Source organism: Gymnodraco acuticeps, unplaced genomic scaffold (assembly GCF_902827175.1).
Source record: "Gymnodraco acuticeps unplaced genomic scaffold, fGymAcu1.1, whole genome shotgun sequence".
In the NCBI taxonomy this organism is placed as follows: domain Eukaryota; kingdom Metazoa; phylum Chordata; class Actinopteri; order Perciformes; family Bathydraconidae; genus Gymnodraco; species Gymnodraco acuticeps.
The window spans coordinates 2,217,293-2,289,381 of NW_022990214.1; the positions used below are offsets into that span (position 1 = coordinate 2,217,293).

The 72,089-nt window shown below is 43.1% G+C and overlaps 4 protein-coding genes across 4 annotated transcripts in view; 2 read left to right on the forward strand and 2 right to left on the reverse strand.

Annotated features, from left to right (window-relative positions):
- Positions 1–17,235: 17,235 nt before the first annotated feature.
- On the forward strand, positions 17,236–19,245 carry pdyn (prodynorphin). Its single transcript, XM_034218550.1, is given in 4 exon segments — positions 17,236–17,434; positions 17,701–17,834; positions 18,519–18,539; positions 18,541–19,245. Coding segments are annotated over 3 exon segments (666 nt in total). The 5' UTR covers positions 17,236–17,434; positions 17,701–17,714; the 3' UTR covers positions 19,066–19,245.
- Positions 19,246–20,961: 1,716 nt separating this feature from the next.
- gmeb2 (glucocorticoid modulatory element binding protein 2) lies at positions 20,962–33,061 on the reverse strand. The gene is made up of 10 exons (XM_034218552.1): positions 32,757–33,061; positions 31,748–31,911; positions 31,573–31,658; positions 31,063–31,187; positions 30,831–30,934; positions 30,496–30,653; positions 26,999–27,067; positions 26,777–26,914; positions 26,250–26,372; positions 20,962–22,057 (listed from the first exon to the last, which is right to left on the reverse strand). Exons 2-10 carry the CDS (start codon positions 31,894–31,896, stop codon positions 21,498–21,500), a joined length of 1,512 nt encoding a protein of 503 aa, XP_034074443.1. The 5' UTR covers positions 31,897–31,911; positions 32,757–33,061; the 3' UTR covers positions 20,962–21,497.
- Positions 33,062–56,176: 23,115 nt separating this feature from the next.
- On the forward strand, positions 56,177–62,697 carry tpk2 (thiamin pyrophosphokinase 2). Its single transcript, XM_034218434.1, is given in 10 exon segments — positions 56,177–56,496; positions 56,581–56,822; positions 57,250–57,313; positions 57,390–57,520; positions 57,650–57,768; positions 58,352–58,373; positions 58,376–58,474; positions 58,476–58,487; positions 58,587–58,683; positions 61,717–62,697. Coding segments are annotated over 10 exon segments (906 nt in total). The 5' UTR covers positions 56,177–56,426; the 3' UTR covers positions 61,767–62,697.
- Positions 62,698–70,045: 7,348 nt separating this feature from the next.
- LOC117547686 (rho-related GTP-binding protein RhoA-C) overlaps positions 70,046–72,089 on the reverse strand; it is an 8,927-nt gene continuing 6,883 nt past the window's right edge. The window contains exon 5 of the mRNA XM_034218458.1: positions 70,046–72,089. This exon is cut by the window's right edge and continues 448 nt beyond it. The gene's annotated coding sequence lies outside the window, so the exon portion shown is untranslated.

Consider the following 72,089-nt stretch of genomic DNA (forward strand, 5'->3'; position numbering starts at 1 on the left):
ATCAACTAATAAATAAACTTGTCATATAATTATGGGTTAAAGTCGGTTAAAGTATCCAGAAGCAGTATGCACATTAATTAAAATAAGCTCCACCTTTACCGGCTGTGATATAAATGCACATTAATGCATATTCATACAGTATATATGATTCTGTAATAATGGGCCATTATGCTTAACAAGAACTGTTAGTTTTGATTCTTTAAGTATATTTTGATGGCAATAATTTTGCACTTCAGTAAAAGTTTAATGCCAGACTTTTTCGTGAAACAAAGCGTGTTTTCAATTTGGAATGCTACGGTTACTTAAAGGTTCCTTATTCTGCTCATTTTCAGAATCATATTCGTATTTTGAGCCTCTACTGTGACAGGCTCACATGCCCTTGTGTTCATTAAGCGGTTAGCTGTTGCTCTGTTGCTATTGATCAACCACTTAGAGTCCCACCCCTTATTAGTTAGCCATTTGGAGCGTTAGCCAAAAGCGCGAGTGTTACAAAGAGATGCCATTATGCTACGGAAATAATCAATGGATTACTATATTCATGTTGCAATGCTGGAGGAGCCTGGGACTTAAGTTTCTTATTGCCATATCTACACTGTTAGATACTGTGCATATGACAATAAAGCCGTGAATCTTAAATCTTGGGGTGTTTGAAAACCATTTGAATGCACAAAAACCTCTATAACACACTACAGGAAATGGAAAACCTCAAAAAGCAGAAGAGGGCCCCTTAAAGTATAAACTCTAAGTACCTCTATCACCACTGAGTAAGAGAGAGATTAGTCCTCTGTTTGATCCAAAATCAGGCGAACCAAAAACCAAATCAAATCCATGTTCAATCGTCACACACGTACACAGGACCGCACACAGTCACATTTAGTCTCTGCATTTAACCCATCCTATTATTAGTAGCAGTGGGATGAATACATATATTTACTAAGAAGTAGGGATGCACGATATTGGTTTTTTGAAACCGATACCGATAACTTCCTGCTTCTCAAGACCGATACCGATAACCGATAATAATATAATATATATGAAATGTACCTGTATGTTTTGCACACCTGGTGGTAAAAAAAAAGACTAGTAGTGAGCAAATGACATGAGCATTACTACTATGAACAAAACTAACCCTGGGGTCGTCTCTGGCAAACTTCTTGCCTTTTTCAAAAGCCTCGTCGATAGGTAAAAGCCCTGGTGCCTTTGCAGCTGGCTTTGGATTCGCCGCTAGTTTAGCAGCGCAGGCGTCTTCGTACGCTTTTAACACACCATCGTAGCGATGGCGATGTTTCAGGTGACTAATCAGGTTGGAAGTATTATAGCTTGTTGCCTTTTTCCCTCCTCGTGGAACTTCTGCATTGCATTTGTTAATACAAATAGCATGCGAACTATCTAACTCTGAAACTTTGAAATAGTCCCATACTACCGGCGACATGTTTGTTTACTGTCCTGGCTTCACGGCCGCACACCATTTACGTCACAGCCAGGCATGAGTTAGGGAGCGCTGGATTTGTGAAGAACTCCCCTCTTCCTAAACCACTAATACCACAGTACTGGCAAAACGGGAGGAGCCGAGTGAAAAACAAGCGCCCCTCATCCCAATCCACCCACACCGCAGTATTTTTTCTTTTTTTTACCCAAAAAATATATTGTATATTATCGGGGCTATTAATACTTTTATCGGGTTTATCGGGATGACGTCATAATTCCTAATATCGGACCGATAATTATCGGGCCGATAATTATCGTGCACCACTACTAAGAAGGCAACAACACTAAACAACATATTTTGAAAATGTGCCTGTTGTTATTCTATATGTTTTCAGTACTATCCCAACATCCCATATAAAGACCAAAACCAGCAATGTGCTGGTCTGCCACTCAATGCTCTATGACTCTCTGTCTCTGATTGGTTAGTTGACTGGCTCTGTAATGATTGGTCAACCACTTAGAGATGTCCTGCCCGTTAGCCAATCACGTACAATGTGTTGGAGCACTGGCCAAATTAACGTGTCACATAGTGATGTCACTATGTTACAGAAGTAAACAAAGGAGTCCAATGGAGGCTATCAGGAAGTTTGTGGGAGAGAAACTCCCTCTGCAGGGAACACAGGGATGTTATCCTTTGCAGACGATGTACATGCACAGAAACCTATAGAACACACTACAGGAGAGGGAAACCCCCACAAAGCAGAATAGGGCAATTTTTAAGTCTTCTCTATCACATTACAGTAATTGATACTGACTGGATCCATGCATGATGAAAGACAGTATTGTCAGACAGAAAGAGCCAATAAATCAATACAGGAGCCACCACCATCTTACACTAAGCATCATATCAAAACATGGAAGAAAAGAGGAGGACCACAAAAAGAAATCCCACTCCAGGTTGCTTAGGAACATGTGACGAAGTGATTAGAAAAGGAGATAACGTGATGCTCAAACACTTACCAGTGGAGCCTTGGAGAGACGAGTAAAATAATTAAGTAAATCAGAGCTCCTTCATCATACGGAGCAACAATATTCAATATGCTCTAAAGTCAGCAGCACCGATCTGAGGTAGCCTTCTTTCTTTCTTCATTCATTATGCTTTTTGGTTTCCCTCTCCTGTAGTGTGTTCTAAAGGTTTTCGTGCAAGTAAATGGTCTGCAAAGGCTGAAATCCCTGTGTTCCCTCCAGAGGGAGTTTCGCTCCCACACACTCCTCCCCTGCCTGAAACGCCTCCATTGGACTCCTTTGTTTACTTCCTGGACATAGTGACATCACTAAGTAACGCTCCTGCATGCACTACAGCAGGGGTATTCAAATAAAATTCAACGAGGTCCAGTTAGAGAAAATCTCCCCATGCAAAGGTCCGGAACATCAAAATGTCTAACTTGCTTCATGAATTAGTGTGATATAGGGCTGCACGGTATTGAAAAAAAAACTGACATCGCGGTTTTTTCCCCCCCTGCGGTATATATTGCGGTTTTTTTAACCTGTTAAACCCCAAAGTCCCGGCGGGTACTTTACTTTTTTTTTTTCACGACAGTGTCTCAGGGGATCGTAATATTTAAGAACCTATTAATGTGTTATACCAGATTAACGGAAATAATCTCAGCTAACTGACAATACAAACCATTTTATACCAAAACAAAACACAAGTCTCATAAGAAGCATCTAAATGACCCCTGAGTGAAATATGCTAACGCACTTTGGCACAGAACTCAAGATAAAAGTACCCTTATTATTACTTATCGTAGCTGCACTTACAAAATATCCGATTAAAGCTGAGGCTCCACAGATTATTTAGGTATATAGTATCATCACTGAGTGATCTGAACTCGGACAGGGGAAGCAAACACAGACATCACAACACGTACCTTTACGTAGCTTCGAGGGGAGATGTCTCACTGTAGCTGTCAATCTGATCAAAAGACGTGTTCAATGGCATTAAAACGAGAAAGAAAAAACGCGGCTGAATCGTTTAATCCATAGGTTTTTAACGTCTCTGTATAAAAAAATGATTTAATTTATAATCCATAATTCCATTTTTATGTAAATATCGCAGAGCAAAAGTTAGCTAATAATGGTAGCCACCAGAGTGGCTGCTGCTTCCGGTCTTGGCGATGCGGAAGTCTCACACACACACATTACCAAATAAGGACTGTGTGATTTCCCCTCGATTCCATTGGCTCTGACGGTCAGAAAGAGATGTCACATGTCAAAATCCAGCAAGGTGGGCCAGAGATATGGAAAATCCACCCAAATGGCCCCAAAAGAGGGTTTTTTTGGTGCTAAATCTGTCTAAAAAGGTCAAATATCAGGGGACGTTCTACTACACACACCAACACATGAACAAATAAGGAGTGAGAGTGACGACGCGTAGCCAAAACCGGAAGCTGCATACCACCAAGGTGGCTACCATTAGCAGCTAACTTTTGTGATCCGATTTTTACATAAAAATGGAATTATGGATTATAAACAATTGCTACAAAGCCACAGATACATTATCAACCTATGGATCAACCGATTCAGCCGCGTTTTTTCTTTCTCGTTGTAATGCCATTGAACACGTCTTTTGATCAGATTGACAGCTACGGTGAGACGATCTCCCGTAAAAGCTCCGTAAAAGGTACGTGTTGTGATGTCTGTGTTTGCTTCCCCTGTTGCGAGATCGGATCGCTTAGATACTATACTTAAATAATCTGTGGAGTCTCAGCTTTAATCGGATATATTGTATGTGCAGTTTCGATAAGTAATAAGGGTATCTTTATTTTGAATTCTGTGCTAAAGTGCGTTAGCATTTTTTTTTTTTTAAATGAATAAAACCGCACGTCCCTGCGGTGTGAATACCGCGCATGCGCATACCGCGGTTATCGCCATGACACGGTATATCGTTCAGCCCTAGTGTGATATATATATTGAAGTGACCTGTAGCTTTATCAACGTCTGCATGTAATCAACAACTGACTGCCAATCAAATAAAGAAAGTACAATTCAAAAACAACAATATTTATTGCACTATACAGATCTACAGTAAATACTGTGGATCTGTGTAATATTCCTCTCGGGCTGCATTTAAAAATAAAATAGAGAAAATAAATAAAATAGCTTTTGAAAATATGTGCATCTTAAAAGTGCTTAATTTTAGATAAATAAAATAAAGTGTAGCAGCAGCTTGAGTTTCCCTTTTTCTTTGTTAACCGTTTCACATCATGACTTAACAGTTTCAGACGATTATCGAACAATATCAGTCTTTACAGATCATAACAATTGAACCGTTTTAAAGTTTCTCTTTCTCTCCCTCTTATATTGCAGTCCCTCACTCACTTTTTTTTATTCAGTGCGAGAATTGAGCTGGAGCTTGTCCTGCCAGGAGTTTAGATCTGGGCTGAAATGGTGTCAGGGCCATTCTCATACACACATGCAGGTGCTCATTGGTTAGCCTGAACGATAATTAGTTTTAATTTTTATCCTGCTCCGGCTCTGAGACTGCTTATTTGTTGTGACCTCAGTTCTGACTTGAGAGGGAATGTTTGGTCAAACACTTTGGGTTTTGTCTCATATGCCCCTTTCACACCAACGCGTTTTCAGCTCCGGCTCAGAGCTGGAGCCTGAAAAGTACCAGTATTTCCTGTTCACACCGCAGCGGCGCCGCCTCTTAGCTCCGGAATCCGTTTCGTTTCCAGCTCCAAAAAATTGTCGGTCTAGAAGCAAGATTCCGGAGCTAAGAGGCGGCGCCGCTTACGTCTCTCTTACGTCGAGGCGTGCAGGAAACTAAACTCACCTGCCCTGAACATGGGTCGACTGAAGAGTCTCGTCATGCTTGCCTACACGCAGTAGCGCTGAGCAAAGTGACTAGAAGGCAACCACACACTTTATAAAGTCAGGCAACACTAACCAGGCAGTTACCTTTTCTTGTATCCTGATGACGTAATCCCATTGCACGTAATCCGTTTCTCCACAAACCTGGCCATTAGTGGAAAAAATAATATTTTTTAAATTTGGCATAGTTCTTTGGCTGTACATGTGATAATTTTTCCTTTGCAGCAGATAATACATCCCAGCATACTTCTCCAGACTGTTGAGCGGAAGCATCTATGTCAAGATGTCATGCTGGGTAAAATACCTGTATATATTCCAGCTCTGACACAGCTTTGTTAGATTTTATTTTTTTTAAAGCATAGAATGAAAATCCCGAAGTAGAACCAGGATTTTCTTTCTGTTAATGTAGGACAAATTAAGCCAAAAAATATATATATCATGGTAACCATAGTAACTACCATGTTCCACACAGTATAGTTCTGATACAGATCCATGAGCATTACTGTGAGATGAGAGTTGAGCACTGCATTCAGTGTGTTCAGGGTCGGCCTCTCACTGAGAAGGGTCACTGACTGGAGAAAAGAAGAGCTTCTCTGTTCAGAACACTGAATCCATCATATATCCAGCAACAGGAAGTGATGTCACACAACTCTGTCTAAATAGCTTCATCAAAACTTCCTGGCTGTCCCCATTGAAAAGTGAAGTCTGTATGGATATATAAGCGGTTTGTAATACTAAGTCAAAGTATATAAACGTGAATTAATCATGTACTGACAGTATAATCATAAAGTGTATAAAACTTTATTCTAGGCCTTATAGTTTTTGTCAAAAAGATCGCCCTTTGGTCAGTAGTTAATATTAGGGTTATTATAATAATAATAATAATAATAATAATAATAATAATAATAATAATAATAATAATAATAATAATAATAATAATAATAATAGGTTGTGTGATGTGAGGAGACTGTACAGTTCTGGAACAATTTGCACATATTGTACAGAATCAAATTTTAATTTAATAAAAAAAACTTTTTAGATAGATTCCCAGTGAAGGCAGGGTTCGAGTTATGTGGGAGCTAATGGGAGCTGAGCTCCCACGGAGGCAGTGAAATCATACATCTGTGCATTTGGCTGGTAAATGGTGTTAATGGTAGATATCTCTTTTGGAACAGGTCATGTTTTAATATCACCAGTTTAGTATATTTCAGATAATATTGCAGCAATAGTTTTTTAGTTGCAAATGGCACAGAACAAATGTTCCCTGCGGGGGATTAATAAAGTATTTGTGATACTGATTTTTGATTCTGAAGTGTTTTGCTTATAAGTTGTTTGCATTTAGCTAAAGTGTGATGTTTTTCCTCATATTGCATTGCAATAGCCTGTTTAAAGTGATCATATAACAAACAACTAATCAGTACTGATACTGTATGCTAATAGATATAGGAGTGATAATAATACAGTAAATTTTTGCAGCTTTGAATTTCTTAGATATAGCTGTGCAGTATTCTTAACAGACTGGATAGCAGCAGACAATAGAAGGCTTATTACAACCAGAAGAGACATGAGACTTTTATTTTTTAGAGACTTGAGACTTGACTTGGACTCGTGACCAAAGACTTGAGACTTGACTTGGACTTGCAAAAAAAGACTTGTGAACATCTCTGGTGTCACCTTAACTACATAGCCACCAGGCTAGCCCACCTGATCCACATGCTTAACAATGATGATGTCACTGTAAGATAAATGGCCAGGGCCTCTCTCCTGCTGGATCTACAAAGAAGGAAGATCCCCCTGGCCAGCGCAGACCAGAACAACTTCCTCGGCTTCAGGAGGAAAGACTCTGGGAAACTGGACTCTCAGGCCAGGGGCTTCGGGGTCTGACTGGCCAGATCTCAATGACCTCTGCAATCGGACTGGAGTCCAGCTGAAATGGACAAGACTCAACACACAGACTGAAGTCCCCGTCTCTGATGAACTGATCACTGACCCCAGTGTGGTTGTGAAGGCCGACATCACAACACCTCAGGAAGAGACTGTGGAACTGCACAGAGACTCTGCAAGGAGGGTTCTGCTCAGCACGAAGCAGTCTGAGATCAGGCAGCACTGGTGTGGACTCAGACTACAGGGAAAGCTAGCCTGTTTGGGGTTTGCTGACCACTCAGTCTCACACTCAGTGTTTAAGAACGCCGCTATTGGTGAGGATGTTCTGACATTTACCATCAAAGCAAGACTGCAGGTATTACCCACTAAGTACAATCTGTCCACCTGGTACCCTCACATTCACACTCCATTCTGTTTAAACCATCAGGATTCACAACAACACCTAGAATCCATTGCACACATAACAAATGGATGTAATGCATACAAACGCCTGTACATAGCCCGTCATGACCGTATTGTGGACATTGTGTCGGATGCGGTACGAAACATCTTACCATCTAGCGCAGCAATGTACAAGCACGCTAGAGTTCTACCAGAATGGTTTGGTTTTACCAATGATGTCTTTGCTAACATCCCAAATACACCTGATGTTGTTTTTGTTGACACCAACCACAGGGAGGTGCTAATATTAGAAGTAGGCTGTGCCTTTGACCTGTACATGGACCAGGCTTTCCAGGACAAGTATATCAAATACCAACCACTGCTCGATGTGATAACCAGCTTTGGGTACAAGTGTAGATACAGCATACTTATATTCGGAAGTCTTGGCCATGTATATAAATGCACCATGATTGGTCTGAGAATTGCTGGAATGTCAAAGAGAAAAGCCAAACAAATTGCCAAATATTGCTCTGTTTCAGCTATTATTGGCAGCTTAGCCGTGTGGAGAAGGAGATGCTATGTGTTCCCCTAAGTGTTCTGTGCTGCTTAGCCCCGATATATTTGATTCCCTGTCTTATGTAATATAATTTGTGGAACCAAATAAAGTATTCAAATGTGTGTGTGTGTGTGTGTGTGTGTGTGTGTGTGTGTGTGTGTGTGTGTGTATGTGTGTGTGTGTGTGTGTGTGTGTGTGTGTGTGTGTGTGTGTGTGTGTGTGTGTGTGGCCTAGCATTTCTATACTTGTGGGGACCTACATCTGTTTACACAGTCACGTGTGGGGACTCGCCTCCCTTATGGGGACAAAATGGAGGTCCCCATGAGGGGAATCATTCATTTTAGGGTGAAGACTTGGTTAGGTTTAGGGTTAGGGTAAGGGGTAGGGTTAGGCATGTGTTGGTTATGGTTAGGATAAGTCTCCAGGAAATGCATGTAAGTCAATGTAATGTCCCCTGAAGTGATGTATACATGGTGTGTGTGTGTGTGTGTGTGTGTGTGTGTGTGTGTGTGTGTGTGTGTGTGTGTGTGTGTGTGTGTGTGTGTGTGTGTGTGTGTGTGTGTGTGTGTGTGTGTGTCTGCAGCGGTTCTACTCCGAGTCCCTCCCGGATGACTCAACTTCTCAGCCGTTTCTGTAACGAAGGTGGGTGGATTGAGAGCTTTGCCTTCTGGCTCTCTTCCTCACAACGGTGCGGTAAAGTTCCCGCTTCTCTGACCCATCTCACGTTCCATTGTCCCTTCATTTGAGAACAAGACCCCAAGATACTTGAACTACTTCACTTGGGGTAATTCCCTACTCATTATTATCTATTTTGGCTTATATCTCTTTTGTTTTTTCCCCTAAAGCACCAACTGGAATATACTTACTCTACGCTTTGTAAGAGCTTCAATGCTCAATCCGACAGCACTAGAGCGAGGAGGACCACACTGTGTACCGAGATGAAAGTGACCTGGTCACTGACCATCAACATTCAGTGTCTGCCCATCCGATCTGCTCCCACAAATGGTCTTTTCCATCATCGTTAAGATGACTGCCATATAAAGCTCAGGATATACAGACATGGCCTAAAACAAGGTTTTGCTCTATTTTCTAAAACAACGTCACTCTGTGTCCTTTGAATGTACCTAAGAACTATTACAAATAATCAGATCTTTAGACAATGTAACATCTCTAGTACCTGCAAGTGCCATACGACCTCTGCGGATCCCCCAGCATGCAGCAGACTGACCAGTTTTCAACCTCTCTTAGTTCTCCCACACTACACAGCTCCTCCGCTCCCTTCACAAGTCCACTTCAAGACCCTGGTACTGACCTACCGAAAATTGTGAAATAAGCTCCACATTGATATCAGGACAGCAACAATTCTGCTAAACTCTCAGTGTGTACCTGCATTAAACATTACACATTCTGTGTCCCTGGGTAAAAAAGTAAGCCATCCTATGTGTGCACTGTGAATACTTGTACATGTTGGTTTGTACCTGTTCGTAGGGGGTGCGGGGTAAATAGGGGCCAAAAAGTAAGTCCTTAATAAAATCTGCTCTATCACATTACAGTAATTGACACTGACTGGATCCATGCATGATCAAAGACAGTATTGTCAGACAGAAAGAGCCAATAAATCAATACAGGAGCCACCACCCTCTTATACTAAGCATCATATCAAAACATGAAAGAAAAGAGGAGGACCACAAAAAGAAATCCCACTCCAGGTTGCTTAGGAACATATGGCTAAGTGACAGAGCCTCATTAGAAAAGGAGATAACGTGATGCTCAAACACTTACCAGTGGAGCCTTGGAGAGACGATAGAAACATTTGAGCTTCTTCATCATACGGAGCACTTCTTGTCACTGTGTATACAATACGCTCTAAAGTCAGCAGCACCGAGCTCTGCCAACATCATTTTGTGCTGCAGCTGCTTCCACCGACACAACTCTCTCCTTACGTGTTGTTTCATTGACTTGAATATTCAATGTTTATGTTATTTAATGGTGACTCAAAGGAGTGATAAGTTCTCTGTGCAGCAGAATCCTCATTGATGCACAGATTCTCTCAAGGACACCTCAAGCGTTCAAGGTTATGGTCTGACTGGGGTCTTTTGTTACATGGCATTTGACACTGTTAGTGTGAAAATAAAGCGATGAAAAGCAAATAGAAAACAGCAAACACGCTTTACAGAGGTGAAATATAGCCACTGGGAAAGTTTAAATAAGAAGCCTATGACATTTTTTTCCTGTTAACCCTTCTTCCAAATAATGTAAATGACATTAATTATGGCCGGGGTCTACAGGGGCCCGCAGCTCATATTGGAACCCTGCGCATATTAATCCAGCCATGGCCATTAGCAGGGTTGGGAAGGTAACTTGACTAAATATGTAATCCATTACAAATACTAGTTGTAATCAGTAACCTCATCTGAGTATCAAAATATAAAAGTAATGTAACCTGATGTCTGTCTTTTGTATTATTTGGTTCTACTTCTGGAAACTTGAACTTCTTCCCTTGGGGGGGGTTGGACTCATTCCCTACTCATAATTATCTATTTTTGCTTGTATCTATTTTTGTTCTTTCCCCTCACGCACTAACCGGAGGATGCTTACTCACACCTTGTATGAGCTTCAACACTCAATCTGACAGCGTTAGAGCCAGGATACAAATGTGCCTGGAATGACTACTTTTGTGATAAAGGGATTTAAAATGTATCAAAAACAAAAGTGGTGGTTTTAACATTGCTACATGACAGTTCATTACTGATACATGCAACTGAGAGATTGAAAGACAGAAAGAGAGAATGAGAGCTAACGCCAGCTAACTTACGTAGCTAGCTAGCTTGTGACAATTATAATATTAATTGATTGACATTTGATAAAGCACCTTTCTGAGCACTTCACAGTATTAGGGGAAGCTTCTCCATAGACAAAGTTAAAACAATTATTTTAAGTTCAGTGGATGAGACACAAGGAGCTTGACCACATGTTCCCCACATTACTAGCTAACGGTATCAATGCTAACGAAAGCTAGTTGGCACATTTTAAGCTCCTAAATAGCATAGACCTTACTTGCTAAATATTTGTGAGCAATATATCAATGACAATATATATATATATATACAGTGGTGGCGCCAGGGCCGGCCCATAGCACTGGCATTATAGATGTTCGCCTAGGGCGCCAGATCTGGGGGCGCTGCGCTGGTAGCTTTGGGAGGGGAAAAAACATTTTTGACCGTTAGTACTCATCCCAGTGTTGCCAACTCCATAGTAAGTAGACCCTCCAGAAAAACGCGGGCAAAAATCCTTGATTATGCGGGCTAAAATCCTTGATTATGCAATTAAACATGCAGGGTTTTTATGTGATTTTATGCGGTGAAATTGCGAAATATATATTTTTAAATATTGGGCTGTCTTATTTATTCTCTCTCACACACAACCTGCCACTAACGTTAAACCCCTTTACTATTAAATTAAACACATTCGATGTCTATTTATTGTAAAAGCAATAGGGCTATTTTAATCACACACACACACACACACACACACACACACACACACACACACACACACACACTTCTCCGCCTCATTCTGTTTTTATTTATTTGTTCGTTATCTGACCAGCTTGAATCTTGTAGGCTTCTCACCTTGTTTCTTGTAGCCCTCGAAAGGGTTTTGGAGGTCGATGCCTCGGTGAACGTGAGTTGTTTGGCTTTCTTGTCCGCAGCAGCAGAAAGCATTTTCGAATGTTTGAATTAATCAAAGTGGGTCGTCACCGTCGATTTTGTCTTATGCTCCAACACACAGTTGCACGGGGTACTGCTTGCCAGGTCTTTAGCAGAAATGTTCGTCGGTAAATGAGATGGATTAGATTTTTTCATCTTGGTGTTTTCTCTCTCGTGTGAGTTCCACACGTTCACCCTACGGTGTTGTTTACCTTCTGTGATGCGCGAGCTGATGACGTTGCCTCATCATCATCACTACTTCACGTCAAGACGAGTTAACTTTTTTTCCCTCAACTGTGTGGAAAAATGCGGGGATTATGCGGCCTTTTGATAAATATGCGGCCTTTTAAAAATCTGCGCCATTTTGCTGATTATGTGGTCAATTCTGCGATCGCAGAATCGCGTTTTTCTGGAGGGTCTAAGTAAGGAAAGTAGCTATTGGCTGTCCGAAAAGTCACCAGAAGTCCCTAAATGACGTCATCGTCTAATTTGCATATCATGTAATGGCGGTAAAAAAAAAATGCCACCCCCTTCAAGGATCAAAATTTAAAACCACCAGAGTAAATCCAGACGACAGTAGATCAGAAATGTCTCTATTAGACAAAGTAGAAAGTAGAAATAGTTTTAATAGTTTTTAGTAGAAATCTCCCTTACAATAAAGGCAGTATGCCCGTGTGTCATCTCCAATAAATGGCTTCAACCATCCTTTAAATTCAGGGGTTGATTCCCACTCCTTTCTGTACTTTTGTGATTACAGTCTAACTTTAGACTGTGACATGATGACCTACGTGAATGTTTAGCTTGTCACAGAGAAGCACACACACAGTGGACGAGGTGATTAAGTGACTGAGGCTGTGTGAGTCAAAGCAAAGCAAAGGCAGTTATTTATTATAGTGTGACAGTGAAGAAACATTTACATTTAAATCCCGCTCAAAACCAGGACGGCTTGGCGCATGCGCAATTCATTACAGTCTCGACGCGGGAGGGTGTAGCTGTCTCCTCTCTGCTCTGACTGCAGCTGAGCTGCTGCGGGAGGCAACTAGCGCCTGTGAGTACTATGGGAGGGCAGAGCAGGGGCAGAGGGGCTCACGGCAGCACCCGCGGCTCGTTAACTGCTGAACAATACGTGAGTCTCCAAACACCAGAAAAGTCCCTAATAACAGCATTACAAGTCGTTAGATTAGTCGTTTTTTGACAAAAATAAGTAGCCGGAGGGTTTGGAAAGCCGCTGAATTTAACGACAAAGTCGCCAAGTTGGCAACACTGGCTCATCCTAATTTTCGGCCTTGATGTAACAACATTCGTAATTAAGTAAAGATAACACCCTTTTCACCCCGGTTACCCCTAGTTTCCACCGGGTCCGTCTGCGGCGTGTTACGGGCGCGTTGCGGCTGCGCCGCGGCGTCCGCAGGATCGCGGCCACTCTAGTCAATGTGTGCTATTCCACCAGACGCGCCACGTTACGGCTCAGAAGCGTCCCAGAAGCGTCTCGCCGCTGGGCTCCGCTCGAAATAGGATTGAAGTCTATTTTTCGACGCGACGCAGCCGTAAGGTAATGTCGGGCAGGAAGTGGAACGGTGACACTGACAGCATCCGGCCAACCCCCCAAATAAACTAATTTGCAGACCCCCCTTCACATCACTACATCGTCTCCACAACGACACGCACAATGGACGACGAAGTTTTTATATTGGAAGTGGAAAAACCCTTGATTTTATATGACACAACAAATCTTTTTTACAAGGACAACACCAGCGTTCTCCTTCGGTTTACTGGCACTGTGTGTAAATTATATAGAATAATTATGATGATGAATGCATTTTTTTTACCACTAAAATACAGCAACCCATCTTTGATTCATGTTGTTTTTAACTGGACTATTACAATTATTATTAATTATGTCTGTAGTCTACAACACAACAAAATAGGAAATAACAACAGTAAACACGATTTAAACAGACACAAAAATAAACCATTTAACTACGTAGCCTACTTTCTTGTAGAAGTACAAATGTCCAGGAAATATGCCCAAATCAACAAGAACTGCGAGCCGGCATGCACGACGCTCCGCTTCCGTAATGCTTCTGAAACACTCGTGAAACGCGCCCGGTAGGGTATGACGCCGGAGGAGGCCGGACCAAAACCGTGGCGCAGCCGTAACGTGCCGCAGACGGACCCGGTGGAAACTAGGGGTAACACTTTTCATTTGCTCTGTACAATGGGCGCTGTAAGTGATGAAAATGGGGGATGTTTGCTTATCAGGCGCCCGCAGCTCACAGTCAAAGTGCGAGTGAGCGTGGGAGCGAGCGAGCGAGGGAGAGAGAGAGAGCGAAGGCGCACCGGTACCGGCGCTGTTGTTATTAGAATCTGGTGCTAGCTGCTCTAACGGAAGAAGATGTTTCTACAATAACGTGGAGGGAGAGTCCTCTCCAGTCAGACTGGGAGGCTGATAACTACAGCTCAGTGAGGTGAAGGACTCTGAGTGTTTAGATAGTTCACTTTAGTCTAAGTTATTTTAGCGCCAGCTAAAATCTCGTCAGCAAATTGTCTAGAGCCGGCCCTGGGCAACGCCAGGGTATGGCTAGGGTAAGCTACAGCCATACCAAGAAATGGCTTAGCTCCACCTTAGCCCCACCATGAACAATTATGTTAAAGTAAGCAAATTCAATTAAATAATAAGCAAAATGCTAAATGTTGAGAACAGGGGCGTCGCCTGGACCTGAAAACATTCGGGGCTTAGCCCACAGTGGCGGCGGCCGCGGCGCTACAGTTGAATTTTCTACTGCAACACTCCCCACACGCACACACAGTACACCCGCGACTGTTACAATGAAGGCTCGATAATCAGCTCATGGCATATAGGCAGGCGACGCCACTGGTTAAGAACAAGGCTTGCGAAAATATACGGGTCGTGCAGGGTGCGAACTAGAGGGGAGCAGGGGGAGCTATAGCTCCCCTAGTGGTGACACGAGCTCCCCTGGGAACATGGTTTGTGAAATTTGGGGGGGAGCTCTCTAAAATACTGATATGATGACCAAATAAATTCCATTTTGGGCATTTTTTTTTTTTCAAAGGTGTAAAATAAGTGAAATAAAATTATATTTAGAGTTTATGATTCATGAAAAAAGTGTCGCCTGCTTGCACGCTGCCCGCAGCTCCACCCACTACCCACTCACTCACAAGCTCGTTTAGTTAGCACTGCATGTTTACCAGGCATTGTTGCTGCTGCTGACATGTCGAAAAGAAAAAACAACTTACCTTGGGCAATTTCTTTAAAAAGACGGCCAAACAACCTGATCAAGAAGACCAACCGAATGTAGCTGGTGGTAGGTAGCACATCGTACGTTGTGACTGCTGCTACAACATAACCGAGAGAGGAGGGAGCTAACGTCAGTGCTAGTGCTAACTTGACAGCTAACGTTAACTTGGGGGCTGAAGAGACACAAGAAGACGAGCCGTTGTGTTGTGTGTGTGGCGTCGCGTCTCTCCAGGCAGTGAGAGGGTTGTGTTGTGCTATAGCTGTATTATTAATATTAATATTGTTCATGGTTGGTGCCGCTGGCTGCTCTTATCGCGTGTGTTCGGCTCTGTGTAGGCTACAGCCATAATAGGCTATAGCCCATGTGAAACAATGTAGCCTTTTTTTGAGTCATTTTAAGTTGATTTAATTAAACAGTCAAACGTTACATTGGTGGTCCGTGGATTATTTATTATCAAGTTGATTGAAGTTTGCGTAGCCCATACATGCTCGGGAAATCTGTTGACATGAACATGATCCATCGGGACGTTTCCCCCGGAGACCGTGGTATAGTTCGCACACTGGGGTCGTGTCCACAACACACAAACTGATCCTGCTGTAACAACAAGTGCACGTTACTGGTGCAATATGGTTGAGACCATTCGGGCTTATGCCAGAGGGGTGCAAGGAATAGTCTAAGTAGTGGGGAGTTTTATACACTAAAGGTGTGAAAATTCTCTGGCGTTATAATATCAGCGCGGCCGTGATCAGATCAAAATGCCTCCGAATGCAATTTGAATAGACCTACAGCCAATCAGAGCAAAGAAACGTTGGGTCTGCGTCATGCATTACTGATTGAGATCAATCGGAACCGTCATTCAGTATCCCCATTGGATCTTCAACGTGTACTATCATACGTCACGTTCACAGTGATCCCTTTTTATTTACTACAAGACAAATGTGCCGTTTTATTTCATACAGTTCCATTTGGATTGAGACAGGGAAATAATCTAAACCTCACGCGTGGCGTTTCACTGTCAAGGGGGCGATATAGCGTGTATTTAATTACATTGCAAATACTGACTTGAGCCCCACCACTGTTAGCCCTACCATAGATTACCCAACAAAAATACTCTGGCACCGCCACTTTCAATATAGGCCTATAATGAAAATGTCGAGGGCATGCGTGTTGTGTATGCGTGCAATTTCGTTTGCATACATTTTTTCACCAGGGCTTCAGTGTTCGCTGCTGTGGCAAAAACACAAAGAGAGAACGGGAGGGTAATGGTACAGGGAATATTGATTTGTAAAAAAAAAAGTACATTTGAAAAACAGGAGGGAAAAAGGGCAGGTGCTCAAGCCCCGTTTGAGGTCTATCTGGCTGTTTACATCTGGTTCCACTCCACTCAAGTGGGCATACAAAAACAATATTACTGCAGATATCAAAGCCATATCCAGTAGCCTATACTCTGTTCTTTTACTCAAGTAAAAGTACCTAGAACATGTTTTAAATACTCTGCTACAAGTCAAAGTCCTGCATACAAAATCTTACTTACGTAAAAGTATAAGCATCAAAATAATATTATAGTAACAAAATGACTTTCTGAAAATGGCCCATCAATAATCATATATATTAAGTTAATGAATTAAGATTATTAATATAGTAATGATTTAATTACAGCTGGTAAAGGTAGTGCTCATGTGTAATTACTTTAATACCGCTGTCTGCATGATATTTTACCCCATGATTATATATAATTATGGGTTAAAAAGGTATGCCAATGTTTATTTTTAAGTTGATTTATATTTTTTATTATAAATCAGCATTCAAATACTCAAGGAAAGTATATCAAAATTGTATTTGAGTAGGCCTAGTACTTGAGTAAATGTACTTCACTATCCACCATTGACCAGATCTAAATCCCTCATTACGCATCATGTCCATATTTGGATCAGTGTTCATGTCGCATGTCATACTTACTATACTTGACTGAAAAAGATGAAAAAGTTTGTTTATGGACCTCGGTGTGATTTACAGCCCCAGAGACGGAGTGATGATGATGATGATGATGGTGATGGTGATGGTGATGTGCGGATGGGATGAGCTGCGCTGCTGCCCCTTCCCTGTGTGGGCGTTAAGAACTCCTGAAGCGATGAGGCGCTAGGACTATTCACGCAGTATATTGCCCTCCCATTGGTCCCTTAATAGAAGCGCTGCTGTGACGCTACAGCCAGTCTCCGGCGATAAAAAGAAAAGGCGACGCGCCGCGCAGGAGAAACGCAGAGTTGGAGGGTGGACTTCTGATGGTGGATGCTCCTCTGCGACTTACAACGACTGGAAGTATCTGCCCAACTCCTGAGGTACTGACTTCATTTATCATTTATTTTCTCTTTGCTTTAAATTAAGACTTAAAACTTTTTTCTCTGATTGGTGTTAAAAATGATAAGAAAAAGACTCCATAACGCATTGCACACGGGTCTCCCCGAATGGAGTTACTATAGAAACTGAGTCAATTAAGTTTTTTTAAAAGAAATGATTTCCACGATAAGTTATCTCATGAATTGTAGTACTTAAAACTGTGAAAACTGAACGAGTTATGGTGTTTTTCCCTTTGTGTGTGTGTCAGGGATCTGGTGAAGAATGGAGTGGTATGTCCTGGTGCTGATGCTGAGCCTGCCGCCCTCCATCCACGCAGATTGCTCTTCCCAGTGTCAGAAATGTGTGCAGCAGATCATCAGCCCCGGAGCCTTCAGCAGCATGGTGAGACACCTTCACACGGAGCTCACACCCAACAGAAAGTAGCTTGAACACATATTCTCTGTTTGGCAGCAAAAGCGTAAACTTCATTTGGGACGAATTCTCATTATTTGGAGACGATAGTCATTTAAAATGTCTCCATATATTTAATTAGTCTCTTCCCAAGGTTTTATCGTTAGTTCAGCACAGGCAACACCTTTCCTGATTATTTTAACGTTAAGGACCGTTAAATAATATTAAGTAATATCACCACTTATAAAAAAATAATAACCTAATTGATTAACTTTACGCAACCCGTATTATAGCCATCAAAACGTATACATTTACTCATTACAGACTCTGGAAAATAAGGATATAAGTCTTTTCTTTGTATTATTATTTTGTATTATGTTTTTCATTTCCTTAATCCTTAAATTACAAATGCCACATTTGTCAGGGTCAGTAAATATTATCGATTACATCTTAGTTTTTAATCTTCTTTTGATGCACAAAGGAAAAGATATTAGCACTTAAGGGCTTTTAAAGATCCTTCAGGAAAGGTGTGTTTTGGGCTAACGGAAAAACCTATGAAATGTATTAATCAAACCAAAAAGGTGTAAATGTGACAGAGGGGATACCATGCCTCACTGGGTTCACGGACATGTGCCCATATTGTGGGTTTACTCTGTCTCTCTGTGCTTCCTGCAGTCGTGCGGTGCGGAGTGTGTGGGGGGGGCTGCAGAGCTGCCAGCCGGCTCCCGCGCTGGCGGACTTCAGGCAGGATGAAGGCGCGGAGGAGGAGGAGAGCCAGCAGGCAGACCTGGTCAAGCGCTACGGAGGCTTCATCAAGAGGATCTACAAGAACAAGAAGAAGATGTTAGGCTCCCCGTGGCGCGACAATTACATCCTGGAAGCCGAAGCACTGCCCAAGAAATACGAGGACTTGTTGAAGAGGCTGGGAGAGAGGGATGCGGACGGGCCAGATGCGCCGGAGCAACAGATGCCCCATAAACGTTACGGCGGCTTTTTACGCAAATTCGGCCCCAAGTCAAAGAGGAGTAGCTCCGCGGAGCAGGAGAGCCAGGAGCCCGAGGAGGTGCAGAAGCGCTACGGGGGCTTCATGAGGAGGATCCGACCAAAGTTGAACAACCTGAAGTGGGACAAGCGTTACGGAGGCTTTCTGCGCCGCCACTTCAAAATCTCTGCGCGCTCAGTGGAGGAGCCGTACTACTCCTATGATGACTTGAGCCTATAGATGCTGCAATCTATGAGAACTCGTGCAGGTTCACTTGAAACGCCACCGTGTATCCAGAATGATCATATGCCTGCCCATATTGCTTTACTCGGTTGCCTTCTGTGTAACTCATCTCCGTGTTATTGCCATCATCGTCTATCATTCAATAAAGGATGCTTGTTTAATAAACTATGAATACAACCATGTTCCTGTTTGACCAACAAGTTAGAAGGGAATCCTGATTGACCGAGTTCAGCCTCTGGGCGCAAAGCCCCATCCTGCCAAACTCCATTCGGAATTTGGTGATTTTATATGTTCTTATTTATCGACATGACACGCCTATAATATATATGAAATGTCGCTGTTAAATGCGGCATGCACCATTCACTGATTGACACTTTTAATGCAACTATAATTCAAGAATTGGTGACATTTAATTGAATATAATGTGCGTAATGGGTTACTTTGTTGCCATACAAATCCATTCGTCCATCCTCATAACTGACGAACACTTATTTCCTGATGCGAGTTTGAAGATAAAACGAATAAAAATTGATAGAAATTTGGGATTTTCAAGTTGATCGATCACTTTCTAGAGTGAGCCATTAGCTGGCAAAGCAAATAAATATAGTGCAAAATTATTCATAATTTACTATCCGACTGATTTAAACTAATATGGTTTTGCCTTTTCTGTATAGGATAAATTCTCAAAATTCTTCCAAAATGATAATGTGCCTTTTTTCTCTTGAGTTTGTAATGTTGTCTTCATGCGCCAATGAGCAGCTCTCATAGGAAAGAACGAGACGCTGTATCCAGTTCTTATCATCCATGATCTGAATCCACTGAGAAACAGAAGCGCGTCACAGTGCTGACAGTGAGGCTGTGGCGCCATCTTGTGGGCGAAGGGAAGAAGTGTCAAGCGAAGTCCCACAGCTTCTACAAGATAAAAACTCACTCAATAAAAACGTATTAAAAAAGAAAGGATAACAAAGTTTAAAATGTCAAGATAAGTCCCAATGATTCTAAATATCACTCAGTAATCGTAAATATAAAACAAACAGGATAATACTCAGAAACACGTGGATGAAAGTCATTCAGAAAAGAATAACAATAATTACAATAATATTAATAATGATAATAAATCAAATGTGTCAAGTGTCAGGTAAAGTCCTAATGCTTCTACAGGATAAAACCAACTCAGTAAAAAATTGAAACTCTGTGTAAACGTTTAGCACAATACACTTCCAGCTGTGACTCACGGCTGCTCACTCAGCCTGGACTGGCTGAGAGGATCTTTAGAACAAACACACCACATAAAGGGAACTGATAGAGGACTTATCATATCTCCTTATTGATTACAATACCAGTGGTCGGATGTAACTAAGTACATTTACTCAAGTATCATTTTTGCAGAACTAACAGGAGTATTTAAATTGCTACTTTGTAATTCTACTCCACTACATTTATTTGACACTTATACTTAGTTTATACATGAGTAACATGTTGTTTGAATGGTATATATTTACTACTCATTTTGTCATTACTATCTTAAATTAAATTATTAAAACATTAACATGTATTTTTCTAATAATGAAAACACAATAATATAATATCCTATAATAACACAGCACTTTTAAAAGAGCCATTCTTCACAATGAGGGCGTTTCCTTTCGATACCTCAGTACATCTAGCTCATAACACTTCTGTACTTTTCCTAATGTAACATTTCTAACTCAGGACTGGTACTTGTACTGGAGTAGGTGTAGTACTTTTACTTAAGCAGAGTAGCTGAGTACCTTTTCCACCGTTGATGATCACCCATTATATTTCTATAATACTTGTATATCTTTTTTCACCAGAAGACATCAGGGCAGCTTCAATACAACAGGATGAACACACTATAACCCTACTCTGGTGAATGGATCTACATTGAAAATGTCTTTATTACTATTTGCTTTAAGGTAACTATCATTTGTCTCAATAGAAAATACCATACATGTATATGTTAGTGGAAAACAGCTCATTTACTCGTTTTGATATCACCTCAACACATTTCAAATCTAGTACATTGTCATTTTAACTGATTTCATTTGATAAAGACATCTGGAAGCGATCAACAATAAAATAAGAGTGAAAAACAACACATTCATATTTACACTATGTAACAATACACGTTTTCCATTTGAAGACTGAGCATTTATTACTAAACTCAACAACACTGTTTCTTTCGGCCTCATACGTCCCTACAGAAACACACGGCTGTATCAAATATATTAGTTACATATTTACAATCAAATCATTGCTGACACACATCAGACATACCTCCAATACTAATACCTACATGGTCAAATTGAATTAAATTATCTGTAAAAGTGAACATGTGGACGAGTCCTCAGCCGTCCTTTCATCCAGAATAATGAGAATAACAAGGGGGGGGAACATCTGTCTCTGTCTCAGTGCTGCTCCTCTGATTCCCCCCCCCCTTCCTCTTTAACCTGCTCTGGCTGACCCCCTCCGTCGCCGTCTGCCTTGCATTCCTCTTGTGAGTCGTCCGCAGCGGTTGCCGTGGTTTCCAGCACACTGATGGTGCCGGCCTGCTGCTGGACGGAGGACAGGCTCTGCATCGTCACCAGCTGGAACTGAGGCCCCATCAGCTTCAGCAGGGACCCCCCGGCCCCCTCCTGGCCCGCCGCCGCAGACAGCACGGTGAGGTTAGAGGCGTCGCCCATCAGCTCGGACCCCGAGAGCGAGGAGGTCAGAAGGGTGTACCCCCCCAGGTTGGCGCCGGTTCCTCCTGCCATGGTCAGAAGCCCCCCCATCTGGTTCAGAGTGATCTGGGTGGGGGCGGCGTTGACGGAGGCGGGCCCGGAGACGGCTCGGGTCAGCCGGGGACGCTTGGGCGTGGGGGGGGCGGGCACCGGGGCAAGGGTCATCAGCACGTTGTTCAGGTGCTGGGATTTACTCTTCAGCTCCTTGGCGCGCTTCCTGTGCTCGTCACACTGCTGCTCCAAGGCTGAGGAACACACACAAACACACACACCGTCAATACACACAAACACACACCGTCAATACACACACCGTCAATACACACCCCGTCAATACACACACCGTCAATACACACAAACACACACCGTCAATACACACAAACACACACCGTCAATACACACAAACACACACCGTCAATACACACAAACACACACACACCGTCAACACACACAAACACCAGGGTTCATACACTTTTTCACCAATGACTTTTCCATGACTTCTCAATGACCTTTACCTAATTTTCCATTACCAAAAAAAAATTACCACTGAAAGATGTCTATTTTAACATGAAACAGGAAAATAAGGTCTGCATATGAAACATGTAGTGCCTATCTAAAACAAATCAAATAGTAGTCTTACTAGCTTCTACACGCTAAAGCAACTGTAGTCAGGGAGGCAAACTCATCAGGTATGAAAAAGGTGACAAGGATCCGAGCCCCCCGACCCCACGGAATATCGGCTTTAAAATGAGGAATAACAGATGATTTGAGCAGTCAGAGCAACTAAAGCAGCAGTTAGTAATAACAGAAACGCCAAAGAGTCACATCTAATAGAAATATATAAAAGCATTTATTTTAATTGGAGCAGTCATTTTATAATTTTGGCTGTTGAGCATTTTGAAAATGTATTTTCATGCCTCTGTGCAAGGCTTAACTAAGTAACTAAGATCATAAACTCAAGTACTATACTTGGGTACAATTTTGAGATAGTTGTACTTTATTAAGTATTTCAATGTTTTGCTACTTTGTACTTTTCTCCTCTACAGTTCAGTGGTACATGGTGTACTTCTACTCCACTACATCTATTTAATACCTTTAGTTACTTCACAGATGTGGATGAATGATGAACAATATAATCAAGTGTTGAATCAGACTTTAGTTCCACCTGGAGTAAATCCACCAGCTACCCTGCAGTATACAAAGTCATTCAAACTAGCTGCACCTTTACCAGCTTTGAGAACACTTTAATGATCAATCATTATAAAACATATCATATATATTATTCTGAAATGGACCAATCTGCACAACGACTACTTTTACTGTCGCTACTTTCACTATATTTAGATGAGAATACTTTTCTACTTTTACTTGAGGAACATTTTGAATAGAGGTCTTTTACTGAAACATAGTATTCCTACACTCTGGTACTTCTACTTTTACTCAAGTACAAGATCTGAGTACTTCTACTTTTACTCAAGTACAAGATCTGAGTACTTCTACTTTTAATCAAGTACAAGATCTGAGTACTTCTACTTTTACTCAAGTACAAGATCTGAGTACTTCTACTTTTAATCAAGTACAAGATCTGAGTACTTCTACTTTTATTAAGTACAAGATCTGAGTACTTCTACTTTTATTAAGTACAAGATCTGAGTACTTCTACTTTTACTCAAGTACAAGATCTGAGTACTTCTACTTTTAATCAAGTACAAGATCTGAGTACTTCTACTTTTACTCAAGTACAAGATCTGAGTACTTCTACTTTTACTCAAGTACAAGATCTGAGTACTTCTACTTTTACTCAAGTAGAAGATCTGAGTACTTCTACTTTTATTAAGTACAAGATCTGAGTACTTCTACTTTTACTCAAGTACAAGATCTGAGTACTTCTACTTTTAATCAAGTACAAGATCTGAGTACTTCTACTTTTACTCAAGTACAAGATCTGAGTACTTCTACTTTTACTCAAGTAGAAGATCTGAGTACTTCTACTTTTATTAAGTACAAGATCTGAGTACTTCTACTAAAGTACAAGATCTGAGTACTTCTACTTGTAATCAAGTACAAGATCTGAGTACTTCTACTTTTACTCAAGTACAAGATCTGAGTACTTCTACTTTTATTAAGTACAAGATCTGAGTACTTCTACTAAAGTACAAGATCTGAGTACTTCTACTTTTAATCAAGTACAAGATCTGAGTACTTCTACTTTTACTCAAGTACAAGATCTGAGTACTTCTACTTTTACTCAAGTACAAGATCTGAGTACTTCTACTTTTACTCAAGTACAAGACCTGAGTACTTCTACTTTTATTAAGTACAAGATCTGAGTACTTCTACTAAAGTACAAGATCTGAGTACTTCTACTTTTACTCAAGTACAAGATCTGAGTACTTCTACTTTTACTTATCTGAGTACTTCTACTTTTACTCAAGTACAAGATCTGAGTACTATACTTTTATTAAGTACAAGATCTGAGTACTTCTACTAAAGTACAAGATCTGAGTACTTCTACTTTTACTCTAGTAAATATATATACTTATACCACCTCTGTTTATAGCCTATGAAAAAAACTATTAGAAAACGAAGGCTAAAGCTAACGTTAGCAGATAGTGACTGTATGCTAGCTAGCTCAAAGATTCCTTAAATGATATTGCGACAGAAAAACGTTTCAGTTCACATCACGCTCTGCCGCTCTGCTCTGAACACCTGAACGGCCCGTTCTAACAGCTGTTCACCAGCGGCTCAGTCTGTGCCACAGTGACTCCGCACACTTAACGAACACACCGTAGCTAATGTAGCTGACCCTCATCCCGGAGCAGCAGAGTTCAGCCGACAGCCAGGAAGACTCGAGCACACAGCTCGCGCTTCATATATTAAAAAACACCATGTGCGTCATGATGGCACATAACAGCTCGCGACCGCAGATTTCGGCGATTAGATAAAATGTAAATTATATTTGACGCAACTTTAGTTACATTTCCATGACTTTTTCAAAACTTTGGGAAAAATATTGTTTTCCATAACTTTTCCAGGGCCTGGAATTTGCATTTTGAATTTCCATGACTTTTCCAGGTTTTCAATGACCGTACGAACCCTGAAACACACACACCGTCAACACACACAAACACACACACCGTCAACACACACAGTCAATACACACACCGTCAATACACACAAACACACACACACACCGTCAACACACACACAGTCAATACACACAAACACACACACCGTCAACACACACACCGTCAACACACACACCGTCAACACACACACCGTCAATACACACACCGTCAATACACACAAACACACACACACACACCGTCAACACACACAGTCAATACACACAAACACACACACCGTCAACACACACACCGTCAACACACACACCGTCAACACACACACCGTCAACACACACAAACACATACCGTCAATACACACACCGTCAATACACACAAACACACACACACACAGTCAATACACACCGTCAACACACACACCGTCAACACACACACCGTCAATACACACAAACACACACACCGTCAACACACACACCGTCAATACACACAAACACACACACCGTCAACACACACACCGTCAACACACACACAGTCAATACACACAAACACACACACACCATCAACACACACACCATCAACACACACACCATCAACACACACACAGTCAATACACACAAACACACACACCATCAACACACACACCATCAACACACACACCGTCAACACACACACCGTCAATACACAAACACACACACCGTCAACACACACACCGTCAATACACATAAACACACACACCGTCAATACACACACCGTCAATACACACACCGTCAACACACACAAACACACACCGTCAACACACACAAACACACACCGTCAATACACACAAACACACACCGTCAACACACACAAACACACACCGTCAATACACACAAACACACACCGTCAACACACACAAACACACACCGTCAATACACACTGGTTCTACTCGGGAGGACTGTAACGCAGCACAGAGAATAAATATCCATTTACTGTTTACTTGCTTTGGCGTATGATGGTGCAAACATAAAACACAAATGAAGTTGTAAGAGAAAGGTCAAAAATAAAACGTACGCACATTTGATTACATTACCAAGTGGACCCCAACGAATGAATTGCATGGCAGTGAAAGAATTGGCACAAGCTACGTAATGTTTGCACTGACCAACGGCACACCTGACCATGAATAATGTTCTGCGCCGGTCCTTTAGGCAGTAGGAATGGGAGATAGCAAACAGTGAGACACTTTAGGAACTACCACTCTACAGAGGGGAATCACAGCGGCCATGCTTTAGCTAAGTGTAGCTAACCCTTAGTAACACAAACTGGAAGATTACCCCCCCTCCCTGGTCTGTGTGAACACAGTGCAGCGTGTACTGACCGGCCAGGCTGCGGGTGTACTGCTCTCTGTAGCGGTCCATCTGGCTCTTATGACTGGCCAGAACCTTCTTCACTAGGTCCAACATCCCAAAGTTCTGCACTATGTTGTTGAGCAACACAGCATCTGGAAAGCAAAGACAGGATGGTCAGAGTTCAACATTTACGAGGGATTCTACTGCAACCTTTATTGAAAAATTGCTGGACTAAGACTTTTTGTAGCCGACTCACGTTTGGTAGAATAATCATTTTGACTTTCTAGTCATGTTTAAGACATGAGTAATGTATGAACATGTTCAAAGACACATGCATTTATATGAAGTGTTTATTTCTGATGCTATAACTTATAACGTTTATATAAAGATTTTTGTTTTATTTTCCTTGTACATTTTATTTGTATGTTTATATTCTTCTGTTTAAATGCATTAATTATCATTTTATTTATTCTAAAATCGAGGAACAAAACACGCTTTCCCCCAGACAGTCATTACAGTGGTGGGTGTAGTTGGATGTTTGGACCCTCCTTCTGACCTTTGACCTGCAGCGGGGGGTCACACACTCTCTCCTGCAGCCCCTTCAGCACCTCCTGCAGCTCCTTCTGGAAGTCCTCCACCACCTCCTCCATCAGACCAGCATCCTTCACTGAACGCCAGAAAGTCACCGAGTCCTCTGGAGACACACACACACACAATAAAGTACACACTCCACCGGTTCCCTCCACATTAAGGTGAGTGTGTGCGCAGGTTTGATCACCTCCGATGGCGGTGACCCACTCTGACGTCTCCTCCATCGCCTCAGGGAAAGAGACTGCTGCTCCATTCACTGCAACACAAACAGTACACAACACTCATTAAACCACACAACTCCATTGATTCTGGGTGATACCGCACATAGGAATATGGCTTACAAGCTTTTCCCCCTATCATTTCAGTTATTATTAATATATGTATTGTTTAGTGTTTTCCTATCCTATATTCATGTTTCTTGTGCACATAAAAATACTCAAAACAAATTCCTTGTATTCTCAAATCTACACCCCCTGTAATATAATTGATATACCTGGACTGCATCCCAACATCGCCAGCAATTTTTTTCAAATGAGAACAGAGTGCAGGGTTTGTCACTTGCCTTGAGACAAACCCTGCAGCCAGCGTCTTCTTTCTGAGTGTTTTGCCTTTCTTTGTGGACACCTTTACATACTGCAGCAGAGGAACCAAACCACCACTCAAGCGTAAATATAAATGTTGCATCCTGTAGAGCAGGGGGGTCAAACTCAAATACACAGTGGGCCAAAATTAAAAAATCTGTACCAGTCGAGGGCCGGACTGGTTCAATGTTTATTGCAAAACGTATTGAAATGAACTTATTGCACATATTGAACCTGGAACTAACAAAGCTTAAATGATTGCCTATAAAAACAACATTAAACATTAAATAATCAGTTGCATTCATTTCTTATGGCTCTATCTGCAGCTTTTCCAGAGTCATTTCTTATGATTACATTTTCCCACAGGCCAACAACAGCTTCAACAAAACTATTTCCCTCAAAGAAAAACCAAACATGCCCTGTTGTCGTGAGAGAAAAAGTGCAGAAGGAAACATCCATTTAAAGGTGGGGTAGGTCATTTTGGAAAAACCAGCTCGAGTGCGCTAGAATTTGAAAATACACAGCCGGGATAAATCTGCCACTTCCTTCCTGAGCCCCTCCTCCAACACACACGAACGCACACATGACCAATGAGGGCACGAGATCCGTTTGTGCACAGATGGAAGGCTGACAGGCAGGTAGGCCATCCAGTTATTTCAAGCCAGATACTTGGCATCTCATCTTGGGTACAAGTTCATCAATGTTTGGGGTCAGGCTCTGAGCTGAGGAAACCCTCAGGATGGAGTGAAGGTGTGAATGCAATATACCGGCGGGCCAGATCTAATAGTGATTAGAAATTATCCTGCGGGCCGAAATAAAATCCACCACAGATTTGGCCCCCGGGCCTTGAGTTTGACATGTATGTTGTGCAGGGGTCGGCAAGTAAGTGTGGCCTTGGGCCAATGTTTTTCTGAGCCACCAGATAACGGGCCGGAACATAATCAAAGGCTTATTTAAATAATTGATTGTTAAAACATGTGACACGTTCGAATGCTGGGGGGGGGGGGGGGGGGGGGTGCGCTAGTGAACTGTCAACTGGGGGGGGGGGGGGGGGGGGGGGGGGGGGGGGGGGGGGGGGGGGGGGAGCCTCGCTGGGGTGCCGTTCTGTGATTCCCCAGATTCTACAGATGGCCAGTCCGCCACTGCTCTCCAACTTATTAAGATCCAAAGCTTTAGTGCGTTTTCAATCAATGCTGAGTACAGCCAAACTTGACAGTGTCTTCTCTGTCATTGTAGACCGAATGCTTCTCGTTTTGCGCCGTCCCGTTCAAATGACAATCACATTTCCTCGCTCGCGCCAGGGCCGGGGGAGGGGTTACAAGGCTCGCGTCTTGTGCTGCATTCACTGGCACTCGGACATTAGGGATTTTCTCTCATAAATATCCGATGAGCCAAATCCTTTCTTTCAAACAAAGCTGTCAACTGGGGTGGCAGCTTATGCACCACCACCCCTCGCCCTCCATGATCAATCGGCTTCTCCGATTTTGTTGTCAATGTTTTGACTGAACTTTGTTACTGTTCACATATAAGTAAACATTACGTTTGAATTATTTAGTGAGCTGGTGTTAGTTTTTTCAAACCACACACCGCATGTTGGCTATTTCAGCACCACTCACTTATTGATCCACTATCATCGTCAGTGCACCCCACTGCCAGATTGTGCCTGTGCTGTGTGTCATTCACTCTCAACTTGGATAACTTGAATAAGCATTCTTCAGGTGTAGGTAGATTCTCTATTCGGACATTATAGGCTATATGTGCGACTGTCGGTCCGATATTGTAAAAAATAAAAAAAACAATCTTTTATTTTTATTCTCAAAATAATTTTCCGGGCCAAATGTTATTGCTGGCGGGCCACCATTGGCCCGCGGGCCGCCTGTTGCCGACCCATGCTGTAGAGCAGTGGTTCCCAGCCTTTTTTCCCAAGAGCCCCCCCAAATGACTCCTGTTGGAAGTTGCGCCCCCCCCCCCACACACACACACACACACACGGGGGGGGGGGGGCGCAACAGCAGTAATTAAAGTTTCAAAGTCTCAAAATGCTACAACTACTGTCACAAACTGGATGAATGTGAAGTATTTTGTTAAAGGAGGATGAAAGCGTAATTAAGGAGCACTATTGGAGTGACTTTGATGGTTATTGGACTCAGGATTCATTCATTTGGATTCCCGCTGTATGAAGGAAATGTATGAAATGAAAGGACGGCGCAAGTGGAAACATTACATTACATTGCATTTAGCTGATGCTTTTATCCAAAGCGACTTACAATAAGTGCATTCGACCAAGAAGACACAAACTTGAAGAAAACAGAATCATATAAGTACATCAGGTTTCATAGAGCCAAAACATTTCAAGTGCTACTCAACTGGCTTTAGATAAGCAAGCCCTTTATTAGTATATAAGTGCTTTGTTAATAGTTCTATCGCTCGAAGTGGAGTCGAAAGAGATGAGTTTTCAGTCTGCGCCGGAAGATGTGTAAGCTATCTGCCGTCCTGATGTCAATGGGGAGCTCATTCCACCATCTTGGTGCCAGGATAGCAAACCCACGTGTTTTTGACGAAACAATTCACAAAGGGATTAAACTGTTTAAAACACATGCTCAATGTAAGCCGGATTTTGCCGATGTGTTTATGTGGATTCAAAAGTCGTAAATAATCTACAAAATGGAGGAGACCGATCTGATCGGAGCAAAAGTGACAAATAATCTGAAACCGGCATGGACAATGACTGTGTTTTAAAAATGCGCTTATCCAGACAAGCCTGGTTTGGATACTTTACGGGCAGAAGAAACATTTCTATTAAAGAAAGAATTATACATTTCTGTCTTTTTATGCCTTTAACAGAGCTAACTTGAATTTGTATTCAAATTAATGAATCAATTATTTTTTATATTTTATTGTAATGTAGAGACAATTATATGTAAAAAAAAAAAAAAAAAAGTCTAAATATGATATTTGGCCTCGAATCATCTGAGGACTGGCGCCCTCCCTGCGATCTTTGGCTCCCCCCCAAGGGGGGCGTGCACCCCAAGTTGGGAACCACTGCTGTAGAGGATCCAGCTCTGAGATGAACCAGCACAATGTCTGACGCTTTGAAACTTACAGTCAGCTGATGAGGGGGGGGCAGGGACCAGGTCAGCAGACTGATCAGTGCTGACGGACACTTTGGCTCCCACCAGGTCTATCTTAGTGCTGCGGCACGTGTTAGAGCAGACCTTGGAGTGTTGGTAGAAGTCCAGCTCACCGGAGTCCATGATCTTCCTGTGGAGTGAAATAAGATCTAAGGCTTAGAGCAAGACACAACAGGGAAAAAAAGAATGTATACAATCTGTAAAATGTTTGTTTTTACTCCAAAAAACGTATATAGCACACTACAGGAAAGGGAAAGCCACAGAAGCAGAATTGGGCCTCTATGGAATGCATTCCATGAGTACAGACCTGAGCATGGTGCCATTGAGGCGGATGGCTCTCTTCCAGTCCTTCAGAGTGGATTTCCCTGCTAAACACACAAACTCCTTGGGGCTGATGAGCTGCCCATTGAACTGATGGGAGGGGCAGGAAAAGAACCAGATGAGATGATCCAATTAATCATAAACTCAGTCAACATTTCCTAAAATGCGTTTGGAAATGAGATTTAGCAGAGCTGTTTGTAGAAGTTTGTGTTTTGTACCTGGACACATTTCACGTTGATCCCCGGGCAAACAAACTTCTTCCAAACCAGCGTGGCTTTGGTGTCTCCACAGGTGATGTTGTAGAATTCATCAGCTTCCACATCCACCTCCTCAGATAACTTCACTGCAGGGACCAGAACACTGTCAATTCTTACATCTGATCATGCAACATCTTTTATAACATTATAAATATCATTAAGGGTATTTGAAACACATTTGGATAGCCCCAGCAGGATTTGTTGCTCAGTTACAGAGGTACCTGAGAGCTGTTTCTAGAATGAAATACAAGCTTTGGAACAATTCCTATTAGAATAACTTCTAATCCCAACACAGACTCTTCTGTTTTTGAGGCATATACACATATTCAAAGTTAATCAATTGTCTTGAAAAATTGTTTGAATCACATGGAGGTAAACTGGTACGCTTCAGATCTCTAGATTTAAGCATTAGCAATGTTGATTCTGGATGCTGAGTCACATGATCCAGTGTATTTGTGCGAGTCACATTACCTATGACTGCCTCTTCCCTGGACATTGAATCTGTTCTGTTGGCCTCAGCTTCTGCGTCCACTGATGCTTCTGTGAGGATTTCCTCCCTGAAAAAACAACAGTGTTTCATCCATCAAACTGAACAACAGGACCATGAAAGCTCACACTGTGTTCCTGAGCAGAGTGTGTACATTACCCCGTCTGAGCGCTGAGCTCTGCGCTCACCAGCACGGCCTTCTCCTCCTCCTCCTCCCCCAGAGACGAGAGCTCCTCACCCACATTGTCCGGTATGGTGACGATCACTATCTCCCTCATGTCCTGCATGCTGACCTCTGAAGAAGCCATGGAGGATAGATGGAGCTTCACAACAGACAGGATGACAGCAGAGATGAAACACTGATGTTGATTATATCCCTTTAAATAATATAGAAAATAAAAAGTTATCGTAAGTAATCGCACTTATTCGTCTTTATTTTTTATATTACTAATGTGTGTTTTTTGTCTCTATGTAAGATGGCTGACTCTTTGTTATTGCTTGCCTTTTTTACCTGCTATGCCACTTTTGCTGTAACACTGTAAATGTAAAAAAAACAAAAGGCAATAGAATACTAAAAAAGAAAATATGCTTTTACTCCACTACATTCTGGCGACAAATCTTGTACTTTTTACTCACTACTTTAGTTACTTTTCAGATATAGGTTAACACTTTATTTATATACGTTATTAATATAAACCGACACACATTATTATATATTGTTATAGGTCAAGCTACCCACTAGTGTATAAAATAGTTAAAATAAACCCCACCTTTACCAATTGCAACATTGAAGTGATGAACACATAAATGCACCATATAATATTATAAAAAAATATATTTAGCTTAAAATTTCCATTTTGCATAACGAGTACTTAAAGTATTTGTAATGCTTATACTTTTACTGAAGTTCAATTTCTAATGCAGGACTTTAACTTGTAACAGAGTATGTTTACTCTGTAGTATTGCTACTTTTACTCAAGTCAATTATCTGAGTACTTTTCCCACCTCATCCGTAAGGCTTGTTTAGAGTATACCCTATTTGATATCTTTTAAATGCTGGTGCCTTTAAATATTAACTTGTAGTTTTCAATGCAGTTTGTTATGCCCTTTTATTAAGCTAAGACTGAAAGAGACAGCATAAGGCATTCAGGATAATAGATCATCTTACCTTCAGTCGTCAGTAGAGTAATGTTGTCTTTGGGTGAAACAGAGACAGTCTGTAACACCAGAATGGATGGATGCTAGCTAATGTTAGCTTTGGATGCAAGCTAGCTAAACACTGCAGTTCATATTTCCATTGAGCTGCCAGGGGTCTCCTATTTCAAACACAACGCAGACCTACTTCTTTAATATGTTGTAGGGACTTATTGAGAAGTACATTTAAACTAATATCTACAGGACTAAATGAGTGTAATTCACGGATATATTTTTTGTTGCGGATTCTTCTTCTCTTGAGAATTAACGGTAGCTTGCATTCTTCTTCTTTGAGGTTTTACGGCAGCCAGCATCCGCTGAGTTGCAATTCCGCCACCTAGTGGGAGTAGTTCATACTGTGACATCTCAATGTAGATGTTTTTCCCAGGACAGTGTCGGTCAAGAAGTCAAACAATCAGTTTAGTACTTTCCTTGTCTTTCCATACTCTTCTGTTAAACTAATGCTTTGTTCAGAATAAAGGCTACAACTAAACTCTGAAATGTCCTATTATCGATGCTGATGTGAATGATGATTCTGAGTCTTATTTCTGACTCAGATAGCACTGATTTGGTTGCTGACCCACATGCCATGCTTCCATATTAGAGCCTTGACCAGATCAGAGAAACATACATATGCATTAGTTATCTGCTCCCAACGATAACCCTTAATATTTGATTTCCTTTTTAGCATACTTTCTTGACATCTTTAAAATGTGAATCCTCCATGTTAAATCTGAAATCAAATTAAACACAAAGAAACTGACAATCTTTAACTTTCATCAAATTATTGCCAACAAGTTTTAACTCATCATCATCATCTCATCTCCCAAATTAAATTGTCCTTTGCTAAAAGTATTTTTTCCCTTTTGTAAATGTCTTCTCTGTAGAGAATCTCCCCACTTGGTTTATCCCTTGATGAGCTCTTTTTTCATTCAAATGCATATTTTTCTTTCTTTTTCACAGAACCTGAATGTTTTTAAATACATTCATCATAACTGAGAATAGGGAAATTAATCTCCCTAATTTGGGACCTCCATTCCCCATCACATCTTTACTTGGGAATTCTGATTCTGTTTTAACTTGAATATTTCTTCCATTCTGAACAATCATTATTCAGTTATTTCCTCCCATATTCCCATTATATTCACCTCATCAGAAGACCGTGGATCTTATGTACATCTTCCATTTGTAAAACCACTACAGTCAGCCACCTTGCCCATTTCTTCCAACAGATGCATTGGTCTTTTATTTTCAGTGTTGCATTACTGCCATCGTCTGGAGTGATGAAACCTTGCAGTGTCTGGTACGTCAGGCTTTCCTCAGCATTCCTGTTTCCCAGCCACTGTTAGCCCTTAAACTTGTATTTCTAAAATGATTTCCTATGTTTCTATATATTTCTTGCAACTACAATTACACAGAATATAAGCAACACGATATAACCTCAGTGAACTTATTCCTCTTGCCTTTTTTTATGGTTTCGTAAAGTAAATACTTAAAGGTGGGGTAAGTTTGAGAAACCGGCTCGAGATACACTTTTTGTTATATTCCATGGAATGCTCTTAACTTCCCGATAGCAATGAATATCTTAAGTGCTTTGACAAAAAAATCCAAAAACAAAATGTCATCTGTGGAAGCCGTAAAAGCACGACCAATCATTTTAGCCGGCCCGGCTAAAATAACTGGATGGTCTACCTGCCTGTCTGTGTGTTGGAGGAGGGGCTCTGTAAGGAAGTAGCAGATTTCTTCCGGCTGGACTCGAGCTGGCTTCTCCAAAATTACCTACCCCACCTTTAATGAACCTGACTAGAGCATACATTCACTGTATGATGACCTATTCCTTCAACCCATTTTAAAGCCATCAAAATGGCTAAAATGGCTAAAAATATATACATTTATATTTGAAGCGTGTCAGCATATCTCAACTTCTGTGACTGCAGAACCTGTACTATCTGTGGTGGGTCCTTTAGATCCATCAGTAAAACCTGCCCATAGTCTGCCTGTTTACATTCATTTTAATGCACTTGTAGTTTTTACCTTAATTTGAATTGTTTCCAAATCCACAACCAGAGTTTTAGGAGCCACAGAGGGATTGAAGGCAGGGGCGGACTGCCCCCCCCCCCCCCTCACTTCAGAAACACTTTTTGTTATATTCCCTAGAATGCTCTTAACATCGCGATAGCAATGAATAAATTAAATGCTTTGACAATAAATACATTAAAACAATAGGCTTGTTTGAGACGCGTTGCGGCTCGCCTCGAAAGTAGACGAGAGTAGCCGATCGCAGCCGGGGGAGGTCTCAAAAAGCTCGCCTGAAGTCGGACAGCTCCGAGTCGGCTTCTTCTTCTTCATCTTCTTCTTCGCCTTCTTCTTCTTCTCTCTGTTTTTTGGCGGATTGCAAACAACTTTAAGGTGCATCCCGCCACCTCCGGAGTCGGCTTGACTCGGTTTGCATTTATAAAGAATGCACACATGTGTTTAATCGTTAATGTCAGATATGTACTAAGTAAATACATTTGTTCCTGCTCAAGATTAGATTCAACTTTATTGTTATTGCACATATTACAGGTACTGAGACAACGAAGTGCAGTTTAGCTTCTAACCAGGTGCAACAAGCAGTAAAGTGAAAAGTAATGTACACAATCTACAGAATAAAATATAGAATGAATTGAATGATGAATAAACAGTGAGGGCTATGAATTCACTAGATATCAGCCTGTGAGCAGTATGAACAGTGTGTATGAATATGCTAAGATATATAAAGTATGAAAACGGTAAGCAGTGCAAGTATAGTATAAAATATATCTATATTAATTTCATGATGATAAACATTGTGGAACAATGATGAAAAATGGGAATGGATGTGGCGACGTAAAACTGACACAAAACAACAACAAACTTTTGCCGAGCCAATTGGAGAGTTTCATCAGCAGCACGGGGTAAAAACCACCAATGAGCGCTCAGCTCGAGATACCAGCGAGTCGTTTCCCATCAAGCATTTCGCTTCCGCAGCCCGTGGAGAGCAACTATGCCGCCTCGCTGCGCCTCGCTCTCAAGGCTGCGGGCGTCTTTGTCCCGCGAGATTTCAACGTCTCATGTAGGCGGGCCTCCAGAGCAAGTCGGACAAAATGACTAACCATCATGCAACGCACTAGCAAGACGTTGATCGCAACTGCGCAGGTCTGCGCAGGTCTCGCTTGTCTCAAACAAGCCTACTGTCATCAGTGGAAGCCGTGGCGCTGTAAAAAGCACGACCAATCATCTGAGCCGGCCCGGCTAAAATAACTGGATGACCTACCTGCCTGTCAGCCTTCCATCTCGTGCACAAACTTATCTCGTGCCCTCATTGGTCATGTGCGCGTTCGTGTGTGTTGGAGGAGGGGCTCTGTAAGGAAGTCTGAAGGAAGGGGCAGATTTTTTCCGGTTGTGTATAGTTTCAAATTATAGCGCACTCGAGCTGGTTTCTTCTCCATTCTTACCTACCCTACCTTTAATATCTTGCTTTCTTCTTTTCTAAGGTCACATTGTTCTCTTATTTGCATTGCATTTCATATTGAGGTAATCCAAAAAGTAATGGAAAGTAATCAGGTTACAATTTGTGTGTGGGATACAACTAATAATTGTGATGGAATACATTATGAAATAACCCTCCCAACCCTGGTCACATAATGTTGAGCTCAGCATCTCCTGTCAAGCCAAAACTCCACTTTAGTGTTCTCTCCCTCTTCCAGCAGGCTTGTAGCGTTTTATGGTTGACATGACATCTTAAATTCATTCAATAGTTCCTCTAGCCTTACTACGTTATGCAGTCTATGGTCTAATTAGAGCTACTCATAAGATACATTTTGGATGTCAAATATATAACATCAGCTCTCCAGTAAAAAACCTACAAGGTATCTACAAGGTATAGGTATCAGAAGCGTTGGAAGCTTCAACGCACGCCGCTGTGTGGACGGGCCGTAACGGCCCCTACACACGGCGGCGTGCGTTGCCGCTTCAACGCTTCTGCCCATTCACTTTGAATGGGGTGACGTCACGATTCGCCGAACTGCATTGTGGGAGCAAAGCGTAGCTTCTCTCGCGGTGCTCGCTGCAAAAGTAGAGCAATGTTCTACTTTTGCCGCCTCGACGGAGGCGTCAGCCAATCAAATCCCGCGTATGCAAATCTGACAGTACAAGCGCTAGCCAATCAAACCGTGTGTATGTTGGGAGAGCCAGACCGCAGTTATTTCCCATATGTCAAAAAATGGAGGAGAAAATTATCGTGGCGATAGGGAATCACCCGGTACTATATGACCAGTCCCTCTTTACATACAGGGATACAAACCGGAGGAGCCAGGCATGGGGGGAGGTGGCAGAGACAGTGGGTGAAACTGGTAGGTTTTCGCCTGTTTGGGGAGTTTATATCTAGTGTACTTCGTTTGAATGGACAGCTAGCAAGCATAGACAGTAGGCTTGTTTGAGACAAGCGAGACCTGCGCAAACCTGCGCAATTTCGATCAACGTCTTGCTCGTGCATTGCATGATGGTTAGTCATTTTGTCCGACTTGCTCTGGAGGCCCGCCTACATGAGACGTTGAAATCTCGCGGGACAAAGACGCCCGCAGCCTTGAGCGCGAGGCGCGGCGAGGCGGAGCAGTTCCTCTCCACGGGCTGCGGAAGCGAAATGCTTGATGGGAAACGACTCGCTGGTATCTCGAGCTGAGCGCTCATTGGTGGTTTTTACCACGTGCTGGTGATGAAACTCTCCAATTTGCTCGGCAAAAGTTTGTTGTTGTTTTGTGTCAGTTTTACGTCGCCACATCCATTCCCTTTTTTCATCATTGTTCCACAATATTTATCATCATTAAATTAATATCCATATATTTTATACTATACTTGCATTGCTTACCGTTTTCATACTTTATATATCTTAGCATATTCATACACACTGTTCATACTGCTCTCAGGCTGCTGTGTATATATAGTGTATTCATACCCCTCACTGTTTATTCATCATTTAATTAATTCTATATTTTATTCTGTATATTGTGTACATTACTTTTCACTTTACTGCTTGTTGCACTCCTGGTTAGAAGCTAAACTGCATTTCGTTGTCTCAGTACCTGTAATATGTGCAATAACAATACAGTTGAATCTAATCTTGAACAGGAAAAAATGTATTTACTTAGTACTAGTGCTGTCAAAATTATCGCGTTAACGGCGGTAATTAATTTTTTGAATTAATTGCGTTAAAATATTTAACGCATTTAACACATGTGCAGAATGGCCAGCCCCATACATGCCACCAGTGGCAGCGCCAGGGTGTGGCTGGGGTAGGCTACACCCATACAAAGAAATGGCTTAGCCCCACCATGAAAAATGATGTTAAAGTAAGCAAAATAAAGTCTGCCAACTCACGCGGAGTAAATTGCACAGACAGCCGTTAGTAAGATTGATTTCAGTAGCCACGGTTTTGAAAACTTTTGTCACGTAGTGATCGTCTTCTCAATAGAACATCTTTGATAACGGCGTGGTGTTGTTGCAGGAAGTGCCGACGGAGAATACTTTTGCTGTAGTACAGGCAGTGTTCGAATTACCCATTTGCTTTCGGGGGAGCCCTATTTTTTTGTGCACATCCTGCTACTAAATATGTCACACGCACGCTCTGTTGACTGGCGGAGCAGCGCGGATGCGATCAATTGCTATAAAAACACTCTGCTACTACTATAGACGGTATTACTGCCAAGGCACAATAACATTTCAGAGAGAATAAATAACAACATGAGGCTACTGTTTCAAAACCAATTGATAGCCATTAGCCAACATTTATTCAATTGCAACAAACAAAACAAAGCAACAACATCAGCTGCTGTTGGGGACACATGGCAGCGTTTTTCAGTGTAAAGGCTATATAACATAGGCACGGCGGCCTCAGAATTTAAATTAGTTGAACTTTTTTTCAGCTGAAGGGGAAGGAATTGGGGCTTCTTTAGGACCAGCCTGGAATAGGCCTACAGTATTGTCCCTATCGCTTCTTCCCTGTCACTCCCCTGTGGGTGGATTGCTATGGAGGGAAAACGGACGAGAAGTTACAAACATGCAAGCAGGCTATGAAACCTGTGTGTGTGTGTGTGTGTGTGTGTGTGTGTGTGTGTGTGTGTGTGTGTGTGTGTGTGTGTGTGTGTGTGTGTGTGTGTGTGTGTGTGTGTGTGTGTGTGTGTGTGTGTGTGTGTGTGTGTGTGTGTGTGTGTGTGTGTGTGTGTGTGTGTGTGTGTGTGTGTGTGTGTGTGTGTGTGTGTGTGTGTGTGTGTGTGTGTGTGTGTGTGTGTGTTGCTAAAAGAGCAACGCCTATAGATTGATTAGACTATACGCAAGTCAATCAGTCTGATAAAAACCTAATAAATCCCACAACCAAAAATGATATCAACAGTAGGACTGGGGCCAGTCCAAACAAACAAAAAGCTCAAACAGTCAAATATACTCTCTTACCTTACTGTAAAAGCGACCACAGGGACCTGGGCGGCTTCTTCTTCGCTTTCGGTCCCGGAACCCAGGATGTGGAGGGTTTGTGGCCAGCTTTGATCCAAGACCGTACAAATGGCTGAGGGTCGAATTGATCCAGGGGGGCGCCATTGATGTCTACGAAGAGAAGTGAGAAGAGGCTCTTCTCCCGCAACTTGTTGCGTTTGTCGGTGTCAGTCGAATTGACGGCAGAAAACCCCCTCTCACACTCAGCTGATGTAGGCAAAAAGTTCTTGCTCGCTGTCTGCAGTTTTTGCAGGGCTTTCCCTGGAGATTTATTCTCTAATTTGTAGTCCCGAAACTCCTCAATGGCCTCTCGGGCCGGTTCCCCCAGTACTTTTGCCAGTGCGCGTACTTCATTCTCCCCATAGAGGATCAGGGCGCTCCGTTGTTCGGGCCAAAAGCGCTTGTCCAGTGGTTTCAGCATGCGGACCAGGTCCGGTTCAGGCAGTCGCTTCTTCAAACTGTCTATTATAGACTGGTAAAACTGCAGACGGTTTATCTTGGGCCTGCTCTCTGAGAGCTCAACATCCTTGAACATGCCAGTAGCAATGCCTTCTTCCACTTTTTGTGTGGACTTTCCGCCACTGGTTTTCATAGCTGTCAACACATCGATGGTCTGCTGAATGTAGCAACTTGCATCTACCAAAGATGTTTCTCTGCGTTGCAGTTTTAGCGACAGGCTTTTAAGTTCTCGAAGAACATCCTTCATTGTTGCCAAATCAGCCAGAAATCCAGTGCTCGTGAGGAGTTTGTGCAGTCCCCTGAATTTCTGTCTCTCTGTGTCACTGCGAGATGATGTGTCGTCTGTTGCTGTTTTGAATTGGCGTGCCAGTGCGGGATAATCTTTCCAGACAGCTTTCACAGTCTGAAAACTAATAGCCACCCAACGAATAGTGAAGATTTGGCCTATTTTCAATATTTGCACGTTTAATTCTGCTGCTGCTTCTTGGAGCAAACGGGCATTTTTTGTTGACTGGTGATAGAGAGCATATCGTTTTGCAACAAAAAACTCAAATTGATTACACCCAGCTACTTCTTTAAGGCAATCCTTGACAGCCAATTCTAGTCGGTGGGATAGACAGTGAATAGACTGCACTTTGGGGAAATCCTGTTTGAGTTTTGTCACAAGTCCCCCAACTCTGCCTGTGAGTACTGCTGCTCCATCCGTTGCTATTGAGATGAGATTTTTCCCCAAGAACTCGTCATCCAATCCAGCTTGTTTTAAGCTTTTCCTCAAACTGCTGTACAGCGAGTTAGCATCCGTACCTTCTGAAAGCTCAACAATATCCAAAAAAACATTGTCCACTTCCCCTTTTCCTGTCATGTCACATCGCACGTAAATAATCATGTAGGCCCGCCCATGAACTGTGCTCTCATCTATTGTGATACTAATTAGTGAGCCCATGTCTTTTATGTTGGAAACGAATTTAGCTCTCATTTCCTCTGCGATATGCCTGATTATTTCAGCACAGGCATGGTCCGATTTGTGCACAGTCCCTACAGTAGCACCATTGAGTTGTTGTAGGAACATTACAGCAGGTAGCTTTCTGTATGACATTTCTTCTTTGGCAATCATATACGCAGATCTGAACGATGTATATGTCTCCTGCATTAGATCAGCATTGATTGCTAATACCTTGTTTGGCAGGACATCTTTCTTTCTCATCTCCGAAATTACGATTGCCTTTTCATGTGCCTGGCTCTTATCGTGCTTATAAATCTTTTTTCGCAGGTTATTTTGTTGATCACAGCTGACCTGTCCCTGAATCCATTCTGGTGAAAGGTGCACTCCGGTGGATTTCTCTCCGAGCGGCAAGGAGATCAATATTGTTTTTGCGTCTTTGCAAATCTCACATCCAAATTTTTTATTTTTGATGAAAAGCCATGGATACTTTTCTTTCCACTCACTACATCTTTTCAGTGTCCAGTTAAAAGGCAGGCCATCATGGGCATCGTCAGCGTCAGGTTCGCTAGTGCAGGTCGAACCGGCGGCTGTGGCCGTTGTTGAAGCCTCTTCTGAAGCCTCTTCTGGCTCCGCATCGGCAGGCCTTTCCCTCTGAGTGGAGTTGTCAAAATCGACCCTACAGCCGCTAACAGCTGGCGAACTAAAAGTTGTCCGGTTGACATCTTCATTTTTCGACTCCTTTGCTTCTTTAGTCGTGAAACCAAAAGCTGCGAGGCTTGGCTGTTTTCGTTTCGCCATTTTCTTTATTATTTAGTAAACAACATCAATATGAACATTTCAAATCCCGCGCCGGCGCCACCGTAACCATAGCAACGTAAGTAGCGTAAACAATGCAGCACCGCCACGTACAGAGCAACACACAGAAATATTCACAAATGTAAAACGAATATTCAGAAACTGTAATGAACAATGCCTATAATTTATTTCAAGAACTTTTATTTACAGAAACTCAACATTTCTAATCTGTGTGACACAAATATGCACGATTTTTTTGGGCTCCCCCTATTTATCTCAAAGTCGGCCTTCGGGGGAGCTCCCTCCCTCTTCGGGGGAGCCAAGCTCCCCCTGGCTCCCCCCCATTTCGAACACTGAGTACAGGGGTGCACATAACTGGTACGCAGGTTATGTGCGTAATCTGAAATGCGTACCGTCACTTGTGTCACAAAGCGCATTTGCGTACCGACGTACTTGTGAAGCTTTTCCAGAAGGCGGTTAGATCACCGGACGACAGAGACGGTCTCCGTGTGCACAGACAGGGCTGCTGTTAACGCCGGTCTGTACAACGGAATTGTGCCAAAACTACGCCAACCGGCGGCGGAGGGAGACTCCCCCCTTCACTGGAGAACTGCGCTAAAACAGCTGATCCCAACGTTCACACTCTGTGGTCACGAAGTACTCCACTAGCTGCCACCGCCCCCCCCCCCCCCCCCCCCCTCTGTCGACTTTCCTGAAGTACTCCCCCGTTGATAGAAATCAACACGTAATGAATTAAGACCCCACGGTTTGATGATTGATAGGTGTGTGGGTTGTCTTTCATTTTGACACGCAGAAAAATGTTATAATAAACATAGATACTGTATGTTAAATGGATATATCCGCCTTCTTTCATTTATCTTTCCATTCCCACAACAATATACATAAATAAATGGCATATTTTGGACATAGTTCGAATGGTGATTAATCATAATTAATTAATTTTTAAGCTGTGATTAATCTGATTAAAATGTTTAATCGTTTGACAGCCCTACTTAGTACATATCTGACATTAACGATTAAACACATGTGTGCATTCTTTATAAATGCAAACCGAGTCAAGCCGACTCCGGAGGTGGCGGTATGCACCTGAAAGTTGTTTGCAATCCGCCAAAAAAAACGAGAGAAGAAGAAGACGAAGCCGACTCCGAGCTGTCCGACTTCAGGCGAGCTTTTTGAGACCTCCCCCGGCTGCGATCGGCTACTCTCGTCTACTTTCGAGGCGAGCCGCTGTCACTACCCGATCTGCAGCTCTGCCCGATCTGCAGTGCGCATGTGCGAGATGGTCCGCCATATTGGACAACTCCGGACGGCAACCCAAGTAGGACAACATTGACACAGTGGCTTTTGACAAAGCTCAAAAGGAAAACTCGAGAGAGATGAGTTATTGTTATTACAACGTGACTTCACTATTATTTAACAACTCTTTTTATTGGGTTCTTTTATTTGGGGTTAAGTACATTGTCAGAATAAGTGAGAAATGAATGTAACTTCTGTTAGACAGCTATCATACTGAATACATATTTACTGTGAATGCGTGCAAAAATGTATGGCATATAACTGTCTAACAGAAGTTAAATCAATTTCTCACTTATTCTGACAATGTACTTAACCCCAAATAAAAGAACCCAATAAAAACAGTTGTTAAATAATAGTGAAGTCACGTTGTAATAACAATAACTCATCTCTCTCGAGTTTTCCTTTTGAGCTTTGCCAAAAGCCACTGTGTCAATATTGTCCTACTTGGGTTGCCGTCCGGAGTTGTCCAATATGGCGGACCATCTCGCACATGCGCACTGCAGATCGGGCAGAGCTGCAGATCGGGTAGTGACAGCCGCAACGCGTCTCAAACAAGCCTAGTATATTTAGCCAGCATGGATGTGGCATGAATGCTTTGCTTTGTATGTCCGGGGCGGGACATTCATGTGATTGGTTGTTGGTCGCGTTGCTCGCGTTGACTCCCCAAGCTCAAGACACGCCCACCACCAAGCGGCAACGCACGCCGCCGTGTGTAGGCTCCGTAAGAATAACGTTATTAGCACATTTTACAACTTGAGGAACGAATGTTTTTAATAAGGGCTATACACAGGGCTGCACATAACTGGTGCGCAGGTGCGCATGCGCATCTCGGCCAAAAAAAGAGCACCGGGTCATTTGAAAAAAGGCGCATTTGCGTACCAACATTGAGAGAGGGAGAGAGAGAGATAGAAGGGAGAAGAGAGGAGAGAGAGAGGGAGAGAGAGAAGAGAAAAGAGAGGAGAGAGAAGAGAGAGAGAGAAAGATATTTATGAGTTGCATATGAACTCAGGGCCGGCCCGTCGCACTGGCGTTGATTGTCGCCTAGGGCGCCAGATCTGTGGAGGCGCTGCGCTGGCAGCTCTGGGAGGGGAAAAAAACATTTTTGACCGTTGGTGCTCATCCTAATTTTCGGCCTTGATGTAACAACATTCATAATTAAGTAAATGTAACACCCTTTTCATCACGGTTACACGTTCCATTTGCCCTGTACGATGGGCGCTGTAAGTGATGAAAATGGGGGATGTTGGCTTATCTGGCGCCCGCAGCTCACAGCCAAAGTGCGAGTGAGCGAGGGAGAAAGGGAGGGTGCACCGCCCGGTACCGGCGCTGTTGTTATTCGAATCTGGTGCTAGCTGCTCTAACGGAAGGAGAAGATGTTTCTCCAATGATGTGGAGGGAGAGTCGTCTCCAGTCAGACCGAGAGACTGATAACTAGGGAGAGAGAGAGAGAACTGCTAGAATCCACTTCAAGACACTGGTACTTGCTTACCATGCTGCGAATGGATCTGGCCCTTCCTACATCCAGGACATGGTTAAACCGTACACCCCAGCGCGTGCACTCCGCTCTGCATCAACCAAACGACTCGTTGCTCCCTCGCTGCGAGGGGGACCCAAGTTCCCATCGGCGAAAACACGTGGGTTTGCTGTCCTGGCTCCAAGATGGTGGAATGAGCTCCCCATTGACATCAGGACGGCAGATAGCTTGCACATCTTCCGGCGCAAACTGAAAACTCATCTCTTTCGACTCCACTTCGAGCGTTAGAGCTATTAACGAAGCACTTTTATACTAATAAAGGACTGGATTACCTAAAGCCAGTGGAGTAGCTCTTGAAATGTTTGGCTCTATGAAACCTGATGTACTTATATGATTCTGTTTTCTTCAAGGTTGTGTCTTCCTGGTCGAATGTACTTATTGTAAGTCGCTTTGGATAAAAGCGTCAGCTAAATGCAATGTAATGTAATGTAATGTAACTACAGCTCAGTGAGGTAAAGGACTCTGAGTGTTTAGATAGTTCACTTTAGTCTAAGTTCAAACGGTTTGGTCACAATTTATGTAAACACATATTTCCAAGGCACTCCTTTATAATTATTGGGATAAACAGGTTTGAAATCATTCCAATGTATACTATAGGACAGTAACCAAACATATCCTTTTAAACTGGACTTTCGACCCAAACCCAGCTGTTGACTTGTGGATGCAAGCAGCTAATCGCAGACTCAACCAGAGAGGAAGTAGTAGGCCTACATCATCAGCTACCATGTCTGACAGAGAGGAAGACAGTGAGGAGAACAGTCAGGAGGGTAGTGATGACAGCTTGTAGGATTACTGGTCGTGCTAATGTTGTCTTGTGTTCACCTCTGCATGTGTGTTCTGTGTTCACCTCTGCATGTGTGTTCTGTGTTCACCTCTGTGGCTGCTTCTCAGGTCGATTAAATGAAATCCTTGCTTCCCTCACTTGCGTCGTTTCCCTGCGTTTAGTCCCTCCCACCAGGGAAGCATGGAGGGACGCAAGGAAACCACGCGAAGCAGGGGAATTAGTTTTAAGAGCAATGGGACGTCCTTTCCTCCGGAGCGTCACGTGAAGCGACGTCCGTTTGTGATGACGCTGCACAGCTGATCGTCTGACAGCAGCTCTGTCCCGTTATTTCCACACACCCCCCGCCTCTGTTAGTACACATTTACTGACACAAACATTTGTATCATCTGTTGTAGACCCCAATAAATAAAATAAAATAAGAACTAATTCAAAAAAAAGATAAACGCCATTCTTAAAATTTATAAACGAACAATAGTTTGATTAATATTGATTAGAGTGCACAAGAGAAATAAAATAATTGAGAGAAGAAAAAGAGATATGTTATCTATCAAAACCCAGTTAGATTAACATTCATTGGATTGCACACTTTGTTTGTTTGTTTGGATATGTAGCAAATTAACATTTCAATAGCACTTAATGACTGACTGAATGGAAATGACAATAAATGAAAATGTAAAACGAAAAAAGCGATCATGAAAATGTTTCCAAAAAATGAATTAAATTATTTTTGACCACTTTGTTGTTCAGATATATCACATATTTGTAACTAAATGATACATGAATTGAAACAAAACACGGTATAAACTGAGGAGTGACTCCCGTGAGGTTCATGTGTTTTCTTCACTCTGCTCTCATGTCAAGAAGCATGCATGATGCATGCACTGCCTCGTCCAATCAGTGAGCGATACACAGTAAGGGGGCGGGGTGAGTATCTGAGGATTTCATCGGAGGATGGTCTGGTGGTTCCTCGGTTATCGCTCCTCCATGATCGCTCCTCGCTCCTCGATCCTCGGTCCTCCGGCAGAAATAAGAGCCATGGGACGGTACTCAAGATGGCGCAGGCAAATCAACTTCCGGTGAGACCGAGGACTGAGGAGCGAGGAAATGAAAATAATCGACCTGAGAAGCAGCCTGTGTGTTCTGTGCCGTGTGTCTGGCAAATAAAGACCGGTTTATTTATTTCATTTTAAGGATGAGCACCAAGCAACATCTCCAGGGCAAAAAAGTTATGTGCACCCCTGGCTATACAAACGTTCATACTGGGTAGTTTATTTAGTTTAAAAAAAATTATTCAACGAGTTAGAGACCACAAAGGAAGTGTAGTACCGCCGTTTGGCCACAACGAATATTCTCATCAGACTCCGGCGCACTTCCTGGGGACTTGGTTCAACCTCCACTGTCCGTGGCCGCAGCTAGACCCTTCTCAGCCACCATAGTGTCGTGTCAGGTGGGAGTGTCGTGTAGTGTTGTGTACATGGATGTATAATAAGAACTGGATACAGCGTGGGAGGCGGGGCCTCATTCATTCCTATGAGAGCTGCTCATTAGCGCATAATGATAAAATGGCCCAACTTTTGAGAGAGTGAAACGTCACAGATTACCCAGCATGCCTGAGAAGTACCCGTATGTGCACTCATAGCACTCTCTTTTGGAGACCCGTTGTGCCAGATAGTAACAGTTTGACCCGTTGTTGGGCCAAGCTGTTTTGTGCATATCATTTTACTTACTTGCAGTTACAAATAAACCGCTGGTAACACATACCAATTCTACTCTGGTCGTGTCGTTTCCCTTTGTACCCCTCGCCAAGAGGGAACGTAACAACATGTGTTACATGCCGTAGTGGGTGCTTGTGTGTCTCCCTCTCTTTCCCCCTGATGTTTCTTCTTCTTCTTCTTTGTTTAATGGCGAATCGCTACCACTAGGAGCATATATCGCCACCTACTATGTATTTATTAAATCTTCATGTTCCATGAGACTACTATGTTCCCCACATATGTTTATGTTTGCTCAGTCTAATAAACCCATAACATGGTTGTGAAAGAATACCAAAGCTGAGGCTGGACGATGATTGATTGTTGGTGTGCCATGTGTCACCGTGTGTCTTATTGGTTTTGTGTTATACTGTATTTTATTGTGTGCAGCTGGTCCTTATCTCCAAGACACATTTAAAACAAATAACCTTGAAATTTGAAGCCCCATCTCTCCCCACCTGCTCCTGCTTCCTACATCCCCTCCACACCACACCAAGTTGTTCTTCTTAATAATAATAATAATACATTTATTTTTGGGAGGCCGCCTTTCCCAAGGACCCAAGGACACCTTATAGGGGCATAGGGGCAATATAGGGAACAATTTAAACAGTGGATTTTGTGATATATCAGCCGGGAAGAGACAAGACAAACCACAAATGGACTACAGAAGGACACAAAAGGACACATGGTACAGTTTATATTATTCTTGGTCTTTTTTCAATAACATATTTCATAGGTTCTGGATTTGTTTACAAATCTAGAAACTAAATACAAAACTAGTATAGTAATATGAAGATCTCATGTCAAAAATAATTGTGATAAATGAGACAGAACTGGCCTGTCTGTGAGCACATTTTATGTTGGTTTGGTTCTTCTGATAAAGGTGTGAATATCTAAATAATATACCAACATATGCTATTGTCATTAGTTGTGTCCCTGTTCTTAAAGCTAAGGCATTGCTAAATTAACAACTCTTGGCTTACAGAGTGGTAACATGAGACCGATTTTTATATATAAAATATAAATGTATTTTAATTGTATAACTTATTTTAAATATTAACAATATAATAAAATAAATGGAAATATATACACCGGCAAATATTTAATATAAATACCTTGTGTGTGTGTGTGTGTGTGTGTGTGTGTGTGTGTGTATAGCTATTGCTTTATCTGATTAATGTTATTTTCATATGAAAGTCCATGATTATAAGTATACAGTATCATAACTACATCTTTGATGTTTATAAAAAACCAAACCGTTTGAAAATTGGTTGAAAATTGAGCAAGCTATGGTTATTTAAATAGTAAACCATAATGTTATGAATGAGAGAACTCCCTGTAGCAAGATGGCGGCCAGGTGGCAACGTCGGTCTCCATTGGCTAGCAGCGCGGGTGAGTCATCTAGTGTTTATATATATCTATGCTGTCCGCGGCCGCAGCTCGAACTAGGCTAGATAGAGAGGCGAAGTCACGCCCATCTACTTCCGGTCCATGGGACCCCGGAAGCGAAAAATTATACATTGAATTCAATGGAGAGAGAAAACGTATCTTTTGATCCCGTTTGAATTGTGCCACGAACTACACATATGATGTTTGTCAATCTTAAACAATCATTTCCATGTCAACAAAGTCACATTTTGTCGTAAAACTGTTGAAATATAAGACTATAAAAATACGCGACTACAAAGACTACAAATCCCAAATCCCATTCTGGGTCGCGTAAGTGATGTCACAGGCGATAATGCTCCATGTGGTTGGTTCACTTTTACAAGATGCCTGTGTGCTTTGTACCAGGTTGTAGTCATAAAAGTGATCATACCACTTGCTCCTTCTATCGCTTCCCGTCTGATGAAAGGACCAGGAGTCGCTGGATCAGACATATCAGGTAATATCATAAGTAATATACATGTTGTGCATGGAACATAGTCAAGTTAGCTACCTAGCTAGTAGCGACGAGTAGCGAGCACGTTAGTTAGCATTACATTACTTAGCCTTGTCATTTTTAGTAGCCTTATCATCAGGGTTGCCAACTTTGGGTACCTGGCTGGAGTGAGATTTTGGTATCATGGGTTTGATTACACATATGCGCACGAAATCACTGCTATCATGTCAGCAGCGGGACCTTAGCATATATATAGGATATATATACAATATATACAAATACACAATATTGGACACAGACTATAAAGGGCAAACAGTTTCATTCAGTAATGAAAGTCAAACACATGTTTGTTTCCACTGTTTTATTGTGTGCATAGTAGGGATGTGCATCTCCATCACTGAGGCCGATGCGATGCGCATCTCGATACGTTGCCACGATACGATACATTAACGATACATTTGAAACACCAGGCGATGCGATACGATACGATTTACCCCTGTTGCGATACAGTTCGATACGATTTGATTCAACATTATGCGATTCGGTGCGATACGATGCAAAAATAATGATACTTCAATATGGTACGACAGAGGATTTTTGTTTTATTCCGCAGCAGCAAATCATACATTAACAAAAAAGTGCTTTACATATTTGGTACTGCACATCCCTTCATGCCGTTTATTTTTTTACCTTTAAAAGCTCTCCAGAGTACAATTGTATAACACCTCAAAACAATGTAAGGATGCATTGCTCATGATTAACAATATGCAAATAACAGCTACCATAGTGCAATGCCCATACAGCTGCCAGCCTGATGTGCTTAACACTCATTCATAGGCTAACTCACCAGTGAGCAGAAAGCAGTGGGTTCTATATGAACAATAAAGAATACAAATAATCTTTCACAAACAGGTATTTCATAACTGCTTACAGTAAGGAAGACATTTAAATTATTATTGGCCGTCACAGGCTGCTGTAAACTAAACACCACTCTCTCTGACAGAACACCTCACTGAGTGATTTAACTCATATGTCTAACTTTCAGGTTTCTCTTTTCAGCCGCAGACCCCATGTCGCCTCTTTATGTGCGTCGCTAAGTTCCTCGTACTACTTGTGTACTTTAAAGCGGCTCGGCATCGTTAACAATTTGCGAGAGATTTTTCAAGTTGACCGTCTCTAGTATATAGGGCCGCGCACATATACCATCAGGACGTTACTGATGTGGTGCGGCTGCGGAGTGATACTGTGTGTATGCAAGCCCGCATCTAGGACGGATCTATGTATCATGGCTGTAGACCTGTTAAGTAATAAAGATACCTCATACAAAGGTCTACGGATACCTTATTACTCTCCATGACCTGCGGTCAACTATATAGCCTAGCATAAAGGACTATTACACCGTCTTTCTTGAACAATCCGAAGTGTTGGCAAACGTTTGATTTGTAGGTATTTTTCGGTGCGCTGTGTTTCTCTTTCTCCTCAACTTCCGTGTGTGTTGATAGCTAACTCTCGGCCTCCGTAGTGGCGAAGCAAATATCAAAGATCTGAGCGCTGAGCGTTGACAAGATGAGGGGATTTTATATGAATGAATCGGTTTTTTACCGATGCAAAGACGCTACGCCATCGATGCATCGCGAGTTCAACCCGGTTCAACCCAAACTGTAGCCGATGTGCACACTTTCAACCGGTGCACTCGCATCTTGAACGTTTATGCCGGTGCACCGATGCGAATCGGTGAATCTTAACATCTCTAGTGCATAGGCCTGTCGCGATAAGCAATTAATTGACTTATCGTACGATAAATAAAAATGAACTCGATAAATTGCCATTTACATGAGGATGTGACTAGCAGTTTGAAAGGATGTACTTGAATTACTGTTATATATTATCATTATGTCAGTGGTCTAAAATGGTCATACAACGGTGCTGACAATATTATCGTTTATCGCAATAATTTCCTGGAAAATGTATCCAACAAAATTAATTATCGTGAGAGGTCTATACATGAAACAGACACACACAAATCTACAGACTTACTCCAAACTGCCAAATATATTAATTAACACACTCTCACTCTCATACTCTCTTTGACTCTATTTTGGCCTATAGTAGAACAATAAGCAGCAGACTTTACTTTGTATCATTTCTACCGGATCTTAGATCTGCGCATGCGCAATACGGGTCGGTAGTATTTTTGTTGGGTTTTCCATGGTAGGGCTAACCCATACAGTGGTGGGGCTCAAGTCAGTATTTGCAATGTAATTACATACACGCTCCCCTTGACAGTGAAACGCCACGCGTGAGGTTTAGATTATTTCCCTGTCTCAATCCAAATTGAACTGTATGAAATAAAAAGGCACATTTGTCTTATAGTAAATAAAAAGAGCGACCTGGAGCCAATCCTGCAATGTTCCCACAGGTGAAAGAGTTGACATGCTGAAAACCCAACCCCTGCAGGGGGGTCTGGGGGGATTGTCCCCGAGGAGATTTTTTGAAATACTAACATAAAATACACATTCTGGTACTCTCTTGATAAGAAAAATAAATAAATCTATTACTACACGACATATTTAAAAAAAATGAATGCCATTTTAGTTTTTCGTTACTTTGTTCTGAAAGCTGAAGAGGGAAGAGGCTGTGTGAATTACTTTACATTGTGGATAAGGGTGGATAGCCCCCATTGTTCTGTGTGTCACAATGAAAGACAGCCCACACACCTCATCAAACCGTGGGGTCTTATTTCATTACGTGTTGATTTCTATCAACACGTAATGTTGTATCGATGTATAGAGATGTACTACAGCAAAAGTATTTTCCGTCGGGACTTCCTGCAACAACACGACGCCGTTATCGTGATTCTGATTGGCCAGAAGACATTATCAAAGATGTTCTATTAAGAAGACGATCACTACGTGACAAAAGTTTTCAAAACCGTTTCTAGTCTTCGGTATTCTTGTTTTTGGCGTGAGAATAGTTTGGGCAGCGTGAGAGCGTGAGATTGAGAGTGAAAGCGTGTGTCACACGCCAGATGCGTGAGAGTTGGCAACCCTGTTATCATGAAGTTATTATTTTATTACATGAAGTAAACCAAAATGTTAAACAGTAACCAAACATGATGGTAAGTATTTCGTGAAACATTTGAAGAGTAGCCTACTGCGCCCTCCACCGGGTGCTAAGCAAGCAGTTCAGGGAGAGTCGAAGGCAGGCATGGAGCTTTGCATATCATTCTTCTGGACGTGTTTCATTGTGATGACAGTGAGGGTGAGTCAATCTGTTTGTTGGAAAGACAGTCGTTGTGTGCTTATTGAGAGAAAATTGTTAGAAGAGATAATTATTCAAAGTGTTGTTACTTTAAAGCAGTGGTCCCCAAACTAAGGCCCGCGGGCCGGGTACGGCCCGCCTCCACATTTGGCCCGGCCCCCTGAACAATACCAGAGACGCATTATGATTTTTTTAATTTTTTTAATTAAATTTTTATTTTTTCAGTCTGGCCACGCGAATCCTAGACTAGCCCCTGTCAAAATGTTGTGACCTGCTCTATCTAAATCAGTCGCATTGACCCGAAGACACCTTTTGAGTTGTATACACTGTTGGAAAGAGGATATTCCTAGCTTTCTAATGATATCAGGATTGTTTTTGTACTTCAAATATTAAGCGAAATATGTCACATTATATAATGACTGTCACCGAGTCATCATTTTGAGAAAAAGGCCTTCAAAGTTGTCTCTTCTCTGGAATCCATCGATCTGATTGATTATTAGCGGAGCAAATTATCAAAATACTACCGAGGGAAGATATTTTTGTTTGGAGGGGAAGCTCGCGAGTGTGTGTGTATACGTGTGTGTGTGTGAGTGTGTGTGCTTGTGTAATTTTGCGTTTGTGTGTATTGTGTTTGTTTCCCGGGGAAAACAATCACGAGAAACACCGGCTGTTGTTATGCCTGCTGTGACGTTAAGCTACTCCGTTCTCCGCTTGTAATTATGCCGAAGCTTCAAAGTTGTATTTATCATCTGAATTTGCCGAAACAAGTTTAATATTCTGAAAGCCAAGACTTTGTTTAATTGAAATCAGATGAAAACAAACTGTAACGGACCCTGCAGTGTTATCTATGATTACTATACTCTTACATTCATAATTTCAGCGGAGTGAGGGGGGGGCGGCGCTGCGGAAGAGCAGATTGCGAGTGAGAAATAAATAAATTGGAAATAAAAGTTTCATATTCTGAAAGCCAAGACTTTGTTTGTTTAAAATCAAACAAAACACCCGAACCCCGAAAAAATAGTTTTTTTTACGTAAATCCACGTTTATTGTGAGAGATTCTGCTCTGACAACTAAGCTAAACTTTTACCTGTTAAGATTGTGCACGGCACAACAGAAAGTTACAGTAATTTTCAATGGACTTTTTTTCTGTGAAGAACCCAGAGAGGGTTATTTGGTTATTATTTATTTTATAAATAGTGTTATTTATTTCATTAATAGTGTTATTATTTATTTCCTGACTTTTTTTCTGTGAAGATCCCGGAAAGGGTTATTAATATTTGGTTATGTGTGGCTTTCTAGAAAACAATAAATGTTTACGTTTAGACACCTATGCGATCGTCACACTTTTTCTGTTACAAACTGACCCGGCCCCCATCAGAGAAGGGAAAAGTTATGTGGCCCTCACAGGAAAAAGTTTGGGGACCCCTGCTTTAAAGTGTTGTTACTGACCTTTTTCTCTTTTATTTTCTTTACCTCACCTGTAACTGCTGAGACGTTGAGGAACATGCACACTGACCTGCTCTGGCAACCTGATTTCCACTGTACGTAATAGTATTTGGTTATGGTATATTATTTATATACATCAAAGGCACAATGCACCCCCCCAGAGACACACATGTATTGAGTGTGATATTTTGCATAGGTCATGTGAAATCATCTTTACATACTAGAAAACTGTAGGAGCGGCAACTTGTTTTGAAATAGAACTTTTAATATCCGATAATAAAGTTGATCTGTTTTCTTTATTCTTCTCTCTTCCCAGCTCCATCCATCACCATTCTCTGTCCCTGCAGGTCCTGCTTGCTAATCAATGCTCATATTTTTTTACACAATTACAAATAAAGTCATTGTATTGTATGACACGAAGTTGTGCTTCATTCGGAGTCAATAATAAATTAATTCTGCCTTCAACTGCACAATGATTGTGGACTGCACCGACATCCATGTAGCTGCCCCCCAGTAAGATGAACCAAGCAAAGAGGGTCACCATCATGCCCAAGGACATCCAGCTGGCCAGCCGCATCCGCGGAGAGGGCTTAGACTGACCTGAGACCAGCACACCCAAACACAACGGCTCTTTTAAGAGCCACCTACAGTTTCAAAGAGTTGCAATCCTACGTTATTATAATGATTAAACTGGTTCATGTATCACTTAGTTTACTGAACCGTGATGAATGAAAGAAATTAGTGAGGTAGTGGTTTACTGAAGTTACAAAGAAATTAATATATGAGTAACAGGTCAGTGTAAACACAAGCTTCTGTCAATTCTGGATCATTCAAACTATTTATATAAAAATATGTAATAAAGTTCTAAAACAAGTATTCGGTATATTCCTTGATAGCTTTTGGAGAAGGTTGTTTTTAAGTTTACTAAAATCTATCATTTCAACTGTTTCACTTTATAAAAAGGGAACAGGTGAGTAGAGCATCATTGAGTTTATTATTCTGTCAGTAAATTATCCAAATGAAATGTTTTTCATTATTTTAGTCAACCCTAAACAAATTGATTGTACCTTTTAATAATGACCTTACATGGTCGGCAAAGTTAAATTAACTTCAGAAAATCAAATCTGTTCTGAGAAAAAACTAATAAATGTTTAAAGATAGGAACTTGCCATCCCACTGAAAAACAGTCCGTAGAGATTTAAAGGCGTAGTTGTAGTTCAGTCCAACGTTTCATTTGGATTCATTTGACAACAGTCAACTATTTTCATAAAGAATATATATATTTTTCAAAGTCAACTTTATTGTCAATCTTACTCAGTTTGTGTTTATAGACAGAGATCAAAAAGACGTTTAAATACAATTATACAATTTATAGATATGTATACAAATATATATATCCTATATACACCATCATGTATAATGATGGTGTATGATGTAGAAGGAAGTGTGGTAGATAACAAGTAAATATAGAGTTACATACAGATCCATGTTACAGCAAAAGATGGAATAACTAAGAAGCACGGAGTATAATAATAATTACATGCAACAATGAAATAACTGCTCAGCATCTCTCCAATCTGCTGTGTCCTGTTTTCCTCCCCTCTGCATAACACCCCATCACACATACGAAACACAACGCAGAGTCCGAGGGTGTTAAGAGTATGTTTATTGAAATGTCCTCCTCTCTACTGGCCAACACAGGGAGCATATGCTGGGTGTAGAATTTGTCCAGGAGGAGGAGATTTCCATGCCATGCAGGGTCTTCGGGGATGGGGATGATGATCGACTCCTTCGTGGTCCACACAACAAAGTAGCAGAGACTCCGGTCTGTGATATGCAGCTGGTGCCAGTATGGGTGATTCTCCTTGAGAATATATGACCCACCCTCCTCACGGAGAGAGAAGGATGGTAACTGGACTGCCTCCGCGATGGTCATGTTCCTCTGTGTGGACACTTCACCTCCAGCAGGGCAGATGGCTGCACAAGTCCATCGGGTGATGCTCCCAAAACACCCGACTCACTCACAAAGAGACCAGACTCGATTCGAACACTGTCACTTGATAGGCCTTGTTAGAGATTTAAAGGGATATCTGGTCCGCCATATTGAGGGCTGTTCCAAACCAACGAGTGTGGAGCGGTGTGGAGGGGGAGTGGGCTATCAAGCCCTCAAACAACGAGTCTGCAGCGGTGCTGACTTGAGACCGGTCTCTACCTGACCGGTCTCAATGCTGTGTGTGTCCGTCAGGAAACAAGCTGTTTACAAGTAGTTCCAGCAAACATCCACTGATAAACTGCGATGTTAACAACCTCATGATAACCTCATATGTTTTTAACTTAGGATCGTACCTGTGTTTATTCTAGAAAAGGGTAAATGTGTGCATTTTATTATAAAGTTGTGTATATTTACAGACTGTTGCAAAAACTAAGAAGCTTATAAACATCAGGTTTAAAACTAAAAGAGCTTTACAAAAAAGTAACACAATGAAAGATGTTTGGAGTTTTATTTGAGTTATTAATTTACATTTTTGTCTAAGAGATGCTGATTTGAAACCGTTGTTACATACAGTTACGGCATTTCCTGTTTCTGCCGGAGAGAGGGGAGGCCGTCCCAAAGCTTGCTGCTGTATTTACTCCCTCCATCTGACAGGAGGGAGCCTCGTTGAGCTGCGAGTGTGGCTACAGACGGAGTTCACTCCGTCACGGAGGGGTAGGGTCGAGGGAGTGGTTTGGGATTGGGCCTACATGTGCTGTATGATGTAAATCTCGTCAATTCGCTTTTAACGGTAGTGCCTCTCAGCCACCGTAGTGTCGTGTCGTGTAGTGTTGTGTACTGTCCGCCGTCGCAGCAAGACCCTTCTCGGTTTTATCCAGTTCTATGTAATCACAATATTAGTAACCTCGCACATTTCCTCCCGCGGTACCTCAGGGCTACGTTTGAGTGGTGTTTTCCTGACATTCTTGAACAATGTCTCACTCTCAGTGGTCGCAAAAGATAGTCCAGCTGCTCCGCCGAATGAATAACTTTTATTCACCAGGTAAGTTACACCAGAGACACCGAGTTAAACATGCAGTGGACGGTATGAACGGGTTTTAAAGTCGCCCCTTCCACCTCCCCGCAGGCTCCTGTCGTGCTAGCTGCTTTCGGTTTGAGATAAATGGAGCTCAGGTTGGCTGGATTCCTCCTCAGATCGCCCCGCTGTTGAGCCGGTTTCCGGATGTGTTCAGTTCGCCAGACGAGGGCGCTGTGTCCCTGCGACCCAGCCTGGACTCCCCCGGGAGGAGGACTGAGGCTGTGGACGCTGTCCTGCGGACCCTGAGACAAGAGGGCACCTTCAGCTGCCTCAAGGGATGGAGAGACGAGGTGAGACCATACAGTGAGACACACACTGTTATGATAGGTCCACCGCTTAGAGATGTCTCATGTAAATGTATGTGTTACCGCGCTAACCAATAGAAGCGCAAGTGTTACATTTTGATGTCACTATGTTAAGGAAGCAAACAAAGGTGCCCCGCTGGTGCTTTGCAGACCATTACATGCACACAAACATATAACACACTATACGAAAGGGAAAAACCCCAAAAAGCAGAATACGGCCTCTTTAGTGGCTTCCATGAGATATAATGTGGACATTCATGGATAAAAGGGATGGCGGTTTCTTCCGTCTTATACACTGGACTTGACCACGGACTGTATAAGTTAAAAAAAACTGTAAAAGCATGTGAATGCCTAGAAGTTGTCAATAACTTCCTATGCATCACTGTAATTCTGAAGCATTCCTGTCTTTCAGAAATACAATGTGATGTCACAATTCTCTGAGGCTCCTCTAATGTTGATGGAGAGATCAGCTACAAGTCAGTTTTGCACACACAGCGCCATGTTACACCAGTGTTCGTGTTGTATGAGCTTATTGTGATGCTTCACACGCAGGCCTGTTTGGTGTGAAGAGGAGTGGAGTCCACATCAATGGCTACACGGTCAGTGACGGGGGGGAAGTCAGCATGTGGCTGGCACGTCGCTCCCCTACTAAGCAGACGTACCCTGGACTGCTGGACCATGTGGTGAGTGGTGAGCGAAGACTGTCTGACACTGTCTACATACTGCCACAGTAGATACTTGATGTACACAAAGGATAAGTCCAATTCAGATTTCCACAAATAAATGAATGAGTCGATGTTATGTCTCCGAAGGCAGCAGGTGGTCTGGCTGCTGGGCTTGACATCAAACAAACTGTGGTCAAAGAATGTGAGGAGGAAGCATGTTTCCCAGCAGCCATTGCCGAGAAGGCTCGTCCTGTTAGTACAGTAAGGTAAGCTTGATATTTCTTCCTTTAACTTAAAATGATAAACAATCTTATGATCTATTATCAGTCATTGTATATTCGAATATTACTGAGCCACTACTGTTGACTGGAGAGAGAGAATGAGAAGAGAGATAGAGAGAGAAGTATAGATATTCGAGAAGAGAGAGAGAGAGAGAGAGAGAGAGAGAGAGAGAGAGAGAGATATGAGAGAGAGATAAGAGAGCGCGATCTAGAGAGATTCGCTCTCCTCTGCTGCTCTTCGCTCTCTCTCGCTCTCTCTCTTCTCCTCTCTCTATCTATCTCTTCTCTCGCTCTCTTCTCCTCATTCTCTCTCTCTCTCTCTCTCTCTCTCCTCTCTCTCTCTCTCTCTCTCTCTCCTCTCTCTCTCTCTGCTCTCTCTCTCCTCTCTCTCTCTCTCTCTCTCTCCTCTCTCTTTCTCTCTCTCTCTCTCTCTCTCTCTCTCTCTCTCTCTCTCTCTCTACACATTTAGCTCCCTCCCATTAATAAATATTAATAACTCATTATAATTGTAATATATACAAAAAACTATTGTCATAACTCACTTAACCTACCTCGTGCCATTTTCTAGCTACACCTATGAGGATGAAGACAGGGTTATATCCAAGAGCGTCAGTTTGTCTTTGATTTAGAACTTCCTGTGGGGTTCCAAGCCTAAGTAGGGGATGGAGAGGTGCAAGAGTTCTACCTCCTGCCCCATGGAGAAGGTCAGTACTGCTGTTCTGAATATGAATCCTGTGAGATAACAACAATCTGAGGGGAGACAGAAATACCACAGGGGTGTTTGGTTATTGTCTTGGTTTCAGGTGAAGGAGCTCATAGCCACGGATGACTTCAAACCCAACTGTGCCATGGTGGTCTTGGACTTCCTCATTAGACACTCGTTCATTGATCCAGACACAGGTTTGTGACACGCATAGACCACTATATGTTTGAATAATTGATTTAAAGGGAGCCTGTTGTGCATTTTGGGGTGTTTCCTTCTTGTAGTCTTAGATAGGTTGCAAATCATCACTACATCACTATGTAACACATGCTCTGCCTAGCCCTCCAACACATTGTTTCAATAGGCTAAGGGGCGGGACATCGCTAAGCTGTTGACAAATCACGGCCAGCTACCCACTCAGAGCAGACTGTCCTCTGGTTTCAGGCAGGCACTAAGCCAGACCTGTCCCTTCGGAGATTCAGGAGAAAATGCAGGTGTTGAAGGAAATGCTGCTGTTGATAGGGGCCTGTAAAGAAGCATGCTAAAACTACCATTAAACTGTAAGGCTGGAGCCACACGAGAACGGTAACGCAAACGAACCAAAATCGTTATCAAAAAAAGTCTTCCGTCCACACGCAATAGGCACCAGAAATGTGTCCTTCCACACGAGACCACTCGACCTGCTGGAGACGCTGTAGTACATATGCCGGGCCTGTAAGTGGCGCTGTACTTCCGCCACAAAATAGACCAAATGCAGCGAAGAAGACTTCCGAGCATGGTTGCCCTTCTGTTTATTCTCCGCGGTGGATTTAGCAGCAGAGGTGGGGAGAGGCAGGACTCTTTTTCTCTGTCAGCAGCAGCAGATCTCTGGGGCGTCATTTATAACGCCGTGCGTAGGATTCACGTGGGTAGGTTGCTTACGTAGTAGAAATCCAAAAAATAAGTACAGACATTTTCCGACATTTTCCGATTCACAAAACATTGTGTACCGGCGAGGATAGTGCGTACGGCACTTCCTACGCCTGTTTCCCTTTTATAAATCACAATCGACTCGAAATGCGGTGCAGCTTTTGCGGGCTTCACGTAACGCCCATATTTGCCTATAAATAGTCAAAGAAACGCCCATTCATTCATTCATTTTGACTGACTGCATGAAGAAGATCGCAGGAAATGACGACAGAACTACGGTGGCCGGCAGGTGCAAACACGGAACAACGGCCAAAAACACATACATTAGCAGGAAACGGCTGCAAATCCTGAAATGAAAAACAAACAAACCCCGAAAACAAACGCAACAAAAAAATGCTGCAAATACCAAAACAATATGCAAAGTCCAAAGCACGTACAAATCGCAAAACACATACAAAAAAAAACATTCCGGAAGAGCTCCGGGCCTCTAGGGGGCGCGCTACGTGGAACAGATTGATGTCTGACTAGACATAGAGAGAACGAACGAGAGTGCTGCAAATTGAAGCCGGAGGAAACAAAGTTGATCGAAGTGGGCAGGCATCCTCAAAGTCCGGACTCTGGTCCGGATCCGGACCGAACCACAACTGTCTATGGACATATGTATTATCTGAGTTATCTTTGAGACAACGCAACGAGTCAAAATGCTCCGCTATGTCCACTGCAAACAGCGCTCTGTCTGTCTGTCTGTCTGTCTGTCTGTCTGTCTGTCTGTCTGTCTGTCTGTCTGTCTGTCTGTCTGTCTGTCTGTCTGTCTGTCCGTCTGTCAACGCATTGGTCCAATCACATTCAGCTTCCCGTCAGCGTTTTTTTTTTCCCCCACCAACAGTCTGCGAATCAGAGGCACAGTTGGGCGGGTCTTCGCGGAATGCGGGTGGGAAAAATGCGTGCGTGTTTAAAAAAAAAAGTCAGAGCGAGAGTTAACAGCTCATCCAGTTGCATCTGTACTGTAGCTAGTAAACTAGTCTCACCTATCGGGACCCCGGGGTGGCATGGGGTGGCAACTGCCACCCTAAAAATAGGCCTTGCCACCCCAGCTGCCACCCCAGTTGGCAGCTTTGTTTTGAAAGAAAAGTTGTGGCTCATCGGACATTTATGAGAGAACGTCTCTAATGTCCGAGTGCAAATGAATGCAGCACAAGACGCACGTCTTGTAACCCCTCCCCCGGCCCTGGCGCGAGCGTTGAAATATGATTGGCGGCGATTTCATTTGAACAGTACGGGGCAAAACGAGAAGCATTGATTCGGACCCAAGTACTGAAGGAATGAGGTATTTGCGGTCTACAATGACAGAGAAGAGACTGTCAAGTTTGGCTGTACTCGGCATTGAATCAAAACGCACTAAAGCTTTGGATCTTACTAATTTTGTGAGGCGTTTTGCTGAACAAAATGGTAATCGCCGCATTCAGCTGTAATAGACATGTCAACTTGATGCTCTGCTCACGGATGAGCATACAAAAATGTTAAGATGATGACCTTACGTGTGTAAATATATTTTTTTCTTTGTGGGGGTCCGTCTGCCCCCAAAAAACAGTTTTAAGTCCTGAGAAAGTCAAATAAGATGGTGTGTAAAACTACACTATAATGTGATCTTGCAAACAGATAAGGTCCCTCCCATGTCTAGTACACAAACATTTCTGGAAATTCACTACAACACGATAAATGCAAATCTAAAGTAGTCCGAATAAAACCGTAAAAATGTCTTGTGTGCTAGATTTCAAAATACTGCTGCTGGTTTATAAAGCACTGAATGGTTTAGGCCCAAAATACATTTCTGACCTCCTGCTAAATTATGAACCATCCAGATCTCTCAGGTCTTCAGGGACTGGTCAGCTTTCTGTCCCCAGAGTCAGAACTAAACATGGTAAAGCAGCGTTCAGTTATTATGCTCCAAATATCTGGAACAAACTCCCAGAAACCTGCAGGTCCGCTGCAACTCTTACTACTTTTAAATCCAGGCTGAAGACGTTTCTTTTTGTCGCTGCTTTTAATTGAACTATTCATATCTTAGACTGCACTGTAACTTTTATCCATGTACTTTTTCTTTTAATGTTTAATTGCACTGTAACTTTTATCCATGTATTTTTTCTTTTAATGTTTATTTTATTAGCTTTTCTTTTTAATGACTGATTTTAAATGCCATTTTCTTAATCTCTTTCATTTTTTGTAAAGCACTTTGAATTGCCTTGTGTTGGAAAGTGCTATATAAATAAACTTGCCTTGCCTTGCCTTGCCTTGTGTTGATTGTAAACCTTTCATTTCAGAGACATGCTATCAGGAATTTGGGGCAGGACTCCATCAGACAATGGAGTGAAGCTGAGGACTGAGGCAGAGATACATTACCATGGTGATAACAACAACGTCTCCTCTGTGGTTTGTACGGATCATACACCCTCTCTTCATCCGCCTGAGGGTCCTCCATCAACTCTTCCAGTAGGAGGGCCAGGGGCCTCGTTCATAAACGTTGCGTACGCTCAAAACATGGCCTACGAAAATGTTCTAAGCAATGTTTGCGATTTATGAAAAGCAAACTTGACGGGAAAATGTGCGGTCCTCCACAGACACTTTAACCCATGTCTACGCACAAAAACGGGAGAGATGAGAAACTGCGACACCATTGGCAGAAGGAAGAATGGAGAAAAACATGTATAATAATACCATAAATCTAAATATTACCTCCCATGTATGAAGAGTTAATTAGCAAAAATGGATAAGAGACAAGTGCACACAAAAACATAATTTTGAGAAATAAATGAATGCTGATATGTTATATGTAAAAAACCACCCCTTGAATATGTTCTTTAATTATTACAGGCTATAATGCTTGCATGGCATACAATGTATTCTGTTAAGTTATGTGCTAGACAGAATTACGCTTAAACTGACGCTGATTTCTATTGGCTATATAGACACGAGTGCATGGTTTTAGATATTATATACAGTAATAATTATTTTTAATGTGTTTAAATTGTTAAGCATTTTAGAACTTTGTTTCTAAACGGTCTTTTACAAATACAGACTTGATGCGTTGCTCGTAAAAACACAGGAGGTATGGAAACGTAGAACACCATGTATTTGGTCATTTGTACAGCTGACACACACAATACATTTGTTTTATTTCCTTTCACTGGTGGATAGATTTGCTGCTGGAGGGTTGAGACGCACAGGCTGCAGTGGAGACACTTCTCACCGTTGATTGACAGCCGGAACACAAACCACAAAATAAATATCATTTTTTTTGTAAACAAAGCCCCAACTGTTTGTAAAAACATTACATTACATCTGAGTTATCCTGTGCGTCTGGCACACCTGCGCCATCTTTTCATGTGAATCCCACGCAAAGCTTTATAGATGAGGCCACTGGGGTTCTGTTTGTGTGTTTTCCTCCCAATTGCTGCTAGCAGGGGAAACTATAGTTACGGCTGTAACTACGGTTCTATGAGTCCCGGATGACCGCCAGAGGCGGTGCTTTCAGCACTGGATATGTCCATCGCGCACATGCGCAGCTCGAGTACCAATACCAACAAAGTCACCTGTGACCCACGTGACACCGGCTATATCAGCCGGTGTCGTCAGAGGATCTGTTCCCAGAATCTTCTCGCGAGCACACAAGAATTCTGAGTGACAGGGAACTCTGGCGGTCATCCGGGATTCATAGAACCGTAGTTACAGCCGTAACTATCGTTCTATGTCGTCCCTACTGACCGCCAGAGGCGGTGCTTTCAGCACTGGATAACTTATACCAACAATGTCATGAAGAATCCAAGCCCTTGCTCACCACTGGAAACAGCGGAGCTCGGCAAAAGGACCACGCCCAAAGAATGGGGAGTGGCGACATTGACCTGATGACAACTGGAGAATGTGCCAGAAGACACCCACGACGCCGCGGCGTAGATGGTCTCCAGGGGCACCACCCTCAGGGCAGCCCAAGATGTTGAGATGCTCCTTGTAGAGTGGCATCTCAGCCTGATGGCAGGGGGCGGCCACTGGCCCCGTAAGCCTGTGAGATGGTATCGACAACCCAGTGGGGCAGCCACTGGTTAGAGGGCATAACCTCCTTTACTGCCGCAAGGGCAAAATCAAGAGTTGCTCCTACTACCGTATACAGGCAGTAGCCTTGATATACGCCCTTTGGGCACCCCCAGGGCACAGCAACTTCGACGTGCCGTACTCCTGAATGTCAAAGCATGCCAGCTGGGCAGGCTGATTGAAGTGGGATTGTGGAAGGACCCCGGGCCGGAATGCCACATTTGCCCAAAGGGCAACGCCTGAGAGTCCCACCTCGGGCATGTATTGTTTATGGAGAGGACATGCAACTCCCCGACTCGCTTCCCTGAGGCTATGGCAAGCAGAAATGCTGCCTTCGTGGGCAGCCACCTAAGCCCCACCTGGGCCAGGGTCTCGAAGGGAGGAGATGATGGGGCATCCGGCAGCAGGGGCAGGTCCCAAGCCGGAGCCCTCGGGGTGCTAGGGGGACGCTGCCGTAAAGCCCCTCTCATAAAGAGGGACACCGACCTGTGGCGCCGTCGACCCGAACATGTCGGGCAGAAATCGCAGCCACATAAATTCAGAGTGGAGTGAGAACGTCCACCATCTAGAAGGGACTGTTGTCTAAGCAACAACGTACATGCTGTCCCCAAGGAACACACACATTCTTGCCCCCCAGTTGGGGTAGGAAGTGCGTGAGTGCAAGCTGCACAGCCCGAAGCTCTAGCACATTGACCTGGCGCGCACTCTCCTGGGCAGACCGCTGACCCTGAACGGTCCTGCCCTGCCGCACTGCACCCCACCCTGAGAGACATGCACCTATGGTGATGGTCTCCTGGCGGGATGGGATGGCGCCCATGGGCACGCCCACTAGGAGATAGGCCCTGCCCCTCCAGCGTGACAGAGAGTGGAGGCAATGCTGTGACACCCTGACTTCCCTGTGCCTGTGCCACTTGGCGTCCAAGTGAAGGCTGTTCAGCCACATCTGCATGGGGCGCAACGACAGCGGGCCTAAAGGCCCAGCGGCCGAGGCAGCTGCCAGTCTGCCCAAGGGCCGGAGGAACTGAATATAAGGCACCATCTTGCCCGGCCCACGTGGAAGTAGGCATCCCTCAAGTCCACGGTTGAGAACCACTCCACCTGTGCATATGCAGTGGTCAGCATATAGAATGGCAGCACCTTCGGAAATCTGTTGATTCCTCTGAGGTCCAAGATCGGGCGAAATCCGCCGACTTTCTTGCTCACGAGAAAGTACGCCGAGTAGAACCCCCTGGTCTAAGCAGAGGGTCTTACTGGCTTGATTGCGTCCTTGGACAGAAGGACGGACAACTCTTGGGCCAGAGCTGCGGTCCGTACCCCTGGGTTAAGGTGAAAACCACCCAAGGGACGGAAGTACAGACCGCCCAGTAACTGAGCTGCTGCTGGGAAAGCAGCCGACGACCGGGGGGGCACTGGGGCACGAGGCCGTCTGGAAGGCGGGCGACTTGGGGCACGAAAGTCATTGGGTCGCGCCGCTAAGACCTCTGCAGACCACCCCTGTAATCCGGCAGCTGAGTGCGGCTGCTAGAGCGGCCCCTGGGCCTGCTGGGAGTGGGCACAGGTCTGCGAAGACCCGAGAGCTGCTGCCTGGTCTGCCTAGCTTGGGCGGCACGCTCCAGTGCCTCCAGGGCAGCTGCCCTAAACAGCTCCCCTGGCTCGACTGGTACGCTACGGAGGACTCTCCTACATGCCTCCGTTAGTGGAAACCTGGCGACGAGTCTGTACCAGCGACAAGGCCTCCTCATACAGAGGTGCATCAACCGAAGGAGGTGCGTCAGCCGAAGGAGGTGCGTCAGCCGAAGGAGGTGCGTCAGCCGAAGGAGGTGCGCCAACCGAAGGAGGTGCGCCAACCGAAGGAGGGGCGTCAACCGAAGGCCCCTACACCTGGCCCAGGCTGAAGGACCAAGAGGCGACTTCATCATGCCCCTATCAGCAGCTAGCCGATCCACTTCAGAGGACAGCTTTTCTAGTCCTTCTATTGGGGGGAGCACACATAGCCATCACTCCCTCAAGTCGCCGGGAATGGCCGAATTGATCTGGAGGAGGATGTGACAAGGAGAGGTGTCTGTTGGCTGCTGCCAGACGTTCCACCACAGTGATTCTAGCCACTCTGAGCGCCCGAGGCATGCAGCTACAGCTCATGCAGGCGTTTACCGTGAGAACCTCCCTCAGATGCTCACATTTCTCAATGGCTCAAAAGAAGCCATACAGGCGCTACATGAATGAGCCACTCCGTAGGTAGCCAGATGCAGCGTAGCCGGGAGCGGGTGCGGGAACACAGCCTTCACCAGCTACCTGCTTAATGGAAAGAGTAGAGCGTTGCTGCTACTCGCCGAACAGAAAGAGGGATGTAATTACACCCACGTTTATCGGCAGAGGGAGCGGGAGCGAAAGCACTGCCTTCACCTGGCTGGATTAATAAACACGGCAGTTCAGCGTCTACCAGGAGCGGGGGCGAGAACACTGCCGGCTGAGTTAGAGACGAATGCCAGATGCAGCATAACCGGGAGCGGGTGCGGGAACACAACCTTCACCAGCTACCTGCTTAACTGAAAAACAGGGCAGTTCCGCGTCTACCAGGAGCGGGGGCGAGAACACTACCTTCACTGGTTGAGTTAGAGACGAATGCCAGATGCAGCGTAACCGGGAGCGGGTGCGGGAACACAGCCTTCACCAGCTACCTGCTTAACGGAAAGACAAGGCAGTTCAGCGCTTACCAGGAGTGGGGCGAGAACACTGCCTTCACTGGCTGAGTTAGAGACGAATGCCAGATGCAGCGTAACCGGGAGCGGGTGCGGGAACACAGCCTTCACCAGCTACCTGCTTAACGGAGAAACAAGGCAGTTCTGCGTCTGCCAGGAGTGGGGGCGAGAACACTGCCTTCACTGGTTGAGTTAGAGACGAATGCCAGATGCAGCGTAACCGGGAGCGGGTGCGGGAACACAGCCTTCACCAGCTACCTGCTTAACGGAAAAACGAGGCAGTTCAGCGTCTACCAGGAGCGGGGGCGAGAACACTGCCTTCACTGGTTGAGTTAGAGACGAATGCCAGATGCAGCGTAACCGGGAGCGGGTGCGGGAACACAGCCTTCACCGACTACCTGCTTAACGGAAAAGCGAGGCAGTTCAGCGTCTACCAGGAGCGGGGGCGAGAACACTGCCTTCACTGGTTGAGTTAGAGACGAATGCCAGATGCAGCGTAACCGGGAGCGGGTGCGGGAACACAGCCTTCACCAGCTACCTGCTGAACGGGAAGAGTAGAGCGGTGCTACTACTCACCGAACAGAAAAAGGGGATGTAGCTACATCCGCATTACCGGTAGAGGGAGCGGGAGCGAGAGCACTGCCTTCACCTAGCTGGGTAAAATAAAGAAGCTTAACAGTACACGCAAGACGTTAGCCGAGCAGCTGCTGCTAACGATCAAGCGATATCAAGTCAAATAACACACATGTTTAAGACCAGATAACTAGCTTCAAAAGAAGAGAACAGCACAGAGCTGTAGTTACAGCAGTAACCATGGCCAGTGCTCACACGGCATATAACCGTAGTTACAGTAGTAACTATGGCCAGTACTTACACGGCTTAGAACCGTAGTTACAGTCGTAACTATGGCCAGAACTTACACAGCATAGAGCCGTAGTTACAGTAGTAACTCTGGCCAGTACTTGCACGGCTTGGAACCGTAGTTACAGTAGTAACTATGGCCAGTACTTACATGGCTTGGAACCGTAGTTACAGTAGTAACTATGACCAGTACTTACACAGCATAGAGCCGTTTACGGTATTGACAATGGCCAGTACTTGCACGGCTTGGAACCGTAGTTACCGTAGTAACTATGGCTAGGACTTACGGCTTAAAACCGTAGTTACAGTAGTAACTATGGCCAGTACTTACACAGCATAGAGCCGTAGTTACGGTATTGACTATGGCCAGTACTTACACGGCTTGGAACCGTAATTACAGTAGTAATTATGGCCAGTACTTACGGCTTAGAACCTTAGTTACAGTAGTAACTGTGGCCGGTGCCTAAAAGTGTCAGCCAAACGGCTGCCCACTAGATAATATAATATTGGGAGGATGAAATCCTCCTTAATGGCCATACATGCAGAGCACACAGCACACAGTGAAGATTGTTCTCTGCATATCGTCCTAGTGCTAGGAGTCTAGTCCTAGGAATCTAGTACTAGGAGTCTAGTACTAGGAGCAGTAAATACAACGATATAGCGCTACTGCAACCATACCATGCGTTTACCGCTGAGTTAAATAATGAAGTTTAACAGTACATGCAAGGTGTTAGCCAAGCGGCTGCTGCTAACAATCAAGCGACCAAGTCAGAACACTTTATGTTAAGACCAGATAATAGCTTCTAAGAAATAGAAAGTACTTACCTTACTCTCTGCATCTAAACGAAAAACGGGTTAAATTGAATGAGGGACACAGCCAAAGCTGGGACTCAAATGCTAATGATAGCTCGGGCACAACGCCACAAGCAGAACTTTCAAAAGAGCATAAGGGCAACTTTATGGGAGAGGAAGCGGGAACACTGTCGTCACCAGAAAGTCTAAGCCAAACAAAAAACAAGACAGCAATCAGGACAACTTGGCTGGGAGAGGGTGCGGGGACACAGCCATCACCAGCGACAAGCTGACACCAACCTGTCTGTCGAGGCTCTGCACAGCCGGCCACAGCTCCTGGAGGACGCGTTAACGACCCGTAGCTCCGACTGTCAGTCACGAAGCTGCACGCGGCCAGCTGCTTGCAGAGAAATCCCTCAGATCAAACGTTCTAACCTGAACGCTGTAGGCTACAAAAATGTAGCCGCGGTACCCTCGCGCAGCGAGAAGATGAAAGGAACAGATCCTCTGACGACACCGGCTGATATAGCCGGTGTCACGTGGGTCACAGGTGACTTTGTTGGTATTGGTACTCGAGCTGCGCATGCGCGCGATGGACATATCCAGTGCTGAAAGCACCGCCTCTGGCGGTCAGTAGGGACGAAATAGAACCTCTGTGTCCTGCAAGTAGCTTATACTGCATCACGGCCTGGTACGGCAGCTGCACCGCCCTCAATCGTAAGGCTTTACAGAGGGTGGTGAAAACTGCAGAGAACATCACCAAGACGGAGCTCCCATCCATGGAGGACCTTTACTCCCAGCGGCTCAGGAAGGAATCCCTCAGGATTATAAAAGACCCCCATCACCCCAGCCACAAACTGTTCTGTCTGCTGCCATCAGGCAGGCGTTACCGCAGCATCCAGAATAAAACCACCAGACTCAGAGATAGTTTCATCCCACAGGCAATAAGACTGTTAAACACCTGAATTCTGTTAAGTGCCTCCATCAGCATTCATCTGGTTGCATCTTACAATTCATATACTGCATCTTAATGTTAATCACTACAATAAACAGTATTTTATTTTACTGTACAATATTTAATTTTACATTCTGTTCTTGTATATCTGATTGTATTTACATGTATATAGACTCCCGCATTTACTTGGTCATGTACAACATTCTCTGCATTATTTATCTTGTGTATTTTTCTTAAATGTATATAATTGACTTCATCTGCATCACTTGGTCTTGCAACAACATCTGCACTATTTTATTCTAATATATTCTACTCTGTTTCTTCTTGCACTATTTTTATTTTATAATTGTTTTATTTCCTATATAACTATGTTGCATTGTTGAAGGAGCTCGGGACTTACGTCTTTCATCTAAACTGTGGCTACTAAGGTATGCACCCTTTGAATCTTATAAAACCAGGCGTTGGTTGCTGTTACCTCAGATGTAGGGAGCACTTTTTCTAATGCTGCAAACTCCTAGCATGTCAACCTCAAGCCTCTGTTGGCTCGCCTTGCTCTGGGATGGTCTCTGAGTGAAGAAGTACAGCTAACCAGTATCAGCATTACCTTCAATATGAGGAGTAAAAAGGTCAGACTTGATATAATGACAGATATATTAACAGTATTCACAGAGCAAGATGAGAGGCTGGTTTCATTGAGTTACCTCGTGGGTATAGACGTATAGACCAGGGGTGTCAAACTCAATTTCATCGCGGGCGACATTCGCATAAAGGTTGGATTATGTGGCCTCTTGCGGGGCCACATAAAATGAAGTCGCGGGCCGGATTTGGCCCCCGGGCCTTGAGTTTGAGACCCCTGGTATAGACTCTACCCTAGGTAGTAAGGAAGACAATTACTTGGCAAAGAATGAGGATAAAGTACACATGTTCCTACAATGTGGACCACTCCAATGCACTCAAATCACAAACAAGTCAGTAAATAAATGTGGCAAAAAACATGGGGGACAGAGAATGAGGTAATGCCTTTATTGTGGAAACAGCCCAAATTATTATAAAATGTGTCTGGTTTGCCAACCTGAAGTCTTTGTAGGTTCTTCGTTTTTTGGGATTGTTTATAAACTAAGCTAGTATGCATTCAAAAGTTAGAACAATTAAAAACTATTATTTAATTTGGCAACACTGCATAACCTAGTAAATACTGACCCAATGGTGAATAGTAGACAAAGCATGACTCATTAACTGACAAAGCTTGACTCAGAATTTGGTCATTCTCAGTTACAATTTATTTCCTTTAGAATACATTACAAAAAGACAACTGGAGAAATGTGAGGATATGTTACAAAACAATATTCCTCTAACAAATAACCAGAGGTTGCTTGCGTTTATCATTTCATAATTTGACATAATTTTTTTCAAAGTGTGTATACCACACACTGAGGTTTTGTTTTAAGCGGTGTGCAAATAATACAACATAAGCCAGTGGAATATCATGCAGTTAAAATAACATACAAAAGAATAAGAAGCAGAACAAAGAAGAGTTGCAAACACACTTCCAATAAGGCCCTGGAAGACAGGTACACCAAACACTTCCAATAAGGCCCTGGAAGACAGGTACACCAAACACTTCCAATAAGGCCCTGGAAGACAGGTACACCAAACACTTCCAATAAGGCCCTGGAAGACAGGTACACCAAACACTTCCAATAAGGCACTGGAAGACAGGTACACCAAACACTTCCAATAAGGCCCTGGAAGACAGGTACACCAAACACTTCCAATAAGGCCCTGGAAGACAGGTACACCAAACACTTCCAATAAGACCCTGGAAGACAGGTACACAAAACACTTCCAAATAAAAACCAATGCTTTCAAAATGGGAGTGTCGAACAACTGAACAACAAATGATGGCTGAGTTAAAAACAGAGGCTGCTATTACTTGAGATAATTTCTCTCTAATGTCAGTATAATGTACATTTCCACAGCAGCCTCACTGAAACTGGGAAAATCGAATGACCTGCGGCAAGTTTTAAATATAAACTCAGTAGTGTGTGCATGTCCTTGATGGTAGCTTAACAGCAATACAATAAAAAACAGACTTTAAAAAAAGCTGTTATAAAGAAATGGACATGGCTGTGAAGCGACCTAAATAATGCTGTGGAAATGCACATTATACAGAATGTTTCTAGAGAGACCCGTAACGTGGAGGACGAGTTGAGCTTGCATTAACAAATTAAAAAAGATGAGAAAACATGGAGGCGCATTACTAAAATATGATATAAAATATACTCATGGGAAATTAAAATAAAGGCGTTCCTCTAATATAAACCTGTTTTACATCAATGTGTGGCCCTCTCTGTAGAGGAGGGACATTAAGGCCCCAATACTCTTTGAAAAATGACAGCTTCTTTAATTTTGTTAACCTTTTAATACTCAACTGTTGACAGTGTTTGACAGTCCTGATCCATTGAATCAAACAGTATTCTGACTTGAAAGCCAAGTTAAGCTTGGCTTAATCTTTGTTAATGTTGCAATCATTAACAGGCTTGTATAAAACACTCAAATAAGTTGGTCTCATAACATCACATATTTATGCTCGAATGCCAATAATCAGCGTAATGGAACAGAAAGGCCATATACAGTTTATATTGCCCATAGGTAATATAGGAGAAAGAAAGAAGAGAACAGTCACACAGCAGGCCATGGAACTCTCCCAACACTTAGAAAGGCAGGCATACATCGGGGGGGCACTGAAGCAGTGAGTTCAGGACAGAGGAGACCAGAAAAAACTACTAACCCTCCACACTAAAAAGGCATGAGTGATTCATGCTCTCTCCATGATTTCATGTATCCTAATCATAGCAGTTTGATTTGAAAGCTTTAACCATGTACTACAATCTATACACTGACTTTGTCTACAGAGCTATGATGTGATCTTGTAGGCAGACCCGGAAGTTAGCACAAGGGCTCAATCGGCTAAAAGCAATGGGATTATTTGTATTGGATTTTGGAACAGACGTTTATGATACGTGCACGTTTTGCTCAGCAGGATAATCTCCACATATTAACACCACTTTTATGATACTTAAATGCAACTGCCAGAAGTAAAAAGCCAACATAATGATCTAAACAAAAAAACATGTCAACATCGCTAAGCTAAAGGTGGCTAATATTTTGCGTGTTGGCGTTATGTAGTCAAATGTTGTAACTTTTAAGCAACCGCTGTTAGTGGGGTATTTACTTACATATTTCCTGTCGTAGAACTAAAACGTGAAAATCTCAAAAGCTTGCATTAACCAAATACTTT

Excerpts from the sequence above, each read along its gene's own strand:
- gmeb2 (XM_034218552.1), bottom strand. The coding sequence starts at position 31,896 with ATGGCTTCTTCAGAGGTCAGCATGCAGGACATGAGGGAGATAGTGATC. Across the intron at positions 31,659-31,747 it reads GAGCTCAGCGCTCAGACGGG|GGAGGAAATCCTCACAGAAG; the intron begins GTAATGTACACA and ends TTGTTTTTTCAG. Across the intron at positions 26,915-26,998 it reads GTGGGTCACCGCCATCGGAG|AGGACTCGGTGACTTTCTGG; the intron begins GTGATCAAACCT and ends GTGTGTCTCCAG.